We start from the raw sequence: 60,948 nt of genomic DNA on the forward strand, positions 1-60,948 counted from the left end.
CCCAAGCAGGTGCAGAAACTTCTGGCAGCTCAAGATCTTCATGGCATCAGCAGCTGTACCAAGGGAAGCCTCAGGACATCTGATGGACCAAGGGCTCCAAAGCAGCCATCAGTGGCCACCTGAGAAGCTCACCAAGCCCAGTTAGAGAACAGGAGATGAGACCATAAGGGGTCTGCACACTCCAATAGCAGGTGAGTCGAGGGCTCCTGAGGAAGGTCTGCAGAGGCTGAAATGGTCTATGAACTCTCAAAACAAAATAGCCGAATACCCCCCGCCCCAGAACATGTTCAGTACTGAGGAGGAACCCCTGATAACAGAATCCAGACTGAGCCAGACTAGGACGATAGACACAAAGCAAAAAGAAAGTGAAGATAAATGTGGGAGAGGGGAACAGAACCAGGAAACGAAAGGGAGCAAATTGCCATATTTTTTAACACTACATAAAATCAACAGAAGAGGGAGATCCGTGAGGTCAGGAAGGTGCTCTTGAACCCTATCTCATTCTAAAAGTTCAGGAAAACTAATTTCACATAAAAATGATCGAGATCAAAGAGATAAAGAAGCAGAGTAACATCCCCTAGACATAATCCCACAAAGACAGAAGAAAAGTATAACCTGATGTTTCAAAATGAGCAAAAAGACATCAAAAAATGGTAAGACAGGGACTTCCCTGGTGGTACAGTGGTTAAGAATCCGCCTGCCAGTGCAGGGGACACGGGTTTAAGCCCTGGTCCAGGAAGATCCCACATGCCACGGAGCAACTAAGCCTGTGCGCCACAACTACTGAGCCTGCGCTCTAGAGCCCGTGAGCCACAGATATTGAGCCCGCGGGCCACAACTACTGAAGCCTGAATGCCTAGAGCCCGTGTTCCACAGCAAGAGAAGCCACTGCAATGAGAAGACCGTGCACCGCAACGAAGACTAGCCCCTGCTCGCCACAACTAGAGAAAGCCCACGCACAGCAACGAAGACCCAACACAGCCAAAAATAAAATAAAATAAATAAAATTTTTATAAAATGGTAAGACGTATAAAAGGAAAATACACGTCTGAAATAGAAATCTCAGAAAGAAAGTGATAAAACTCAGCAAAGAATTAGAAACAGAAAAATCATTTCAGAAATGAAAATGAATTAAAGGAACACAGAGCAAATAAACATAATGGATAATGCCTTAATAAAAATAGAATGTTACAAAATTAAAATTAAAAAATGAAGAGAAAGATAAATTGGATTAGGCAAGAAGTGGTGAATAAGGAAGACAGGTAAAGAAAATGCAATAATTAAATAGTAGGAGTCCCTGCAGAAGAAAAATTAAAGCAAAAAAAAAAAAAAACGGAACAAACACTGAAAACTATAATTCAGGAAGACTTTTCTGAAATAAAAGGAGAATTTGAAACTACCTACATATTGACAGGATACCTCATATGCCTAGGAAAATTGACTCAGATTGATTAATATTAAGATGTATTCTAGTAAAATTACTAGACTTGAAAGAAAAAGAAAAAATTATTTAGGTATCCAGGTTAAAATACCAAGTGACACATAACGGGAAAATAATTTGATCATCATCAGACTTTTTGATCATAATTCTTTTTCTTAGAAGAAAATGTAGTAGCATATTTAAGGTACCCAAAGGAAGAAAATGTAAGTCAAAGACTTTATATACAGGGCAACTTATTTTCTTTTTAAAAAATTATTTATTTATTTATTTGTTGGCCACGTTGTGTCTTCATTGCTGCACACGGGCTTTCTCTAGTTGCGGCGAGCAGGGGCTCCTCTTCGTTGCGGTGCGCGGGCTTCTCATTGCGATGGCTTCTCTAGTTGTGGAGCCCAGGCTCTAGGCACGCAGACTTCAGTAGTTGTGGCATGTGGGCTCAGTAGTTGTGGCTCCCCGGCTCTAGAGTGCCGGCTCAGTAGTTGTGGCACGCAGGCTCAGTAGTTGTGGCTCACGGGCTGTAGAGTGCAGGCTCAGTAGTTGTGGTGCACGGGCTTAGTTGCTCCGCACCCTCCTGGACCAGGGCTCCAACCTGTGTCCCCTGCACTGGCAGGCGGATTCTTAACCACTGCACCACCACAGAAGTTCCCAACTTATTTTCAAGTATAAAAGCAGCAAACTGTCATCAGCACGCAGGAACTAAAAGAACATTGTTCTCCTGAGTCCTTCTTTAGAATCTATTAGAAAAAGAGCTATAATCAGCTAAAATGCCTTGGAGAGACATCACCTTAAATACTGGCACTGAGCATTACATATATATTAAATGTACAGTGGAGACTTAAAGAAAGATATGAAAAAGTATAAAATAGCTAGATCCTCTGACAATGCAGACTGTAGTACAACTTAAAAAATTCAGAGAGCATATGCAAAAAAAAAATTTAATTTTAATCGTCTTCAGTAATTCTAATGTAAAAGTGTTGGGTTTGTTATTCTGAAAATATTTTGGAAAAAGCAAATTAATAACTTTGTGATATCTAATTCTATCATCTATGTGTCCCTGAGAACCAGGATTCTTAGTTTGGGAACACACTGATAAAAAATGTAAGAGACGAGATTAATTATCTTATAGTCCTGAATTGAAAAGGAAGCGACAGTGTGAACTCATGAGGTTTATTTTTTAATCTTTAAATATCCTAGTTCTGCCCATTGCAAAGGCCTAGAAATGATGACCTAACTGGTGGCAATGAGTGTCACTAGTTTACAGACCGTGGTCTTGGAGAAATGGCTGCTTCCAGACATGGGCAGGAAATGTACAAGATGAGCCTGGAAAATCATATCATACAGCAAGAAAGCCGTCAAAGAATGAAGGAGCAACTTGAAAAGACTCCCATGGACCAAAGAGAGAAAAATTTGAGCATTAATAAAGATAATTGCTGTGGTGGATTAAAACACGTCAAATATTATTTGATCCCTGAGTTTATAAATTGTCCCCCCAAAAATACCCTAACCTTAATCATTTGCCCTTGGAGGATGCCACGGAACTGACTCTACTTTGAAAACCAGTAAATAAGGGAAAGATTTCAAACTATTATCCTGTCTTTCCCTTGAAAACTCTACCACTGGCTAATCAAATAGTAGATGAGGGAAATTTTCTCTTTATAAAATTATTCGAGCTAAGGACTTCCCTGGTGGTCCAGTGGTAAAGAATCCGCCTTCCAATGCAGGGGACACAGTTTTGATCCCTGCTCGGGGAACTAAGATCCCACATGCTGCGGGGCAACTAAGCCTGCGTGCCGCAACTACTGAGTCTGAGTACCACAACTACAGAGCCTATGAGCCCTGGAGCCCATGCCACAGCTAGAGAGAGAAAACCCACACATCACAACTAGAGAGTAGCCCGCACGCCACAACGAAGAGCCCACGCCGCAACGAAAGATCCCGTGTGCTGCAACTAAGACCCGACGCAGCCCAAAAATAAATAAATAAATAAACTCATGCTTTAAAAATATATATATTCGAGCTAATAAATAAAGAAGAAATGATGAACAGGACTATTGCCATTTTGTAATCGCTAATGAAGTAAGGGATCTAGGCATTGGTTATCATGGCTGCTAACAGCATAGAAAGAAACAGGTGAAATAGGGGGATTCTCATGAAAGCCATGGGTGGCCTACTTGACCTCTTGGCAGCATCTCGCAGGACTGACCACCAGCACCTTGGGAAGCTCTCCTTCTGTGACTGAGGTCATGTTCTGGTTCTCATTCGCACCCTGTGCCTGGTTCTTCGTTGGTACCTGTTTTCCTGTTCAGATACAATAAATATTGGCATTCTTCCAAAGCTCTGGCGTGACTTTCTTTTTCCTTTGTATCCCTTCTCCCGTACCAACTTCTAGATCTCACACAACTTTACTGTCACATCTGAGGTAGGAAATCTGTGTCACTAGCGCCAGACTCTCTCTTCAGCTCCTAACGGCTCGCTGAACATCTCCACGTGGCCTCCTGTTGGAACTTCGAGCTCAATACCATGAAACCAAATACGTCAGCTCCCACCGCCACTTCCTTCTCAAGTCTCTGCCCCGATCCTGTACACACGGCCGCCATTCTTCCTTCCACACACGTCTGAAATCCCGTGGTCACTGTCACCTACAGATTGGCCCTTGCCATCTGCCTCTACAGGATTAAATTATGAGTCGCTGAAGCTGCTGACCTTCAACACCCCCCACAAGGGGTTCAGGGTGGAGATCAGGAATGTGGCCCTCTGTGCTCTGGGAAAAACTGGCAGAACAGGCCTTCAGATAGTTAGATATTTTCAGGAGAAGCTTTTATGAGCCCCATTCTTGCATCTCCTTGTATCTAGAAAAGCACTAAAATCCTTCATTGTGACCAGCAGAAAACTTCTGCAAAAATGTGTGCTTGATTGGGCTTCCCTGGTGGCGCAGTGGTTGAGAGTCCGCCTGCCGATGCAGGGGACACGTGTTCGTGCCCTGGTCTGGGAAGATCCCACATGCTGCAGAGCGGCTGGGCCCGTGAGCCCTGGCCGCTGAGCCTGCGTGTCCGGAGCCTGTGCTCCACAACGGGAGAGGCCGCAACAGTGAGAGGCCCGCGTACCGCAAAAAAAAAAAAAAAAAAAAAAAAAAAAAGTGTGCGCTTGATTGCATGTTCTCCCCTTCACCAAAATCACATATACACTGACCTTCCCCCCTGCCTCTGGGGAGCAGCTCCTCAGAGCTCTCTGAGATTCTGTCTCCTGGGCTATAGTCCTCATTTTGTCCCAAATAAAACTTAGCTCACAGCTCTCACATTGTGCATTTTTTTCATTTGACCTCACCCAGGATTTTCCCTCTCCTTCCTGCCTAAGAAGTGCCCTATCCCATCAAATCTGCCCTCAGAATGTCTCATGAAGCAACATCCAACTTCTCCCTCCTTTTCCTGCCACTTCTCCAGTGTAGGATCTTCTTATGACTCTGCCCCTCACCCCCCATGTTACTTCAATAATCCCTAAGTGCCCACCGCCTGCTGGTCTTCCTCAGTAGTAACTTGGATTGTCAGGGGAAAAGAGCATTTTCTCAACATTCCCCAAATCACACCAAATAAGTAACTCCTCACACTGCAACGAACTATCATGCTAACAAAGGAAAACCAGTAGTATGTCATGTGTCGTGGCACATGTTTACCACCAGAAAACACAAAATAAACCCGATACTCCTTTATGGGCTCAAGTTCATTGTCAGAAAATAGAACAAGTTCTCCTTGTTCTGTTAAAAACTCGTGTTTTCTGCTTTTTGGGTTTTTTTTTTTTTTTAACAGAGATGCAGAAGGAAAAGCATAGGTACAAACAGGATGCATGGAGAAGGCAGACACAGGGACCCCAGCCCAGGGAGGGGGACAGCAGGGACGTGGTGTGTCATAACTGATGTTGAAAAGCGTGGTATGTTTCCACCGCCCTTGGCACAGATACATCACGTGGCTAATAGTGGCTAGAGTTGGGGTCACAGCTGGCTGGAGGGAAATATGTCAAGGGTCAGAGGCGTGTGTCAGAGTCACCCTCAGGGTAAGTCCTTCCCACGAGCCGCTGCTGCAGTACCCTTCCTGCGACATCACTCTCTTTGTTAGCATATTCTGAAATCTGCCCCCCTCCATTTAACATGTAATCCAGTTTTCTGCAAAGTTGAGAATTACAAGAGCAAGGGCGAGTGTGTGTGTGTGTGTGTGTGTGTGTGTGTGTGTGTGTGTCGCAGAACCTGGAGGGGGAAGGTGCTGGGAATAGGATCTTCCAGTGGTTCGAAAACTGGGCTGCACATTAGAATCATTTGGGGGAAATTCATAAATCCCACAGGCTCCTCCCTCTTCCCTAAACCAAGTTACTCAGAATCTCCGGGGTGGGCCAGGCATCAGTGTTTTTTAAAGCTCGCCAGGTGATCCCCACGTGCAGCCGGTGTTATAAACCACTGTGCCCTCTCCCGAGTCATCTAACTCCATCTCTTGCACCATCACGAGCGCTGTAAACCCACGCCTCACCACCTCCCATCCGTGCTTTAAAACTTCTCCTTCGAAGGGGCTGAGAGCCAGAGCCATCGACTGAGTTCCTTTCAGTTCACCCCAGAATGGCTTTGCTCTTCTCACTGCTTATTTTATATTTTATTTTACTTATTTTTCGGCTGCGTGGCATGCGGGATCTTAGTTGCCCGACCGGGGATGGAACCCGCGCCCCCTGCAGTGGAAGCACGGAGCCTTAACCACTGGACCTCCAGGGAACCCCCTCACTGCTTCTTTTAACATAATAGAGCAGCCAAGTGAAAACAGATTGGGCTCCGGAAGTAATCTGTTTGGCCTGAAGTGAGAGTCACGTGTGCCTATTGCCCAGTGACGTTGGCCCGGCTCCTTTGGTACTTTACTGTGCTCGTTTGGTGTGATTCTCTGCGTGCAAACTCATTGAGGGCGGGGTCACATTTGACACCTGACCCCCTCAGCACTTTGCATCACGCCTTGCACACGGTACGTGCTCTGTGTATGGCCTTCCTTTTTCTATGGTTTTTCACTCCCATTAATAGAAACATTTTAAATGTTCACGTGCTTTTCTGCTGCCTCTGCATCTTGTTCACGTTTCCAATGTAATCCCAAGACAACTGCTTTCTACCCTCACCTGTCTTGGGGTTTTTGCCACTCCCTGCTCTCTAGAACACTCCCTCTGGGTTTGGTTTCCATGGAAATCTGTCTCTGGGGGAGAGAAGTGTATTTGCCAAAGGTGAACCACAAAGGCCCGTTGCCTCAGTGTGAAGAAGTCCCCAAGGGCCGCGGAGTTGGGAGAGAGTGGCCGTTGCTGCTGTGGGAAGCTAACACACCCCGTGCCTGTCCAATCCTGTGTCTGTGGTGGGGAGACGGTTTTGAAAACTCAACTCAAGACAGGAGCAAATTAACAGGGTCGCCTTGTCACCCGGAATCAAGCATGCCAACTTCGCACGCTCCTGGTCCACAATACTTGCTCTTCTGGGAATGATGCAGAGAAGGGGACGGTGAGACTTTCCGGTGGAGAAGAGTGAGCCCTGGCCCGCCCCAAGGCAAGACGCGTGGGACTAGTATTATTTAGAACAATCAAAAGCCGGCGTGCAATCCTAGCCATGTCCACAAGGTGTCACAGTGATTCTATAGAAGGTTATTCCTCATCATCTTCATGAGAAGAAAAAGTAGTGCGCAGTCTTCAAAGACTCAGGGAGACTCAGAAAATCCAGGAATGTAGGTACATTGAGAAGGAAGCTATGACAGCAGGGACAGAGGCCATGCAGACAGAGCCCCCAGTCCACCTAGATCACACCTACCGTTCAGAAGGACCCATGGTTTAAGGTGCAGTGCCAAAGATGTGCCTCAAATTTACTGCTAACAGGAATAGTGACTGGCGGAGCTATTGTAATAGCTGTCTTAATTTTTAGATGCTTTCATCTGTGCTTTTAAACATGCATACACCCTTAAAACTACTCCTGAACCTAATAACTAATTCATCTTCAACCAGGCAGTCAGGAACATTTGGAAATAAACTGTCAGGGGAGGCGGGGGCAAAAGTATGTGCACAGCTGTATTTCAGGATTCTCAGAAATCATCCCGGACCCCAGTAGAAATGTCCATCTCTGAGCCCTCTTAGCTGCTTTGATCACAGTGGCAAACTCTTCAATAAACCACTCTGATTACAAAGAGATATTCTCCTCTGAAACCATTTAATAAATACGTATGAGCTTCTACCTAACTATACATGTGCAGTGTGCAAGATGCTGAGGAATCAAAGATAAATAATATTGGGGATCTCCTTTCCAGGGGCTCAAAATCTAGGTGTGGACATTGTTTTATAACTAAAGACGCTGCTGGTGGGACCCCTCGGCTATTGGAGTGGGATATCCACCCCCGGTGGAAAACATGATGGGGACTTTGAGCGCTAGTTAGTATTTACTCCCAAATAAGAAACTACGAGAGATGCCTTTGATTTGGGGGAAGTATCCTAGGAAGAAAAAACACTTGCATTTAAGTGATGTCAAGATTCATAGGTTCTGGTCTGACCAGAGGGCTTGTGCTGCTCTCCCAAAGTTGTTATTGTTCCCCCGACAGTATTCCAGCAGTCTACCCAGCAAGCTGAGAAGTAGCGCCAGCAGAAACCGAATCAGTTAGACCTCACTGTTTAAGCCACCATGGACCATTGGAGGCCTGAGCACTGGAGCAAGTCAGGAGGATAAAGTTCATAAATCAAAACTCTGTTTGTTAGGCATCATAGTAGTGTTAACCTAAAACAATAAAACAGCCAGTTATTTTTATCAGCAAAACAGGTTTATACAGGAGCAGCAAAGAACTGCAATTTGGGGCATACAACTGGGGCGAACAACACGCAAGTCTGGTAAAGCAAAGGAGAGGAAACTCTTTCATAGAGAAGAGGGGTTTAGGAGGAGCCGTTGTAAACAAAGAGTTCATTGGAGGAAACTGAGAGTTTGCAGTACAGTGGCTTTCCATTGGCTGAGTTGGGACAGGCTCTCATTGGCTGAACTGCTGCCAGGCGAGAGAAAATCTTTCTTCCTCCTGCTGGGTAGTAAAGCCGAGTCACTTCCCTCCAGAGATGCAAGGTACCTCTCTTCCCAGTGGGATCTCTATCGACATGGAGTGGTACGTACATGAGAGCTGCCCTTTCTGGCCTCCGGACACCATTTTAGTGAGCTTTTCCTTTATTAATCTTCACAGTAGTCAACTGGGATGGGCCTCAAATAGGTCCTAACTCTGTAACGCTCGAATTCCAAGTCCGAATTCTAGATTTCAATGTCATGGACCCTGCCTCTCTTTGACCCCCTCCTCTTGCTTCCTCCTTCAACTGCCTGCACTCCTATTCTGTTTTAGTTTATGATATCCCATCTTTTTCATTACCATCTCATTATCTGACTGTTGAGGGGATGTTTCCATGGTGATGCTAAAACACATCTGCATAGAGATTTTAGGTTCTCATCAACGTTTAGGTTCTCAGCATGCCATCTAGATCTGGTTCATCCATCTCTGGGATCCAATAAGTCCAAAGAGTGGTTGGGTATCCCTCCTCTGTCTCCTACATCTGTGTGTTTATGGGGGAAGGAAAGTCAAATTTGCCAGAGATAAGCACTGAGCAACACGTGGGTCGGGGGAGGACTCCTTGAAGATATTTCTTTCATTGTCACTACCTGCCTGTGTAACATATTCATGAGGGCTCTGAGTCTAGAACCTTGGGTTTGGCATGAAGGGATGGTCCTGGAAGTGACCTTGGGTGGCGCTACTCAAACATCCTCCAATCCAATCCTTGAGAAAACACCTGTAGGAATCCAGCGCAGGCAGAGGCTGCATAAATGAAACAATATTTCGTGAGAACTGCTCTTGCCAGAAGTTCTGATCCCCCCGGAGAGCAGGACTTATTAATTCAAGGTGAAAGTCTGCCCCGCACCCAATTACCCCAGTCGTCCTCAGACCCAGGTTCAAGGAAGGATGAGAAAGGACTTAGCAAGGTGGTCACTCCGCTGAGAGTGGCATCACTGCCCTGTGTCCACGTGGCCCCGGGAAAATGGGAGACACCGAGGCAGTTACAACGCAGGATGGTGAGTGCCATTAACAGAGGCGGGAACAGAGCGGTGTGGAGCGCAGAGAAGTTTCGTCCTTTGTCCTCAGGGGACAGAGAGCCAGAGAAGAAGGCGCTCTGAGTTTAACAGTGACTGCTCCTGGCGACACGCGGAGCCCCAGGGGTGGGTGGGACGCACCGAGTTGGGCCCTGGAGCAGGTGTCGCTGCGCCGTAGGGTTGATCGACGGTGCGTGGAGATCTCAGGTGGATCCGAACCACTGCTTCTGCTCACTGAAACTAGCATCAGTTTGGTCATCTAGAAATGAAGTCCTCGCAGCGAGGAACATACACTTAAAGAGGAAAACGGCCAGAAACGCGTGGTCTAAAAAGCGTTTAACTCGCAGGCCTCTGCCATCGCCTTTTAATTATCTCAACAGGAATCTCTGGCTCCTTAATTACAGCTCTTTGGAGTCCACGGGGCTTTCCGAAACAATCACATCGCGGGCTGGGAACCAAGAGCCCTTCCTGGGGCAAAAGGTAATTTAAAGCACCAGGAATAGGGAAAGGAGCTTGGACATCCGCGTCCCATCCTGTCTGGGCCTGTGGCTGCCGCCCCCCACCGACCCCACCCCCGCCCCAGGGGTGACCAGCCCAAGAGGGGGCCGCCAACCAGTTTGTGATTTTGATGTAAATAACAGTTAAAACACTGTACTAAGAGCCTCAAAGCAGTAGTTTATCTAAAGAAGAAGTCCTTTATCTGAAAACCTGAAAACCACTCTGGGAAGACAGACTAAATGGATTGGTAACTCCACCAAAATTTGCAAAAAAAAAAAGGAAAGGGACTTCCCTGGTGGCACAGTGGTTGAGAGTCCACCTGCCGATGCAGGGGACACGAGTTCGTGCCCCGGTCTGGGAAGATCCCACATGCCGCGGAGCGGCTGGGCCCGTGAGCCATGGCCGCTGAGCCTGCGCGTCTGGACCCTGTGCTCTGCAGTGGGAGAGGCCACAACAGTGAGAGGCCCGCGTACCGCAAAAAAAAAAAAAAAAAAAAAAAAAGAATTCTACATGAGGGCTCTCTACCCGGTTTTGCTGGTTCTGGACTGTAGATCCTTAACCATGATGGCTGGGGTTAGGGTCCAGATGTCTACATGTAACAACTACTGCGGTATTGTTTTTAAAAACCTCCAGACTTTAAGAAGACTACAAAAGCATTAGTTGAGAATGAGTGTACTCACATTCTGCATAATAAGAATTATGTTCCAATCATGACATACGGTTATAAAGGGGCTACAGCGTGTTCTGAGGTCAATTTCTAGTTCCTCCAAAGGAACCAGAGATAGACTGCGCCTTCCCCTGGGGGTCCCACATCACTCCTCAGTGAGGTACAGCGGGGAAAGGTGAAGGGTACAGGTAATCTCTCCAAGCCAACAAGACTAACACAGTACCTTGTGAAATCAACGTAGGCTTCTACTTGTACCTCAAAGAAAAAGCTGCAGCTTTTTCTTTGAGATACACAGTGAAGACCCAAGAAGGACCCCAAGGGGCACCATGTGGATAACCACCAATTATCTGCACTCTTCTCCTGCTCCAGTTTGGTTCTATTTTTTCATGATAGACTGTGTTATCTACCCGAGCCACAGCCTGAAGGAAAATCCAAATGATCTTAAGCCACTGTGTTACCGAAAGTGGGGTCCAGCTGCTCTCCGTTCAAAAGCCAATAAAGAGGCAAGGCTGGTGGAAAGGAAAGTTTGCTTTATTTCAGATGCCGGCAACCAGGGGAAAGGGGGACTCCTGTTCAAAGGCCAACTCCCCCCACCTGACAGCCAGTGGGCAAGAGCTTTTATAGACGGAGGGAGGGGGCTACATGCAGAAACAGCAGAGTCAGCTTTGACGGTCATCTTGAAATTGGTCATCGGTGGTCTGACCAGCATCATCTTGATTGTTCTAAGTACAGTTAAGTCTTCAGTTCCCGGGTCGGTTGGTTCCCATTTCCTTGAGGCAAATTCTCGGAATTGTGGCAGCTTGTGTCATGGCTACAGTCTGGTTATTATGTAGTTAACTTCTTCCACCTGGTGGAGGTTTCAGTATTTACAAGACAGGATATGGCTCAGAACATTATCTACAGCCCTTGAGAAGGAACTAAAGGTCCGTGACTATGCTTAATGACGAAACTATTATTATCTAGTCTTGTTGGACTGTTTTCCTTTGTTTCTGCATTTTCTCACTTCTCTGATTAAACTTATTCTTTGGCTAAAGTTTTTCTACAGACAAAAGGCAGGCAGGGGACATGGGGGGCAAGGACCCTAGGGTCCTGCTCCGTTTCAACTGCAGAGAAATGACGCTGCTGAGGAACAGGGTAAGGGGCCAGGTGAGGTGAATCACGAGGGCAAAGGCCAGGAGAATCAACATGAAAGCCAGATGTGAAGGCCAACAGAGAAGAGTACGTGGCAGAGGACAACGTGAAGATGATGTGAGGATTTGGAGGCTGTTTCTCATGTCAACCTGCTGTGTGACATGGGGCTGAGTTCACCGGCTTCAAGAAGCTGATCGGGGCCACGACAGACAAATAAAGCAGTGGGGTCGATTAGAGAGCTGGAAGCACATCCACACACGTGGGTTTAGCTCTTCCAGAAGCTCTGAGACGGCTGAAGTGGGCGGTGCAGGGAATGAGGTGGGCAGAGAGGCACAGTCTGCAAAGGGTGAATAGTGGGCTGGGGTGCTGCCTCCCATGCGGAAACTCTGGGAAGGGATGTAAACTATGTCCCAGAATTATCCCACCTGGGGAGGGAGGAGGTACTGGGACATTCGCAAGCCAGGGCTCTCAGACTTGGGCTGGGAACTGCTCCCACGGGAGGTTCACGCCCAGCACTTCCAGGCTCGTGGTTCTGTGAAGTCCTCAGGCACAGAGATAAAAAAGGAAGTTGGAAGTCATCTGGAGTGCACTAAAGGTACAGCATTTATATGTTATGTTTGTACATGAAAGAGGTAACCCTACACATGAGTGGGGGGAAAATGGACTATTCCATAAATGACGCTGGGAAAATGACTATCCATATGGCAAAAGTTAAAATTAGTCCCCTATCTCACACTATTCACAAAAACAGAGTCCAGATGGATTAAAAACCTTGATGTAAAAAAAGGAAAAAAGAAAAAAATACGTAAAAAATCATGGGCAAATATTTTTATGACATCCGGATATGGAAGGATTTCTTAAGATGTGAAAATCATAAATTATAAAGGAAACACATATATATATACTTATATATTAAGTTGGTTTTCTTAAAATGAAAACACCTGTATCATAAAGGAACCACAAACAGTATGAAAAACCAGCCGACAGATTTAAAGAAATTATTGGCAGCCAACAAATATGATAAAGGATTGATATGTAGAATATATGGTATCCTTTTAATCAACAAGAAAAAAGCCCAGTTGATAAATGAGCAAAAGATATAAACAGGATTCACAGAGAAGGAAACCAGGGTCCAATAATCATATGAAAAAGATGTTCAATCTCAGTAAAACTCAGGGAAATGCAAATTCAAACATTAAGACAATACGTCATACCCATCAGATGGGTGGATACCTATGTCTGATAACACCAAGGATCAGCAAGGATGTGGAGAAGGGGGAACTCAGTACGTCGCCGGCAGGCGAGGGAAAGCAGTTTTGTAGCTATGAGATAAAGAGGAAGTCAGGAGCAGCCCCGCCTCTAAGGAGGCGCCCTCAATACACACACGTGACCCAGGAGACACCCAGAAGGATGCCCATGGCTGGTGGTAATAGAAAAAGAAAAAAAGAAAAACGGAGAGAAGAAAGAGAGTGGGGAGGGAGGAAACGTCTCCATGTTCCTGAGGGGGAGGAATAGATAAATAAAACACGTTTGGTTGTATGTGAAGTGCTGGTTGGCAGTTAAAATGAGGTAGATCTATGCATATGAACAAGGTGAAATCTCAAGAGCACACTGTCCAGTGGGGGAAAGAGGTCATTTGCAAAGAATACTTAGAATGTACCATTTACACCATCTATTTACAGTTTCTCAGCAAACCCAAAATGGTGTGGTTATTTATGGATACAAGAGCCATGTGTGATGGGATGCTGGTGGCGCCTGGAACTGGGTGGAGAGGGAGGGTTCCGAGGAGGAAGACAGATGCTGAGGAATGTCTTAAGGCTTCTCAGAAAGATCTAAGCAAATATGGCCAAATCTTAACATACATTTACCATCAGTGGTGGGCGTATAAGTATCTGTTATATTGCTGCACTTTGGGGGATGTTTGAAATAGTTCACAATTTAAGATGTTAACGTGTCACTAAGTCAGGAGCGGCAGCTGTGGAGTGTCTGAGCTGTCAGCCTGGGGTCTCACCCCGGGGGTTTTCCCACGAGCAGGTAGTCCTTACCCTCGAGAGCATCGGCATCGCTGAGAGAGCCCCTGATACACGTGTCCCAAACCTGACCATGTCACTCTTCCTCTCCCAAAGTGATCGGTTTCCATCAAGTTAATCTGCAAAGCTCCGGATAAGCCAACCTTGTGATGTATTATATTATTTCATTAATAAATAACCAAATGATCATAGCTAATATAACTCCTCTAGGCAATTATTTTATTTCTATACATATATATAATTATATATCTATAAATTATATTTGTAATATAATAATATTTCAGTTATGTTTTATATTTTATAATTTCATGTATAGAACTATACATTTATATATAATTATTATAATTACTCTTGTCCCCATTTTATAGATAAGTAAACTGATGCTGGGGAGTTACAGAGCTTGGTCAGGGTCTCACAAGTACCAGGGAGCAGAGATGGATTTAGACCCAAGTCTGTCTTAGTCTGAAGCCTCTTCCTTGCGAGCAACTGCTCTGTAGGAAAGGACCTTCATAAAGAATTTCATAGGTCCACCCGGAGACCTCAAGTTTTCATCACTTTATGTTTTTGATTCTGAGGATGTGTATTGGAGGGGAGATAAAAGAATTCTGAAAAAAGAGATGAAGAGATCAAAGGGGTGTATCTCAGTTTCAGGAGAGAACAGCGTTAACTGGTGTCTTTATCAGCGGGCGGCAGCCTTCGGTAAAGTGAGGCGTCGAGCCGTGCAGCTCCTGCGGTTCCCTCTGGGCCTCGGCGTTGTAGTCAGATTTGGAACACAGGCCCTCCTGACAACAGGAGTGCTCAGACTGCCCGTTCCTGCCTTGTCCCTCCCTCTTCTCCCTACATGACCCCATTTTTGTTCCCCTAGCAGCTCAGGGCTTCTCTGAGCCTTGAGCCAGTCCTCACCCCGTGTGGTCAATGATTCTTCCTTCTGTCTCCTGAAGAACAATTTGTAAATGTGTAAATTTGCATAAATGTGCATATGTGTACATAAAATAAAAGGGGATTTTATAGAAAAAAGATCACATATTTCTATCTGAACAGGATTACCTAGAGAGGTTGCAGGACTTCTTTCCCAAAAGGTGCATCAGTTTGTCAGAGGAATGTCCGGCTATTAGCCAGACCCTCCTGGGTAATGAGTACCTGGCATAATGTGAATGGTTGGAGTTCCCTGGGCAGGAGCTCCGGGGCCCCCATCAGCATCCCAGCAGCACAGAGTGATGGAGCTCCTCTGTGGTGGTGGTGGTGGGGGGGCATAGGTGGAAGGCAATTTGCATTCATCTCAAACCATTCGACTGTATTCTTCATTTCACGGTGATGCTCGAAGGATTGATGACTGTCTGGCAATTTAACATTTGTAAAGCATCTTGTAATCCGTGAAGAAAAAACACCACACACACACACGGAAGATCCCTGGCAGCCTGAAAATAACAACCTTGCCTCTCTCTCTCCTTCAGAATCTGCCAATAAACTCCCTCTTTACACAAATCCTGCCATGCTGCTGTGAAAGAATTTCAAAGAAAAGCCATGGGAACCTCTCCCCGTGCTATTCACCACCGGTCCCCAAACAAACGTGTCTTTATGCCTCAAGTGTTCAGGTCTCGAGAACTCGGGGCAGAATCTGACCACATCTTTCCATTTGGACGCTGGCTCCTCTAGCCCTCAGCACACACTTCGGTCAGACACGCCCTGCGCAGAAAGGGCAGACCTCTCCCGTCCTCCTCTGCACATGCTCAGCTCCGTCCTCAGGGCCCCCAGGCCCTCCCGGGGACAGCAGAATCCAGGCAATGCATGAGCTGGGGGCTGCAGGTGGGGGGGCTCAGCCTCTGCCTCTGAGTGGTTAGGAGCACACAGGGAAGGAACCAGTCCTGACAAACATCCAGACACAGGACAGCTCCTCAGGAGCTACAACAGGGTGGCATTGGCACAGGCCAAAGGAATAGGCTGTAGGAATAGCCAAAACAACTCTGAAAGGGAAGAACCAAGTCAGAAGACCAGCTCTACCTGATTTCAAAACTTATTATGGGACTTCCCTGGTGGCACAGTAGTTAAGAATCCGCCTGCCAGTGCAGAGGACATGGGTTTGAGCCCTGGTCCGGGAAGATCCCACATGCCGTGGAGCAACTAAGCCCCTGCGCCACAACTACTGAACCTGCGCTCTAGAGCCCGTGAGCCACAACTACTGAGCCCGCACACCTAGAGCCCGTGCTCCGCAACAATGGAAGCCACTGAAAGGGGAAGCCCGTGCACTGCAATGAAGAGTAACCCCTGCTTGCCGCAACTAGAGAAAGCCCGCGCACAGCAATCAAGACCTAACGCAGCCAATAATAAATTAATTAATTAAAAGAGAAAACTTATTATAAATCTACAATATATGATGCTGTATTTTTAGTGTAAAAGAGGAATCGATGACTAGAAGAGAAGAGCCCAGAAATAGATCCACGTAGATACAGTCAATTGATTTCTGACAACAGTACCAAGGCAATTCAAGAGGGAAAGAATAATCTAGAACAATTAGATGTCCACATGCAAAAGAATCAACCTGGACCCTTACCTGACACCACTACAAAAATTAAAGGAAATGGATCTTATACCTAAATGTAAGAGTTAAAACTATAAAATTTCTAGACGAACACAGAAAAGAAAATCTTACTGATCTTAGTTTTTGCAAAGATTTCTTAAATATGAAACAAAAAGCACAAAGTACAAAAGAAAAAATCAATTTGACTTCATCAAAACGAAAATGTTTGCCCTTCAAAAGGGAATGAATGTGAAATTTTAAAAGTAAGACGTAGATTATGAGAAAATATGCAAAACATATATGCAACAAAGAACCTGTATGTGGATTATATAAAGAATTCTTACAACTCAACAATAAGAGTTCATTTAAACGAATAAGAAAAATTGTACCCCAGAGATCTGAACACACACTTCACCAAAGATGATCTACTGACAGCAAATAAGCAAGTGACAAGATGCTCACCATCCAAAGTCATTAGGCAAATGCATAGCAGCATTATCATAAGATACTCCTACACTCCCATTAGAATGAGCAACATTTAGAAGACTGACCACACCAGGTGCTGGCACCCCATGTGGTGAAGCTGGAGCCCTTATCCTGCACAGTGTCGGTGAGGATCTACAGTGGTACAGCCACTTTGGAAAACAGCTTTTTCTTGAAAGGTTAAATATACATGGGTCATTCAAGCCAACCATTCAACTCCTAGGTATTTACCCAAGAGAAACAAAAGTATATATGCATACAAATGTATGTGCACAAATGTGCATGAATATCATAGCAGCTTTATTTGTAGTAACAGCCAAAACTGAAAATAACCCAAATGTGCATTAACCCAATGGGTAAATGGTACATTTGTACAATGAATACTACTCACCAATAAAAAGGGATAAACTACTGACACATGCAAAAACATGGCTGAATCTCAAAGTCATAATGCTGAGTGAAAGAAATCAGACAAAGAATTCATACTGTGTGACTCCATTTATGTAAAATTCAGAAAATGCAGATGCTCTACCGTGACAGAAAGCAGATCACTGGCTACTTGGGGAGGTGGGGTCCCCAGGGCACAAGGAAACCTTCGGGGTGATGAATACGTTCGCTATCCTGATTGTGGTGACAGTGTCACAGGTGTTTACATGTATCAAAAATCATCAAACTGTATAGTTTATTTTATGTCAAAGTAATATAGTTTTCCCGTTGCGGAGCACAGGCTCCAGATGCGCAGGCTCAGCGGCCATGGCTCACGAGCCCAGCCGTTCCACGGCATGTGGGATCCTCCCGGACCGGGGCACGAACCTGTGTCCCCTGCATTGGCAGGCGGACTCTCAACCACTGCGCCCCTGGGAAAGCCCTGGAAGGCAATTTTATGGAGATACGGTTGCTTGATTATTGGAGCAAAAGGCCCGCGTCAGGGGTGACAAGATTGAGGAAGAGGAGTAGGCAGGGGCCGACGACGAAGAACTTTCTGGGTCATCCACAGTCTGTGCTTTGTCCTGACAGCCTGGAGAGCCACTGGAAGGTTTGGGGCAGGAGGTTGGAGACTTGATGGGGTTTGTATTTTAAAAAGCTCCCTGCCAGAGCTGGAGCTGGCTGGGAGGGGGCACCTGGCAGGAGACAGACCTATTAGGAAACTATTGTGTGATCCAGGTCAAGAGTGCTGGGGAGCAAGGTGGGAGGAAAGGGTGGAGGGAGGACCAAGAAGGTGAAGGGCTGGAGCCCCAGGGCTCGGCTGAACGTGGGAAACGGGGGCAGCGAGTCCGGGTCATAACGGGGTTTCTGGCTTGATGACTAAGTGTGCGTGCGTGGTTGGGGGACAGGCAGGGGAGAAGCAGCTGGAGGGAGGGTTAAGAAATTGGTGAGTTCAGTTTAGGACGTGTTGAGTCTGAGGTTCTCAGGAGGCTTCCCGGGGTCTTAAAACCCCACATCGACCCTCCCCCCAAGTATAAATAAACATCAGCAAAAATGACAACATAATCCCTTCATCCATTTATTCATCAAACATTCACCGGCCGCCTATAAAGTTCAGGTGTTGGGAACACAGCCCTCAGTCCCTATTCTTTGGGACACGCGCCACGCCGTCGGGGAGACTTGTGCTAACAAAGGGAAAGAGTGCAGTGAGTCACCTGAGTGTAGTGGGACAACTGCAGTAGATTTCCTCATTTACTCTTTGACCTAATGCCAGACATGGAGGCAGAAGAAAGATTAGAGACGATTTTATTTATGTTTAAAATTTTTATTGGCGTGTAGTTGATTTACAATGTTGTGTTACTTTCTGCTGTACAGCAAAGTGAATCAGCTATACGTATGCATATAACCACCCTTTTTCAGATTCTTTTCCCATATAGGCCATTACAGAGCACAGAGATAATTTTAAATGGACTCCTGAAGTCATTTTTCCTGGGACCCCAAAACTGCATATTTTCAACACTCTGAAGGTCTTCAGTTTTCACACTGTAAAGACATGAAATTATCCCCAAAAAATTCTTCCTCCATAATTCATTTTAGTTTGTTTTACTAAGTGTATTTATATTCACACATGTGTATAGGTCACATTGCTAAACACCCAGTAACTGAAGAGAGTTTGCAAAATAGCTGCATAAACAGCAAGTTGGTGAAAACATAACCTGATAGAAAGCCAGGCTGTTCCATGAAGCCCAGTCATCTCAAGACTGCCGTGTGCCCTGACCCAGAGCAGCCTGGGAACACATCCTGGCAGGAAGTCTGGAGACTCCTGCGGGTCCCCACCTCCTTCCCCTTGCTTTTCTCCAGTCCCGGACCCAGAGGATAACTTCTCGTGTCTTCATATTCATAGACACACGCATCCCTGCAGTCCCGTTTTCAAGAAACGATGGCAAAAACTCGTCCTGGGAAATGTACTGTGACAATGTCTCTTACACCGTACAGTGCTGTGGAGAGTACAGGCACAGGTGAAGGCAGAGCCCTCCTAGCCACCCTGACTCAGAGGGCTTTGTGCTCTGGGTCGACAGACAGCGGGCTCTCTATTGGGAGGCCCACCATGTCCAACCAGTGACCACTGAACGCACCTTCTGAGTGATTCCTGGTGCCACCTATGTGTCCAGGTGGCTGGGCCACAGTGCCCAGACAGGTGGTCAGACATTATTCTGGATGCTTCTGTGTAGGAGTGTTTTGGATGAGATTAACATTTAAAGCAGTAGCCTTTGAGTAACGCAGATTGCCCTCCATGATGTGGATGGGCCTCGTCTGATCACTCGAAGGCCTGAATAGAACCTAGACTAACCTGCCCAGAACAAGAAGGAGTTCTGCCCACAGACACCTCTGGATCAGACTGACACACTTCCCGAGGCCTCCAGCTTCTGGCCACCCGGAAGATGTTGGGCTTACCAAGCCTCTACGGTCAGGTGAGCCAATTCCTTCAACTCTCTCTCTCTGTATATATGCACATCCTGTCGGTTCTGATTCTCCAGAGAACCCTGACACGCTTGTCCCGTCTCCAGCAGTGTCACTTTCTGGAGCGGAAGGGAGAGGGGTAAGGATCCGGGCAGCCGTAGCCGCACCCCCACCAGGCTCTCTGTGCCCCTTCTCTCCCCTCAGTGCCCACCTCCGCCCACCTCTGAGAGGCAGGGGCTTCCAACCATGCTGCATTTCGCCCAAGAGCATGGCAGGGAGAGACCTCACTAAAAAAAGTTCCAACCCAGCCTGGACCACCTAGGAGGGACCCATGCATGTGTCGGCCCCTTGCCCCTTCCACATTCATCAGCACTTACTGAGCACCTACTGCAACCCAGCTGGTGTTGGAACAATGGACAGAGACTAATAAGGCACAGCCACCATCCCTAGGGAGCCAGAAGTTCATGTCCCTTTTCTTCTATTTTTCCTCATAACTGGAAACATCACCCAGACCTCAGAATCACAACTATTTTTAAAATCCTTTCAGACACCACTTAAAGAGAAAGCTATAGAAGGAAAAGCTATAGACCACCAACTGGGGACCGAATTTGACAGCCCCTAGCCTTCAGGTGACTATACCCAGGGGTATAAAGGAGTTTAAGTGCTGAAGAGCCAGAGACATGTTTTTTAGATAAATGCAGCAGCATTTTTAGAGACTGTTTTGTTAAAGTCATTTTCTGTCTGCTCTCTGAAATGCTGATCAAAACTTTTAGGTCCTTGAAAGTGATGATGAATCCCTTACGGTGCAGATTTTTTTTTGAACATGCATAAGAATTTTGGGAGTTTAAAAATGATCTTTAATTTTAGTCAAGATAGAGCATTAGGAAGGAATTTCACGCTTCCTTTTGGGAAGATAAATGTGCTTTAAACCTTTTTGTTCCCCAAAGACCCTGTGGCACTTGGCCGTGCTGTCGCGTGTGGCAGCAGAGGGACCACTGGGACTTGTGTGCCCCCGGCTTCGGCAGCGAGTCACTGACCTTTCTTTGGTCTATAGGTGACTGAGCTGCTTTTGCTCTTGGCATCAAGTATGGCAAACCACCACGGCATCTACTGATACCAAAAATAAGGGGCTTCCCTGGTGGCGCAGTGGTTGGGAGTCCGCCTGCCGATGCAGGGGACGCGGGTTCGTGCCCTGGACCGGGAAGATCCCGCATCCCGCGGAGCGGCTGGGCCCGTGAGCCATGGCCACTGAGCCTGCGCGTCCGGAGCCTGTGCTCCGCCACGGAAGAGGCCACAACAGGGAGAGGCCCGCGTACCACAAAACAAATAAATAAATAAGTACACCACTTGTATAATTTATTAAAATTGAAGTGTGCATAACTTCTAACCCACTTCTAGAAATATTTACGATAGGAATAAAAACAGGAATATGTAATAATAATAAAAAAAATAAGCACACCACAGCATGGAACTGATTTGAATACCTCATTCTCAATTACGCACCAGGATAGAAATCCCAATGGCGGGAGGAGAGGGAGATTTGTTAGATCCCAAGTGTACTCTGGTCCACTTGCATGGCGTTTCCTCGGCATTCCCAAAAGGCAGTGATATGCCAGTTTTAGAGCGGTTTGTTTTCTGAATGTGCATTTTCATGGCTCCACTGTCCCGGGTACCCCTAGGCCTGGATTCCAGCTCAGAGTATTCACTTCTCTCTTCTCGGACTGCTTTTGTCCCAGCCAAGTATTTGTCCCCAACTTCCTGACCTGTGTCCCAAGAAGCCTAAGAGAACAGTGACACAGTGGTCTGTTCCCCATGCCTGGAGGTGATGGGGTAACCCCTGTTAGGGATGCTGTAGAGATGACTGTCGCTTGGAGCTGGAGGGATATTGGATCAGAAGACACTGAAGTCCCTTCTGAGTCTGGGATCCCATTTCTCATACAAACACTCGGCAATGACCACAAACCATTTTCCACACCCCTCATGGTAAGCACTCCTTGGGAACAGACCCCTCAGGGGAGGCTCAGTCCAGGCGCCAGCTACAGTTGGTACCGCTGTCCTCGGTATCCTCACTGTTTCAGGAGGGTCCCTTTCTCTAGTCTCCACCCTGCACCCACCCTTCCTCCAGGGCCTCGATCACCACCGTGATTTTCCATTTACTCCTGAGCTTATTTCATCAACATCTGCCTTCTTCCCTGTCCCAAAAGCTACAAAGGGCTGCGCTCAGCACGACAACTCCAGGACTTTGAGTACAATAGGTGCTCAGCAGTCGAATGAGTGACCGTGTGAATGTCCATCTCAGCCCCATCTCTTTTCCACGGTGAAGCTGTGTGCTGTGTGCAGGCCGGAGTGTCCTGCTGCCTGGTTCTTGATGCCTTGAGCTGGTCCCTCTGTCTGCGGCTCTTCTTGGCTCTTACAGGAGAGCTTGGGAGCGCTGGAGGACCACAGCACCTGTTCTTTCTGCACATGTCCTTCCAGCAAATTCATGCTTCTGACCTGCAAAAACCAGCTCCCCTGGACCTGTTCCATTGCACTTTGACTGCAGTGCCCCGGGCTGCCACCCGCGTTCAGAAGGCTCTTCATGTCGCAATAGACACACAGTCCTCTCCATCCTTGACCTAACTCCACCACGACACTGTCACTCTGCCAGCTTCCAAATTCCTGCAACGAGTGACTTTGCCCAGGGGACTCTCTGTGGCCTTAGAGGGCAGCAGGCCAGAGGGCATGTTCCAGGGACACCGAACAGCGCAGAGGGGAGGTGCCAGCTCAGGGTCAGGTCCAATCTGATGTGACCTTCCCTCAGATCTTTCTTCACTTGTTGGCTTTGGTTTCCTCTTCAGTAGAAAGAGGAGGTTTGGACGGATAGAGTCTCTACTGGTCCTGAGGACTGGTCATAATGCCGGGGACACGGGCCCTGAGGGCAGCCCTGTCCCAGCTGGAGACCTAACGTATCTCAGTCTCCAAAGGAAACAGAAAATAATAGGAGTTTTCACCTAGATTCTTGAACTTCGCCTTAGAATGCCACGGCTGAGTCTTTCATGGACCTACACTGACCAGGGCCCAGGTGAATTACTTCTCGAATGATAATAATGGAGGAAGCTTGTCAGTTTCTTAGTTCACAGCACAGTGTTGAGTTCTCTCCAACAGTTCTCTACGTCCTGTGAACAACAGGTGATTTTTCTGGGGCCCGTTTGGGTAGCAGAAGCTACAGAGGAACCACTTTGCTCTTCTCTCTCTCACTGGCACGCTCAGCCAGCCATCACGAGGGATAAACAGTTCACTTCTCCCATGAAAAAAGCTCCCCCAAAGGGCCAATGCTTATGCTGGTGGTGGAAGTTGAAAAAAAAGGGATATAGTGATTTCAGACGCAGTACGCGGCAGCTTGCAGCAAGCAGCAGCGAGCAGTAGCTGGAAGCAAAATCTTAGCTCCCTGACCAGGAATCGAACCCAGGTCACCTGGATGGAAACCAGGATCTTAACCGCTAGAGCACGGGACCAGCAGTCAGAATCTAAGTCCCCAGTCCTTTGCCTATCTTGAAAGGAAGAATCTGACAAGGTGTTGGAAGGTATAGAAGAAAGTAAAGTGTTTATTAGAAAAGCAGATACGTGCAGAGGGACGCATGGGCAAGCTCAGTAACAGCATCGCGAGAGTCGCGCCTTTGGGGGTTTAGATCCTTTTTAAGGGGGCAGTCGTCCAGGTCTTTGTCTTCTCCTTGGCCAGTCATATTGTTTTGCCCCCAGAGCTAATTTGTCTCTGGACTCTCCCCTGGGTGTGCATGCACCCCTCAATCAAGATGGATTTCGTCGCAAAGGCCTCTGGGGGGGGAGACAACAGACTTACTATGGTCTGGCATCCCCTCCTTTTTGACCCCCAAGGAGCCTTTCTGCACACGTGCGATGTCTCCCTCGCCCCAAGGTTGGGAAACGTACAACCTCTTGATCTTTTAACAGGGTTTAGCCCCTCTCTGTCCGGCTGTGAAAGTGCCCAATGTCTGGTTATCTACCCTATTCCTGTTGCTGTTTTTCATATCAAAGTGCAGATCTCGAAATACAGACAGGAGTCCAGGCATAAACCCTGGAGCCCGTTTGTCTCTTACCTCAGGAAATGTAAACAGGGGGCTGGTAACGAATGTCTGGCCTGGGGCCCACCTTCTTCTTCCCCCCCAGGAGATGTGAACAGGAGGCCAGTTGGCCTGGAGTCCATCTATCTCCTGCCTCAGTAGGTGTAAGGAAATAGCGGTTCTTCCAGAAGGTGGAGGTTTTAGCTAATTACAGCATGGTTGTGGCTCTGGTCTCTGATGGGAGTGGATCCACTAAAGTTCTTCTCAGAGATGTGGCATCGTGGCCAGGACACTGTCACAGTGACCAATGCTGCTCATGAAGAGAAGAGAAAAGGGAGGAGGAGGAGAACTCCAGTGGTTTCATCTGGAGTTGTATTTCACTGTATTCTATAGGAGAAATCAAAGTGTATCACAGAGGTCAATAGCTTCTCCTGTGAAGGACCAGACGGCAGGTATTTTAGGCTTTGTGGCCATTCGGTCTATAATGGGCTGAATCGTGCCCCCAACCAAATTCGTGTGTGGAAGCCTCAGCCCTATACCTTAGAGTGTGACTATTTGGAGATGGGGGTCTTTATAGAAGTAATTAAGGTAAAATGAGGCCATTAGGCAGGGGCCTAATCCAATACAGCTGATGCCCTCACAAGAAGAGAGACACACACAGACCAAGGGGCGATCGTGTGAGGACACGGAAGGAGACGGCCGTCTACAAGCCAAGGAGAGAGGCCTCGGAAGAAGCCAGCCCTGCTGACACCCGGACTGCAGACTTCAGGCTTCAGAACTGTGAGAAGATAACTTTCTGTTGCTAAGCCCCCCAGTCTGTGCTGTTTGTTATGGCAGCCCCAGCAGACTGATGCACAGTCTCTGTTGCAACTACTCCACTCTGCCTTTGTACAGAGAAAACCACCACAGACACTAGGTAAACAAATGGATGGGACCGCTCCAGTAAAACTTTATTTACAAAAGTGGGTGGGAGGGACTTCCCCAGTGGTCCAGTGGTAAAGAAACCGCCTTCCAATGATGCAGGGGATGCGGGTTCGATCCCTGGCCGGGGAACTAAGATCCCACGTGCCTTGGGGCAACTAAACCCGCGCGCCTCAACTACTGAGCCCATGCATCTCAACGAGAGAGATGTGCACCGCAAAGTACAGAGCCCACGCGCTCTGGAGCCCATGTGACACAACTAGAGAGAAGCCCGCGTGCCACAGCTAAGACCCCATGCAGCCAAAAAAATAAAGAAAATAAAATTTTAAAAAACGGGTGGGAGCCAGATCTGACCCAGGCCCCACAGTCTGCCGACCCCTGACAGAGCTTCATCCACAGTGCCCTTCTCAACGTCATTAGTTGGGCAGCACGTAAAATTCTAGGTGAGAACTAAAGGCCCAGTGAGTGGACAGAGACGAAAGTCAGAACAAGTTCAAGGCTTTAGGTGTCACCACACCTGATGCCTCATTTTATGTTTTATCCAATTTGCTTCTGAGAAAAACAGGGATTTTTCTCCTAATTGCCCTGTGGGAGATACTGCATGGTTTCCAAGGAAAATAACAATTCTAAATTGTTTATTATTTAATTAGTAATGTGCACTGTTTGTATGTAGAAAAAGTAGACCTAGTATCACAGCTGGCCACTGCAAAACCCTGCCTTTGGTCTCTGTGCTGTGGAGCCTTTTGTAGGCAAGTTGCCTTGTGACAAGGCATTTTGGTAACCAGGCCCCTTGGGTAGAATTCAAGGTCACTCACTCAGCAATCTTTGTATAATAGGATGACTGGGCAAATGCTCTCCTAGAGAAATACTCTAACATCTTTTCCTCCTTTGTACTGAGGTCCTAATAAGTACATAGCACAAGAAAAGGCACCAAGGAGAATATGAGAGAAACACAAAGCAACTCATTGCCCTGATGAAACAATCTGTGAATAACTGAAAACAGTACACTGTGTTCTACACCCTAGTGCCTCGCAGCCTTGTAGATACAATGAGAATTCAGGGACCGGGGAGCACGTCAGAGAAGATATCAGGGTGATGCTTTGGTGGGTGAAGGACACCCACTAAAGCATAACAACAGAAGGAGGAAGGCGTTTTAGATGGAAGAACAACGTGAATACAAGGGTGAGGGCTTACATGGCTGGTAGGGGTAGGAAACCGGATGGATGGAGAAGCCGTATCCAGAAATACATGGAATCTTGAAGGATGGTTCTCAACTGCAAGTGGGAGGAGAGGGGGTGAGCAAAGTGAGCTGGGAAGTTTCTAAATTACAGATGCTGCCTTTGCCAACCAGAGCAAAGCATGAAAGACGGGAAGGAGTTGCCAGGCCTTCCCAGTGACCCTGATGCCCCCACCTCGTTCTGATGGGCAAGAGGACAGTGATTTCCAAAGCGTGGCCCCTGCATCGGCATCACCTGGTAACTTACTGGACATACAGACGTGTGTGTGCCACCCCTGACTTACCGAGACAGAATCTCAAAAATCTGTGTTTTCACAAGGCATCCAGGTGAGTCTGCTGCATGGTAAAATCAGAACGCTGGGCAAGGGGCCCATGCTGTTCCACCCTGGCCACAAGGTACAGTCACCTGGGGAGCTTTCAAAGATTTGATTTCATTGTTTGGGGGTGGGGTCCCAGCATACATTTGTTAAAAGTTCCCTGGGTGATGTGCATACAGTACTGAGAACCCCTGAGCAAGACAGTTGAGCCAAAGCTGCAATGTGGGAAATATCGAGGCAAATATAACGTCCCCACTTGGGTTAAAAATAGGGACCAGGGCTTCCCTGGTGGCACAGTGGTAGAGAGTCCGCCTGCCGATGCAGGGGACACGGGTTCGTGCCCCGGTCCGGGAAGATCCCACATGCCGTGGAGCGGCTGGGCCCGTGAGCCATGGCCGCTGAGCCTGCACGTCCAGAGCCTGTGATCCGCAACGGGAGAGGCCATAGTGGAGAGAGGCCCGCGTACCGCAAAAAAAAAAAAAGTAAACATTTAGCTCCAACACTGAGCACAACACTGTGCCCCTACGACTCATTACAGCAGGGGACAGCTCCTCCCGGGCACCTGTGGCCATGAGGCGGTGTCCGGGATTCTCTGCATGCAGGAACAGGATCAACTCCCCTCCTAGACAGACCCCTCCTCTGCAATCAATACTCTAAGATCTAACCAGGTGGGACGTCCCCCTCCCAAAGCCTTCATAAGCACTGGGGGAACCTGCTCATATTACAGGATGATTAGAGCTTTAGGTGAGGTCTTGGCTGGGCTTCCGCGTTTCTTAATCTTCTCTAGAAGCATTACACTCTGAGGACATAGTGGGAGTATATGGGGAGCAAATGACTGCACTAAGAACTGGATGACCAGACACACTGGTTTTCCCTTCAGTGGATCTCCACTGGCCTCAACAGAGAGTGCACTCTCCTGGGCATGGATACAAGGACCTTCACCCTCAGGTGGAGCACTGAACAAACTCACAATGCTTCCCTTTTGCTGAGTACTGGTCTCCACCCACAAGGCCATAGCAACCATGTTTAAACGGCATGGCCTGGACTCCTGGGAACAGTTTAACAGACCAAAGATGGACCGAAGATGAACTCTCTGCCAGGAATGTCTGTCTTCTCCACCATCTCCCCTCACTCAAACACTGGCATAGAATGGGTCTTCAGTAAATGACAGCTAGTAGAGATGCACCTGATTCGTCCAATAGGGAAAAAAAAATTTTGCCCCAGAGATTAAGGTCTTAACTGCTCTGTAGGACATCAGCCAGTTTTGTACCTAACCCTGCAGTCTACTCCAGCACTCATTTTTACACTGACTCTATAAACCAGTGTTTCAAATTCTTTTTTATCATCCTGCTGGTTCCCTAATTAATGGGTTAGGTAAATCTTTGACACATGCTCCTATATTTTTTAAACAATACTTTGACAAAAACAGCAAATCTCCCATACCCCACTTTTCTGTGTAAAGTATAGTAGGCATAAGCCTGAGAAGACTTCACTTGTCTTACGAAAAGTCTCACCATCCAAATATGCTTACCAGTAAGGGATTTTTTTAAAATTAACATTTCTATGAGCGGTGTTTCACCTTCTGGAGCCCAGTGAGTCTACCAGTATCTCAATCTCTTCTCAGGCATTTCCACTACCTCCGAGGGTTACTTAAGTCAGCCTGAGAGAGGGTCTCAGGTCTTTGAGAGGCTCAGCTCAGCCTACCAGCCATCACCTTGTAACATCTGAAGAAATGGTTCAGAATAAGTCCAAACTGTCCTACACGGCCTGCAGTCTTGCCCCCCACCTATGATGAAGCACAAATAATAAAATTACTTGGGACTTTGACCACTTGCAAGTCTCAGGTCCTGGGGGAAGTCACCTAATTAATCTTCGCTGCCTCACGTTACACATCAGCAAAACAGGGCGACATCATTTTCCCTGCAGGGTTGCTCAGAGGATAACAGTGAGCCTGGCTCGCTCTAGCTGGTCCGCAGGTGTCAACTCCCTTCATCTAAAAATCGGAATTTTTTCCTCCGGGACCTGAACGAGGCGACAAAGGCCCTTCCAACTCTCAGGGTTTCTTCCCCATAAAAACAGTTTGTTAAATGCTTTGGCAGAACTCAAAAACACCCTGAGACGGTGATTGACCTGAAAAGCTGGGTTTAAACTGTTCGACAGAGAACGTCTGACTCCCCCAGTCTACTGGGTCTTCGAGCCGCTCACGTAGCGGAGCGAACACGTGCCTTTCACACGCCCTCGGTTGCCTCCCCACCTCCGACCTCTAACGCCGGGTCAGCCGGCACTCCCGCCAGCCCCGCAGGGTCGTCGGGCAGAGCCACACTTCTTCCGCCCCCGGCCCCGCCCCGGCCGCTCCAACCTATCACTCCTGGCCCCACCCCCCCCGAGAGGGCCCCGCCCCCGGCCCCGCCGCAACCAGTCGCCTCAGGCCCCTCCCCTGCCCGCCCTCCCTGGGCTCAGGCCCCGCCCCTGGCCCCGCTCCAACCTATCGCGTTCAGGCCCCGCCCCGCCCCGGCCCCGCTCAGACCTATGGTGTCCCGGCCCCGTCCGGGAGTCAGTCCCCACCCCCACCGCCCCGCCCGCAGTCCCGCCCACGCCCAGGGGCAGCCATGGCCGGAGCGGCCGGAAGGGTGGCGCGGCGGTGGTGCTCGGGCGCTCTCAGCAGGTAAGTGCCGAGCCCGGGCCCAAGGTCGCCCTCGGACGCCGCCGTGCTTGCGGGGGGCGCGCTGTCTGTCATCGCGTCTCGGTAGCAGCAGGGTTTGTGGGCTTCCAGCAGAGCGTGACGTCAGGTGTCCCTCTCCCGCTCGCCCTTCTCTGGGCCGGAGGGTCAGGACGGCCGGAGCTGGGTCTCCCCGCGCGCGTCCCCGCCCGCCCCCACCGCCGGGCTCGGAGATGCTTTGCTGAGTGGGGGGGTCGCGTGAGCGGCCCTGCGGGCTCGTGCCCGCCGTGGGAGCGCGCCCCGCGGTCAGGTGGGGGTGACCCGTCTGCTTCGTGGAGAACGTCCTGCTTAGTAATGGTGGCGGGATGCACAGCCGGGCCACTTGGAAACCAGAACCGGGCTGTGCACCGGCAAGGGGAAAAACCCTGGAATGTGCCGGTTGCCTTCGGGGGTGGAGTTATGATTTTCCCGATTTTATATACTAAGCGGTCGTGTTTTGTAATTTTTTTAAAACTCTATTTTAAAATAAATAAGTTTGCACCATATTTTGTGAGAACTTGCACATTTCGCCCTTTATGTACATTTTAAGTTTTCCTTTCATTTTCTGCTTGTAACTTGCCAGGTGCCAAATTCATGTAAGATGCAGAGTTTTTCCCTTTTTGGGAAAAAAAAACGGATTCAGTTATTTAATGTAAAATTCATAGAAGGCTCATTTTACTGAATGAGGCTAATTCAAGGTTTGAACTTACTCTTTGAAAGTTACATTATTGCAGAGGAGGTGATACATTTGTTAGGTTTGGGCTTTATTTGTAACTATTATTTTAATCATGTTTGATGCCATTAACTTTATTACTCAGGGTCGTTATTGTGAACATCCATTGTTTGTGACCTCACTGCTGTGCATTGATGCTTTCCCCTCCCCTCGGCTTACTGTGTGTGCTTAAAAAGTTACTTACCTGGTAGCACTTGCTGTCTCTGCTCTGTACCTGGCTCATTAGACATCTCTGGGTGAGGGTTGAGTGTGTCTGCTCAGCAGGCTTCACAGCCTAGCATCCAAGGCAGGTAGATTTCCCCCAGGTAGGTCCTCCACCTGCCTGAGAAAGAAGTGCTCTCTATCTGGAATGCCAGCAACTGCTCATCTCTCCTCTGAACATTTCTTACATCTTCATTTTCCCCTCCTTTCACCTGTGTGTGTGTGCTGGGACACACATGCTTGCTGAGCAGAGAGTAAGGAATTGACCTGATAAAAGTTTATACTTTGCTGATCAGTGACTATGTGACTGAGCAAAGGGCTGATGTGCCTGAGGGGCAGAAAACCAAATTCTGACAGCAGGAGTTTGCAGCAAAGTAAGGATTTATTGCAGGGCACTAAGCAAGGGAGTGGGTCCACTCAGGTCCACTCCAAATTGATCTTTGTGGTACAGGCTTTTTTTTTTTTTTTTTGAGGGGAAGAACAAAGAAGCTGGAGTTAATTATCCTCTTGTGACATTTATTAATCATTGGATGTCTCTGGTTTATAACTCTCTGGCCAGGTGGTCCATGGCACAGGGGTCTGTGAGCTCATCCTGCTTCTGCAGAAACAACCTGAGTCTGCACGTTAACAATGACGTCTATAATAGCAGTTTTAGTACAGAAACGATGTTATCGACAGCAGCAATTTTAGTCATCTGACTCTGGTTGATTAGTGCTCAGTTAGCCCAGGATTGAGGTCAGAGGGGACAAGAAAGGGAATAAAGTTTTGGACAGAGGGATGACTCACAAACTCGGTAAGGAAACTCGGTTTTAGGGGGACTCAGTTTCAACTGCAGAGGCTGTTTCTGGACCTTGGGACCCAAATGACTGAATTCTTTGTACTTTACCCCCTTGGTCTCAGTATCTTTATTTTGTCTGGGGGTGGGGCAGACATATTAAACTCAGAGACTGAGATTGTCTTTGCCACTGTTTATTTAACACAGGTTCACTGCGGGCATAATAATGATTTCACAAGCCAGTAGCATGCAGGATAATGCCTCTTCATGAGCCAGTAAAGAGTTTTGACTTTGCCATCCAAGAGCTGATGCCCAGCTGCCAGCCCCCAAATACAAGTCCCTTGATGCTGGAGCAGTTTGCTGGTGTGGCCAGGCAGGCTGATGCTTCGGTGGCTGCTACGTGGCTTTCACCACCGCTGATCGAAGAGTCCCCTTTCCCACGGCAGGACCTAGTGCCCCAAGGTCTTGGAGAGCTATTTGGATCGGCAGAGGGGAGCCTTGCCCAGACTGAAACTCTCGGACGGTCCTCACAAACTCTGGGGATTTATAGCAGATGATATAGTCACTTCATCTGCTCTTACCGATACGTCCCCTGCAGGACCCCTCAGACGCTGAGCTCCGAGTGACTACCAACCAGGAAGATGAGATGTCAACCTGACACAGCTCACACCATTCTTACATCAAAACCACTTCACTTCTAAACACAACTCTTTGGGTCTCTGCTTTCACTTCAGTTGTACGCAAGTGACTCTGCAGTCTTCACACCCCGCGCAGCACTCCTGCTCTCCTCCATCCCACAGGCCTCTACTGACTTCCTGCCCGTGGCACAATCCCACGGCTCCCCGGCTTCTGGCTGCTTTTTCTCTGTTTAATTTGAAGGCTACGTTACTTCCGTTAGCTTCTGTACTGATTTCTTATCTCGGGACAGTTTTGGAAACCACTAACCATTCACAGCCAGGTGGCTGGGGACGTATAGGGAAACTGTTTCTGGAGAACCGTAGCATTTTGGCGTGTAAGGGCTGGGAACGGTGAGCACTCAGCCTGCCTGTTTGCAGTCCTCTGCAGGTCACTCGTTTCCCGGCACTTCAGCTGCACTTGTGTGGCCCAGCAATGAGAGCCAGCCAGAAGGACTTTGAAAACGCCATGAATCAGGTGAAACTCCTGAAGAAGGATCCGGGAAATGAAGTGAAGCTAAAACTCTATGCACTGTATAAGCAGGTAAATGCCTCAGGTGCGACATAAAGACATTTTGAGCAGAGAGGTCCTCAGACAGACATGCTGTGTGTTGTACTAAAATGCAGCCTTCATGCTTCTAGGGTTTGTGTTGCTGCCTTTCCTACCAAGAGTGTATACATGAGAGTTTATTATATTAGACTTCAAAATATTATTAAGGCAAACAGTAACTCCTCAGGACCACTCCAGAGTAAAAGAGACTTAAAAGATATAACAACCAAAGGTGTAGATCTTATTTGGCCACTAATTAAAATAAATCAACTGAAAAAGTGGTCTTGAGACAATTGGGGAAGTTTGATTAGGAACTGAGTATTAGATGTTACCTAGGAATTATTCTTAATGGCATCATGGTTGTAGAAGAAAATGTTGATTTTTTTTTTTTTTTAGGAACACATACTAAGTACCTGGGGTAAAATAGTATGGTGTTTGGCTTTCTCTAAAATAATGAAGCAAAAAAGGAAAGAAAAGGATGGGTGAAGCAAGTATGGCAAAAATGAGAGTTACTGAATTTGGGTGATGAAGATTGGGAGTTCATTACAGTATTCTACTTTTGTACATGTTTGAGATTTTTTATTACAAAATTTTAAAACTCAAGTTTTGAAGTTACAATGTCTGAAAAATGTCCTAGGAAGTCAGCCCCTCTGGGTTCCTGTGTGTTTTCTATTTTTCTCTTCCTGTGACGCATATGAGCCTCTCTTACTTTCATACTGGTGTGTATAGTAAAGAATTTAACTTTGCCCCCAGAGAGGTCTGACCTTTGCCCTGGGCTTCCGCGAGGTAATTTCTAAGCCCTTGAAATGCCAAGAGTGATAGAAGTGTCTTTGTTCGCCTGGAGAGGCTAACAGTGGTCTTTAGAGTAGGGGCTGCGATGACACTCTAACCATGCCGAGGTGGTGGAGCCCCAGTGAAAACTCTGAACCCTGAGGCTTGCATGAGCTTCCCTCGTGGGCAGTGCTCTGTGTGCTGCCACGCATCAGCCTGGGGCTGGAAGAGTGCGCTGTCCTGACTCCCCGGTGGCCGGCTGGCGGCGGGCTGGGGTGTCCCACACACACCTTCCCCAGATCCCACCCTCTGCATTCTCCCTTGCTGATCTTAATCCGTATCCTTTCCCCCTAGTAACTGGTAACCAAGAGTACAACAGCCGTCAGTGCATTCTGTGAGGCATTCTAGCAGATTATTGAACCCAAGGGTGGTCTCGGGAGCCCCCCAGTCTTGCACTTGGTGTCAGAAGTGGAGGGGGGCAGTCTTACGGCCTGCATTGCCTCTAATTTCTCAAGTGGCTAACCCTTGCAACGTGAGTCTTATCTCTTTTTCTTTGGAGAGTCTTAGCCTCCTTTGCTGCCTTTGGTTTTCAAAGCCTCTTTCTTCTTTCCTCTTTTAGCTAGTTATATTACGAAATGGAAAAACATGGTTATTAAATGGAGTTTTAAATTGCCATCTCTGAAAATAACTGAGTGCATATTTTTTTTCATCTCAAAACACTCAGCGTGCCTACCCTCAAACAAGTAAACTTTAGTTGCTTTTTGCTTTCTGCTCGCGTGTCCTTCAGTTAAGTGTCCTAAGGGCCAGCGGCTCTGGTGACCCCACCCCTGCCCCCTTGTATGCAGCTGCAGCTGTGTTGCTCAGTTATCAGATATCTGCCATGGAACTGGGTTGGGGAGGGTGTTTCTTTTGAATGGGCTTTCAGTATACACTGTGTGTTCTAAATGTTTGTGGGCGAGTTACCTTTGAAGATTGTTTGCTTGAAGATTTTGATCATGTATGAAGAATGTGACCATCGCTGTAAAACTAATGAACGATGATGATTTTTTGAAAAGTATTCAATACTTTCCCAAAACCCTAATCTTGCATTATTTTCATGCACAGGCAGTTATAACTTATTTTAGGGACTGATAGCCAATAGCATATTTTGTCCCTCCAGTCTTTTCTCTCTTGCTTGTGCATTTTTAGCAACAGCATCAAAGGGAGAAGGAAATTCAAATCAATTTATGTACCTTGGGAGGGGAAGGTGCATTCACGCTAGCGTGCATCTTATGGGTCTTAATTATTTAAGACTCCAGTTTGCATGGGCGTTTGCCCAATAATTGCCCCTCTCCTTTTCACAGGCCACTGAAGGACCTTGTAATGTGCCCAAACCAGGTGTGCTTGACTTTATCAATAAGGCCAAGTGGGATGCTTGGAATGCTCTTGGCAGTCTGCCCAAGGTACGTTTACTTATCATTCTGCTCTCATTCCATTTGCTGTGCTGCTAAAGGAAGGGGTTGCTTCTCATTATTAAGCCATGACAGATGAGCCTTCTAGATCTTGAGATCCCTCTACCGAACCAGAATCTCTATTCTTTCTTCATTGCCAGGTGTACTTATTAGCACAGGAAGTTTCTCAAAATGCTTGTTCATTGACCACGGGCTGAAATTGTCATCTCTCTTCAGGAAACCGCCAGGCAGAACTACGTGGACTTGGTGTCCAGTTTGAGTGCTTCATCTGAGTCCTCCAGCCAGGTGACACCTGCAGCAGACAGGAAGCAACCAGGAAGTGACGCCCTGGTGGTGACCTCCCAAGATGGCATCACAACCATCACATTGAACCGGCCCGACAAAAAAAATGCACTCACCACTCAGGTAACACGACCTGCCCTAAGAGTCCGTCCTGCTTTTCTTTTCTTCCTCTGTTTCACTCAAAAACTATAGTGTGTCAGCATCCTTCCTGTTTCTGTGAGAGCTCTTGTTTGATTTATAGAGAAGATTAATAATTGTGGCTACTTCATACAGCAGAGTGGGACATTCATTATTTAGCATTTGTGAGCTTCAGGTAGGTTCTACATGCCCAGAAGGCACTGCAGCTTTTCTGATGATGGAAACACAGATAAATGATGTGAATATAAACGAAACACACGTCACTGTAAGAGACGATGCAGAGGGCGTCTCTGAGGTTGTCGTAGACGCTCCCTGGACGTCTCTCCATGTCACTTAGACTGGAGAGTGAGTACTGATCTACGTGCGTGGAGCTTTATTTTGTACAAGTAGAGGAAAAGGGAGAGAAGAACTTAAATAGATCATAACCCAGCTCCGCTTGAAATGAGCTGCTTCACAAGGGCACTGTTAGTCTTTGAATCGGTCATTGAACTAGAACGATAATAAAAATAACCACTTCCGCAACCTAAGCGTCCATCGATGGAAGATGGACAAAGAAAACATGGTACATACACACAGTGGAGCACTGTTCGGCCATAAAAAATTGTGAGATCGTGCCATTTGTGACAGCGTGGATGGCCCTTGAGGGCATTATGCTGAGCGAAATAGCTTAGAAAAAGGCAAATACCGCATGATCTCACTTATAAATACAGAGAACAGCAGATTGGCGGTTGTCATAGGTGTGGGGTGAATGGGGTCAGAACGTACAAACTTCCAGTTATAAAATGAATTTGTCACAGGGATATACTGTACAGCACAGTGACTATAATACTGTTTTCCGTGTCTGAAAGTTGCTAAGACAATAAATCTTAAAATGTCTTACCACAAAGAAAAAACATTTTAACAATGTGTGGCCATGGACGTTGGCTTATTGCAGTCATTTTACAATGTATACAAATATTAAATCATTATGATATACACCCGAAACAAACATACGTCAGTTATACCTCATTTAAAAAAAAATAAACTGAAGTTTAAGGAAAAAATAGCCACTTCAGCCCTTTCCCCTTGACAAAAAAAGAGAATTAATTGGATACTTGGTGCTGAACTGGGAGTAAAATTCAAAAGGGCTGTAACCCCTTTTCACTGGACATATCACCTCTATTGTAGTAGAGAAAGCACACTACCTTAAAATAGTCTTAAATAAGGATTCCATGAAGTTGGATATGCACTATGCAGTTAACAAAGCATTCGAGTCTCAAAACTTTTTCCTTTTCTCCTGACTCTTTTTTTTTTTTTTTTTTTTTTTTTTTTTTTTTTTTTTTGCGGTACGTGGGCCTCTCACTGTTGTGGCCTCTCCCGTTGCGGAGCACAGGCTCCGGACGCGCAGGCTCAGCGGCCATGGCTCACGGGCCCAGCTGCTCCGCGGCATGTGGGATCTTCCCGGACCGGGGCACGAACCCGTGTCCCCTGCATCGGCAGGCGGACTCTCAACCACTGCGCCACCAGGGAAGCCCACTGACTCATTTTTATATATCCATGGTAGTAATAGTAATAACTACTCTTTACAGAGTGGCGCGTGTGTGTCAGTACTTTCCACGCAGAGGTTTAATTCCCACAAGGAGCCTCTACCATTATTGCTGCCAAACAATAAAATAATTAGGTTAAGTACTTAATTGCTGCAACTCACATGACTAATAACCAGGAAGATCTAAGTTGAAGCCGTGATCTATCCATCCCTTAAGCCTGGCTCTTCCCAGATACCCTGTCATGCTGCATCACCATCCCGGTAGTCATAATGGAGCTACTTCCTCATTCCCTCCCTCAGTAGAAATGATTTCACCTCCATTCATACATTATGTAAAGTCCATGCGTCTGTTTTTTCAGTAAAGGATGTGTATCTGTAAATGTCAGCCCTCTTCACCATTCTCTCCCTCATCTAAGGTAGAAACTGCACCTGTTTTAAATGCCTTGAAAGCTATGACAGCTACACGTCCAAGAGTTTCAGAGATGTTGCTGATTTGAAACATTGGCCCCGCTGTTCTTGACGGAGTCCAGCCTTTCACTCTCCACAGCACTCCCAGACTGCCTGCCACACTCATGCTCTCTCTTGACATCCCAAATGAAAAACTGCTTCCTGGAAATCTTCTCTGCTCCCCACCCCATCCTGCCCACCCCAGAAAAGTACCGGCAGCTCCCCTGAGCTTTCTGCTGCTTTGTACTCTCCACCCATCTTAGAGCTGTCCCCGTCTATTAATTCCAAAAGCCCAAGGACTGTGTCTTACTCGTTCATTTTGGGGGAAAAACATGGATATATTCCCCAGCATCTTCTACATAGCACTTGGTACAGAATACACACCACGTAATCATAAAAGGAATGAAAGTCCTTTCAGTCTTCCGGGCCGCCTTTTAGGTTCTATAAATTCAGCCAACATAAGTGTTAGGCGCTTTGCAGAGGCTGGGCTTGCAGACTGGTGTTTAGTGAAGCCCCTGGTGATGGTCATCGTCTTCAGAGTTTTCTTCTTTTCCTCATCTTCCCCCTTTCACGCAGATGTATCACGACATCATGGTTGCACTTGAGGCTGCAAGCAAGGATGATTCAGCCATAACTGTTTTAACAGGTGAGACATTTTCTTAGATCTCTTGGTTAAATTTCTATTTGGGAGGATTTTCACCTAGGTAGGAAGTTGAGTAAATAAGCTCTAATATCTTTCCTAGTGCTAAGATACTCTAATTCTTAAATACATAAAAAATATGATAGACACGGGATTGATATCTTTATCACGTAAAAAGCAGATACAAATTGGTAAGAAAAGTACTAAGACCTATTAGATAAACGGGTGAGTAAAATGAACAGATAATTTATATGAGAAAGTCCAGGCATTAAAGAAACAAGGAAAATGCAACCAGATTAATAAGCACAAACAGAAATCAAAATGATGAGATACCACTTTATACTTATCTGAATTAGCAAAATTTCATGTCATACCCAATTTTTTTTTTTTTTTTTTTTTTTTGCGGTAAGCAGGCCTCTCACTGTTGTGGCCTCTCCCATTGCGGAGCACAGGCTCCAGACGCGCAGGCTCAGCGGCCATGGCTCACGGGCCCAGCCGCTCCGTGGCATGTGGGATCTTCCCAGACCGGGGCATGAACCCGTGTCCCCTGCATCGGCAGGTGGACTCTCAACCATTGCGCCACCAGGGAAGCCCGTCATACCCAATTCTGACAAGGTTATGGTAGGGTAAATGCGTCTGCTCCCTTGCTGAGAGCAGTGTAATGGCTATAAAAAGTGTAAGTAGCTAAGGACAGGGCATTTGACAATATGTAAAATGTTCATATAGTTTGATACAAGAATCCCACTTACGGGAATTTATTTTAGGGAAATGATCCAAGAAAAAGGAAAGGTCTTATGCAAGAAAGATAATCTTTGCAGCATTACTTATAATTGTAAAAATGTTAAAACATTGTAAATATGCTGCATGACAGAATTATAAAGCACATTATAGAACATCCAATAGACTATATACTGTGCAAGTATTAAAAATGACAAGTCTAAAAACCAACAGTATAGCAAGTGTTTAAGATATACTAAAAAGCATTAGCGATTATATCAGCACTGTGATAATAAGTGGAAAATACGATGGATGCTCCTGGGCTGGGCTGATGAGAACTCCGAGAGTGGAGGTCATTGAACTTGGGAGGGGCACTGCGTGTAGTGGTACAAGCGGAGGGTCAGGACTTAGATCAACTGGAGTGTAAATCCGGGCTTCATTCCTTACTACCTGTGGGCGACCTCTGCTTCCTGAACGGAGAAGACAGTGTCTTCCTGACCCCACAGAATGATCGAGGTGGTGGCACGAGACAGTGCAGGGCAGGGCTCACAGCAGGTACTTGGGAGACGGGAGCTGTTACTGTGTGTTGATGCAATGGAAGCAGGACTGATTTTATTTTATTTTATTTATTTTCTATTTTGGCCACACCATGCAACTTGCGGGATCTTAGTTCCCAACCAGGGATTGAACCTGCACCCTTGGCAGTGAAAGTGCGGAGTCCTAACCATTAGACCACCAGGGAATTCCCAGAGTGATTTTATTTTCTTTTAATTTTCATTAAAATTTGTAAAATACATAATATTATATAGAGATATCAGAGAGCTTTCAGTAAAAAAGGGAGGTGGGGAGAAAGAGAGATACCTAATAGCTGATGAGAGGGGGTGAAGGAAAGGGAAGAGTTGAGCATGGCCCTTGTATTTCACAAATACACCTCGGAGAATGGAGACAACAAAATCCGTCTAGAGGTGGCGTTGGCTTGATACAGGAGAAGAATGTTTTCTGGTTTTTTAATTAAAATGTTTTTAACATCTTTATTGGAGTATAATTGCTTTACAATGGTGTGTTAGTTTCTGCTCTATAATGAAGTCAATCAGCTATACATATACATAAAAATTTTTTAAACTAAAAGTATAATACAGGCACATGGTTTTTTTAAAAATCCAGACTATGAAATAGCATATAACAAAACTGAATCTCACTCTCCTTGGAACCGCAGTCTTGTTTCCTAGAAAAACTCAGCTTTTCTTGAGCCTTCCAGAAACTGCCTATTTGTGTACGTGTGTGCACCCCGCCTCTTGTAAACAGAAAAGGAAGCATGTAGTACATACATACTATACCCACCTTCTCCTAATAGCATATCCCGAAAAATTGTTCTCTGTCAGCATGTATACATCTAAGTTTTTCTCTGCAGGATTACAAAGTATGAAAGTTTTGGGATTCCATAATTTATTTCATCATTCCTCTATTGATGAATGGGGAGACTGTACTTAGTCTTTTGCTATTAAAATCATGCTGCAAGGGTATCCTTGGACATATGTCTTGCAGCGAATGTGCAAAAATATCCAAAGGCTATATTCTTAGAAGTGAAGTTGCTGGGTTTCGTAATAGTAATAACGGCTAACGTTTATATCATACTTCTGTTTGCTGAGCACTGGTCTAAGCATTTTAATTCATCTGATAGCTTTTTGATTCTTAACTTTTCTAAGCTTTCTTGCAATAACCCTGTGAGGTTAGGCCCTATTATTACTCGTATCTTACAGGTGAGAAAACTGAAAGATTAGGTTTTGATAAATAGTGCTTTTCCTATAGTGATTTTCTATATATCCTTCACTTTCGTTTTCTAGTTCCTTTTTGATCTAAACGTTGTAATAGTAGGTCCTTTAATTTCCAGAAAGGATTTTTTTTTTTGGTTTTCCATTTCTGTTATCAATTCCTAGTTTATTGTATTATAATCAGGAATGCTTGGTTTTACTAATTTTACTTTTTTTAGAATCTATTAAAATTTCGTGTATATTAGCTATATATTGAAATCTCTGCCTTGAAGATTAAGAATCAAAAAAATGGCCAATATTTTATATCATCCAGGAACACTTAAAAAGTAAGTTCAGGGACTTCCCTGGTGGTCCAGTGGCTAAGATTCCGTGTCCCCAATGCAGGGGCCACCGGTTCGATCCCTGGTCGGGGAACTAAGATCCCGCATGCCACACGGTGCAGCCAAAAAAATAATAGTAATGAAAAAATGTTTTAAATAAAAAAATTTTTTTAATTAAAAGTTCATTCTTGATTTTTAAGGTATAGAGTTACAATTGTATCAGTTAGACTTGCCTCTCTAATTCATGTTATATAGGTTTCCTAAATTCTGTTTTCTAATTTACCTGTCTGGACTGAAAAAAGAAAATTAAAGGCATCTGTTTCTCTCAGCCCATCCTACGCTGGGTCCCCCCCACCCAGAGCCTTTGCACGTGCTGTCACCGCTGGAGAACACTCCCCCACCCTCTTGCCATCTACCCCTGCCCGTGTCCTTCAGATCTCAGTCCAGTCATTCCCGCCTTAGCAAAGTCCCTCCCTGAACCCCCAGGTGAGAGCAGAGCCCCGTTGCCTGCTCTCCTGTCCTCGTGTCCCTTTGCATCATCATAGTTGCATTGCCTGCAGTTATTCATGTGTCTTTAAATCAAGGTCCAGCTGACTCCCTAGTCTGTCAATTAGGGCAGGACCCCAGCTGGTCCACCAGTGTATTTCCAGAGCTTGGTACAGAGCCTGGCACATACAAGATGCCCAGTGACTGCTGTAGAGTGAATGAGTGGTGGAGCCATGGATTTTGTTTACAGGCAGTGGGGACTACTACTGTAGTGGGAATGACCTGACCAACTTCACGGATATCCCCCCTGGTGGAGTGGAGGAGAAAGCCAGAAGCGGGGCCGTTTTGCTGAGGTGAGAGCACGTCTGTCTCATCCCGGGGGGCTTATCCTTACCAGTGTGGTCTTGAGCTGCGCCTAAGTAAAATAAATACTTCTTAGGTTCCGTGTAATCGGCTGTGACTTTAGGCAAGCATAATCCTCCAAACTTCTATCAGGGCATTTGCTCCATCACTGTAACTTCTGTTACCCGTTCTCCTGGCCTTCCTACACCACATTGAATTGGAAAGCACACGAGTCAACTATCGCTACAAATTAACTTCTCCCATATTGAGGCAGAGGAATTCAGCAGCTTCTCCTCTGGCCAGAGGGAGCCCTGACTGCCACGATCGCCGCTCATAGGAGACTTGAAATGGTCTCGGGAAACACAGAGGGCGTGAAGGCGTCTCCTCCCGCCTCATTAGTCCCCGCTGCGTCTCTGGTGCCCACTGAGCTGTGATACCGCAGCACGTGCTGGCGGCCACCCTAGCCTCTGAGTCTACAGCTGGCTTAAGTCCCTGACCGAATGCCTAGAACACAGGATTTGAACCAAGGCTGACCTGTGGGACTCTGCGTGTTTCCCTCAAGTGCCGTTCAGATGGGCGGAACCTGGTGCGAGAGGCCGGGGAGGTGGCAGAGCAGAGAGGCACTGCTGGGCGACGGGACACTCCCCAGCCTGGCCAGAAAGGCACGTTCCAGACTCACCCTGTCTCGCCTGCATACTTCAGTGATGCTACTGTGGCATATTTAAACATGCTTTTATATTTCCACGTCTGTAGGGATTTTGTCGACTGTTTTATAGATTTTCCGAAGCCCCTGGTTGCAGTGGTAAACGGACCAGCTGTGGGAATCTCCGTCACCATTCTCGGGCTATTTGATATCGTGTATGCGACCGACAGGGTAAGTCAGCTCCCAGAAATGTATGAAGTTATACAAGTAAAAAGGAGATCCTCTGAATTCTCCTTTATTGTTGCTAGTAGTAAACAGATTACATATGGTTTGTGGTAGAATGGACCAAATTTAAATTTTCCCCAAAGAAAATTCGTCTAATATGGCGCGTTTTATTTTTCCTTTACTATTAACTTGAATTTTCCTAAACACGAATGTTGTTGTAAACATTGCCCCAGCTCTTTTGGCTCTGTGCTCTAATCCTATTACACAACACTTGTTCATTTTTACTCTAAAATAGTCAGGAACCTTCAAAGCTTGTTAGCAGGAGGGAAAAAAATAGCTGCTTTGGAGGTTATGCAAGTGAGTTATTTGATCATTTTTTCCAAGTAAATGAATCCTGGAATTTATAAATCTAGAATAAGGAAGAACTTTCAGGCATTATTCTACTTTCACTCCCTCCTTTGCAGATAAGGAAACCAAAGCTCAGAGAAGTCATGTTCACCATTGAATTATATAGATTTTAATTTTTCTTCCTACTACAGTCATAATATATGTCATAGTAGAAAATAAAATTTTGGAAAATATGGAAAAGTACAAAGAAAAGAGTTCATTGAAAAGTCACTCCTTATCTCACCACTCAGATAAGCAGTGCTAACATTTGGGTTATTTAACTTATCTAATTTAACCAGTCCCTGACACTGGAACCCTAGAATATTTCCAGTTTTTATCCTTATAAACAAAAATGTGATGAACGTTGATCTTAGAACTTTTACTGTAGAACTAATAACCACCTCTTAGGGTTATCAGATTCTTAGAGTGACTTTTGCTTTTGTGGCAGTAAAATTTGCTAATGTACATACAGCCTTGCAGGGAACATTTGGTTTTTACCACTGAAGAGATTCCTGGTTTTGTTTAGAGGTATTTTCTCCACGAATAGGACCATATATTAGGGTCCTTAACTCTTTGGCTCATCTTTTACTGGATTGCTTTCAGTGAGCTTAGGCATATGGTCAGATCTAGTTTTTACTAATAATCTTCCCATAAAAATAGCAAATGGAAGTCTAGATGCTAGGCTACCTAACCTTTGTAGGTGGAAGTTTCTGCTCAAAGGCAGAAATTAACAGTCTTCTGTCACATTCTGTGTGTTAAATGACCAGTTAATTGACCTGCTTTGAGCAGGGTGGGATCAGGAGTTCCTGACCTGAACTTGGGGGTCTCATTCTCCAGTACTTGGAGGCCAGATATCATCATATTTGAATCTTGTCCTGATTCTCCCACTGGATTCCAAATGATTGTCATGTACATCATCTTTTCAAAGATTTCTAGGACTCCCACCTTACGATACAATTTGAATTAAAATTGAAATCAGGGAAATGCGTATATATTATATATGCTAAAAGATTGGGCCCAAAGTAAAATATTTGACAAGTAGTGACCACTGCTAAGAGTTCACCCAACTGAATTAAACCAAGGTTCAATTTAAAATCAGGAAAAGACACAGAAGAAAGAAGCTGTGGAGAGGAATTCATTCTACAGGGTTTCTCATTCCTGGCTTCATGAACAGATACCATATTAAACGTGGGTTAACATTTAACCCATATGACCAAATTATTCTTTATTATGGGCAATAAGTAGTGCCTCTGCCTATTAGCTTCTCTGTCAGCAAACAGTACATTTCCTCTTTGAGTTAATAAAAAGGCAGAAATCATAACAGTAATAGATCTTTGAGTGCTCAGTATCTAGGAGGCACTCTGCTGATGCACATTATATGTGTTCAGTAAATGCCCACGTTAACTGCCCTGTGAGGCAGGTGCTCTCATCCCATTTTACAGATGAGAAAACCATGGCACAGAGAAGTTAAGAAGCTCCAGGGCCACCAGGCAGCCTGACGCCAGCATCTAACCCTTAACTACATCTACTGCTCCATTTCTGAAAATTAGCTCAGTGTTTGCTTATGATAATGTTTATAAGTAAATTAAATGCTTATTATCAGCTTTCCACGCACCTGTTTGTGGCTCTTACCAAGGTTGGGCTTCTTCTTTCAGTTTTCTGATTATGTTCCTTAGGCTGTGACTTCTCAGCACATTTTCTCCAATACGCTTTCTTTTAGGGGTGAAGAGAGAAGATAGGTGACATTAATAACTGTTTACTTTATACTTTCATTATTTTGATTTGTATGCTTTGCACATTATATGTTTATATATTCTAGCAATATTCGTTAAAAAAACCCCGCCATACCTGATTATGGGAAATGAAATCTAAATATGCTGTTTACAGAATTGTTGATTATAAGTTAATTTCCTTTCATAAGAACTTTTCATTCATCAAGAAACAAAATTATTTCTGACATCTAGAAAAAAACTACAAATGACTCTGTAGTCTAAATAACCAATACTAAAGTAGTTTCTGGTATTTAAAACCAATCAAAAAACCTCTGGGGCAAAATCAAGACAAATGGCAGATTGAGGAAGTAACTTTTCAACTCAATAGAGGCTAAGCTTCCTAATATTTTTTTTTTTTTTTTTTTTTTTTTTTTTGCGGTATGCGGGCCTCTCACTGTTGTGGCCTCCCCCGTTGCGGAGCACAGGCTCCGGATGCGCAGGCTCAGCGGCCATGGCTCACGGGCCCAGCCGCTCCGCGGCATATGGGATCCTCCCAGACCGGGGCACGAACCCGTATCCCCTGCATCGGCAGGCGGACTCTCAACCACTGCGCCACCAGGGAGGCCCCCTAATATATTTTTTAAATGTGTCTATAAAGTGATGGATCAACAAGTTAATATAAAAATACACAACAGAGGGATTCCCTGGTGGCACAGTGGTTGAGAGTCCGCCTGCCCATGTAGGGGACATGGGTTCGTGCCCCGGTCCGGGAAGATCCCACATGCCACGGAGCGGCTGGTCCCGTGAGCCATGGCCGCTGAGCCTGCGCGTCCAGAGCCTGTGCTCCGCAATGGGAGAGGCCACAACAATGAGAGGCCCGTGTACAGCAAAAAAAAAAAAAGGAAAAAAAAATACACAACAGAGAGGAATAAACAGCCCACAGAAAAGAAAATATAAAGGGCTCTTAAAAACACGTGGGAAAGACACCATTAAGAAAAGGACTTGTAGGGACTTCCCTGGTGGTGCAGTGGTTAAGAATCTGCCTGCCAATGCAGGGGACACGGGTTCGAGCCCTGGTCCGGGAATCCCACATATTGTGGAGCAACTAAGCCCGTGCTCCACAACTACTGAGCCTGCACTCTAGAGCCCACGAGCCACAACTACTGAGCCCTCATGCCACAACTACTGAAGCCCGCGTGCTTAGAGCCCATGCTCCACAACAAGGGAAGCCACCGCAATGAGAAGCCCGCGCATCGCAACGAAGAGTAGCCCCCACTCGCCGCAACTAGAGAAAGCCCGCGCACAGCAACGAAGACCCAGTGCAGCCATTAATTAATTACTTTTCAAAAAACACAACCAATCCAACTTAAAAAGAGTGGGCAAGTTATTGCAGGCTACTTCACCAAAGAAGGTATGCAAATGGCTGATAAACACACGAAAAGATGCTCAACATCATTAGTCATTAGGGAACAGCAAATTAAAACCACACCGAGACACCACGACACACCTACTAGAGCGGGTAAAATTGAAAAGACGAAGGACAACGACAGGTTCAGGGAGAATGCAGAGTGGTCGGAACTCGCTGTTGCACCTCGGAAAATCGTCTGGCAACGTCTCAGAAAGTTACACCACACGTGAACCACACAGCCCAGCAACTGCATGGCTGGGTGTTTACCCAAGAGAATTGAAAATATACCTTCATCGTCGCCTTATTCATAATATCCAGAATACTGGAAATACCACAGTGGCTCCAACTGGTGAATGGATAAACGAATCATGACACATCCATACAATGGAATACTACTCAGAAATAAGAAGGAACAGGGCCTCCCTGGTGGCGCAGTGGTTGAGAGTCTGCCTGCCGATGCAGGGGATACGGGTTCGTGCCCCGGTCTGGGAGGATCCCATATGCCGCGGAGCGGCTGGGCCCGTGAGCCATGGCCGCTGAGCCTGTGCGTCCGGAGCCTGTGCTCCGCAACGGGAGAGGCCACAACAGTGAGAGGCCCGCGTACAGCAAAAAAAAAAAAAAAAAAAAAAAAAAAAAAAAAAAGAAATAAGAAGGAACAGACCCTACTACGTGCAGTAACAGCATGGTGACTCGAGAGCCTTCTGCTAAGGACAGAAGCCCACAAAAGGAGAAGAGGCTACAGAGTGTGTGATTCCATTTATATACATTCTAGAAAAGGCAAAACTGTAGGAACAAAACAGATCAGTGGTTGCTTGAGGGTGAGAGGCAGACTGACTGCAGAAGGGGCGTGAGGAAACTTTGGCATGGGGGGGTGATAGAAATACTCTATATCTTGATCATGGTAATGGCTACATAACTGTATACATTTGTTTAAAACTCATCAAACCGCATACGTTAAGAGTGGATTTTGTGTGTATACAGGCAGACCTCAGAGAGATTGTGGGTTCGGTTCCAGACCACCGCAACAAAGCAAATATCACAATAAAGTGAGTCACGGGACTTTTTTGGTTTCCCAGTACATATAAATGTTATGTTTACATTATACTGTAGTCTATTAAGCATGCAATAGCATTATGTCTAAGAAAACAATCAGACATTTTAAAACAGCTTTAATTAAAAAATAACGCTGTTGGGAAAATGGCACCAGCAGATTTGCTCGACTTAGGGTTGCCCCAAACCTTCCACTTGTAAAAAAAAAAAAAGAAAAAAAACGCAGTATCTGGGGCTTCCCTGGTGGCGCAGTGGTTAAGAATCCGCCTGCCAATGCAGGGAACACGGGTTCGAGCCCAGGTCTGGGAAGATCCCACATGCCACGGAGGAACTAAGCCCGTGCACCACAACTACTGAGCCTGTGCTCTAGAGCCCACGAGCCACAACTACTGAAGCCCGCGTGCCTAGAGCCTGTGCTCTGCAACAAGAGAAGCCACTACAATGAGAAGCCTGTGCCCCGCAACAAAGAGTAGCCCCCGCTCACTGCAACTAGAGAAAGCCCGCGTGCACCAGCGAAGACCCAATACAGCCAAAAATTAAATAAATGAATAAATAAATTTATAAAAAAATAAAAATGCAGTATCTGTGAAGCACAATAAAGGAAAGCACAATAAAAGGAGGTCTGCCTGTATAATAATACAATAACCATAATTTTTTTTAAAGTTCTTCAATTAAATATTGTAAGGAGGATAGAAACAAATAGTGATTTTTTTGAAATCACACGTGAAAAGATGATTTTCTTTTCTCTTTTTTTTTTCTCTCTCTTCAAAAAGGCAACATTTCATACTCCGTTCAGTCAGCTAGGCCAGAGTCCAGAAGGATGCTCCTCTTACACTTTTCCGAAGATAATGGGCCCAAGCAAGGTAATTTTTGGAAACCTTAAGACAAAATGTAATGTCATCTCCATTCCAAAAGTAACCCCACACTCTCTGTTCTTTCCCTCGATAGTAGAGGCAATAGACGGAAGCGAATTATTTGCTCCCCAACTTCAAGAGTTTTAAACATAGAGGAGCCAGGCTGTGGGAAGCGTCTGGTCTGTAGGGAAATTTAGACGCTCTCTCCCCAAACTGGGGGTGACTCTCAGCTGGGTGCCTCGTGCTCCCAGCGCCGCTCCCGGCCTCCACAGCCTTTTCTCCAGACTGTCCCACAGGGCAGTAAGGCTCCAAGGGGCCCAGTGGCCGCTCAGGTCTGTCCCTGCAGTTATGGACACCTAGGTGCCCACCCTTGGTGGGCAGGGCCCCAAGGGGATCCTGACAAGACCGAGAGCTGGGGGTAGGGAGAGGCTTAGCAAACATCCTTCGGGATCTGAAAGGGGGGGAGTGAGAATTGAGCCTCTGTTCGTTGCTATTAGGTTTTCATTGAAAAAAATGTTTATTTTTAAAATCTCTTTCTTTTGTTTTTGGACATGGCATGCGGCTTGCAGGATCTCAGTTCCCCGATAGGGGATTGAACCCCGGCCACGGCAGTGTGAGAGCCTGAAATCCTAACCATTAGGCCACCAAGGAATTCCCTTTTTAAATCTCTTTCTTCAGTCACGTTCCTTGAATTCTTATACAGCTTTGAACTTTGAAAATTTGGGCAGATCCAACCCTAAGGCTTAGAACATTTGACTCTGAAACCGTCTTTCCTTTTCTGGAAGAGAAATTGCAAATACAGGAAAGGATATCCACTTGGTGTTCCCAGTATTGTTAGAAAGTGAACATCAGTCTCCCTCACTTTCCTTCAGTTAAGTGGAGCTCATTGGAGTACCTGGGCAGGTAAAGAAAACTGTCAGAGCCAGACCACTGTGTGAATTTCCAGGGAAAGGAATTTTTAAAAAATATATATATATTTATTTATTTTATTTATTTATTTTGGCTGCGCCATGTCTCAGTTGCAGCACGTGGGATCTTTAGGTGCAGCATGCATACTCTTAATCGAGGCATGCGGGATCTAGTTCCCCAACCAGGGATCAAACCCAGACCCCCTGCATTGGGAGTGTGGAGTCTTACCCACTGGACCACCAGGGAAATACCCAAGGAAGGGAATTTTGACAGTTGGTTTTCCCAAATGTTGGTTGGCATTTCCTATGACAGTGATTTTTCTTTTTGTTTTATAATTGTTTATAGTGTATAAAACAGGAACTCATTGCTGCCGTGTGTCATGGGATCAACATCTGCCTCACAGCCTTTCTGCCCCAGGCTCCCAGCTCTTGCTCCCCATTGTAGACACACACAGAAGCAGCAACCTCTACAAACTGTCTAGAAAGCCTAATGGTCTCAGCACAAAGTGGCAAACCATTGCCTGTGGCGCCATTAGTTTCTCCCTTAATGAGAAATACTGGCGACCTCAGAGACTAGAAGGAGATGTCCCTATGTCTACTGAAAGCAGTTCATTCTGAAGTTAGCTGAGCCTTGTTTCACTGCGTTAACGTCTCAATCCTGCTTTTCATTTCAGGCAACAGAGATGCTCGTTTTTGGGAAGAAGTTGACAGCCCGGGAAGCATGTACCCAAGGACTTGTTACTGAAGTTTTTCCCGACGGCACTTTTCAGAACGAAGTTCGGGTCAGGCTGGAAGCATATGCAAAGCTCCCCCCAAACGTTAGTATTCGTTTTTTTTGTTTGTTTGTTTTGTTTTGCTTGTAAGAACCATGGAAGTCATCTATTTGCCTTAAGAGAATAAGCAATTTAAAAAACAAGACAGGGCTTCCCTGGTGGCACAGTGGTTGAGAGTCCGCCTGCCGATGCAGCGGGCGTGGGTTCGTGCCCCGGTCCGGGAGGATCCCACGTGCTGTGGAGCGGCTGGGCCCGTGAGCCATGGCCGCTGAGCCTGCATGTCCGGAGCCTGTGCTCCGCAACGGGAGAGGCCACGGCAGTGAGAGGCCCGCATACCGCAAAAAAAAAAAAAAAAAAAAAAAAACAAGACAGCTGGCTCTGAGCACATCTAAATCTGAGATTAAAAGTAAGCATAATAATGTTAGAAATACTGATTTTTACAAAACTTATCAAATAGGCATTCCATTTCTGTGCTGTAGAGACAGAGGGGCGGTTCCTTCTGGGCACCACTTTGAGGAGGTTGATAGGCAACCTCTGCCAGTACTTTCATCCTTGAATCCAGGTGAGCAGCCAGACAGGTTAACTTTGAGGAGATTCTGACCACGCAGCACTTTCGTTTTTATATGTGAGAGCTGGTGACTGATTTTCTCATGTTCTCACTGCTCAAAATGTGGTCTTGGAACCAGAAGCTTTGGTTTCTATCTACAGCTTCTTACAAATGTGTGATCACAAGCCCTGCCCCACACCTGCTGGGAGGATGTGTGCACACACAAACGTTTGAGGAACAGTGTCTTATCTACACATATTTCTTAAGGTGTCACAGGATGAAATGAACAACAGAGGAACAAGCATCAGAATTCTAGAATAATCTCACTCCTCTTAGAATGCCTCTTAACCTTACTGTTGGTTTTGTTTTTTCAGGCCATGAAAATTTCAAAACAGGTCATCAGAAATAGGGAGAAAGAAAAGTTACACGCGATTAATGCTGAAGAAAGCAGTATCCTGCAGGAGAGGTGGCTGTCAGATGAGTGCATGAATGCCATTGTGAACTTCCTGTCCAAAAAAGCGAATCTGTGATGACCATCACATCAAAGCTAAACGTTTCCAAGGAAGGGATGTGCTACTATTTCTGCTTTCCAATTCCTGAACTAAGTAAACCTTGCTGTGCCTTTTTTCAGTGCTAAAATACCAGTTATGATAATTATACTTCACTAGAGCCCTGATGAAAAACAAATGATGTGAAACCAGCTTTGAGAATTTATGTAGGTTTTTGGTAGTGGGGAGTCTTACGTCTTTCGCTATGAATCGCTGTTGCCAGGCGCACTGAAACATTGTGCCCGGCGTCCTGCTCTGAAAGGCATTCACAGCATTGCAGGCTGAGACCATGTGTTCGAAAACCACTACTGCACTTTGCCGTCCACACAGGCTCACTGACTTGATTGGCCCAAACACCGACAGTCTCTGGATGACCGAGTCAAGATCTTCAGTGGGTCGCATGTTCTTTTTCAGCCATCTGGCAGGGGGAGCAAACAGAAGGAGCAATGTTACTAGAGGATAAATTAGAATCTTAGTTTCATCCTCGCCCCCATAATTTGATAAAAAGGGATGAAGGGATTGGATTGTTTCATTGGAAAGTGATGTTCTGTATCAGTGATTATTTCCTCATTTATCGTATAGTCTTCATTCTCATTTAATGTGGTACTTTATAAAAAGCACACCTGAAAGCTGCCCTAACTGTCCTTGTGACTTTCTGTTTCGATGGCTGCCACATGTATCACTTGACAAGAGTTTAATTCCAGTGGCTATAGGATTGGCATGGAATATTTTGCTCTTCTAAATGTCCTCCTTCCTTTTTAACCTCCTTCAAGCATCAGCATCCAGGTAGCCAACCTACCGAACCTCTAACTTCTTAATTCTTAATTTTTTTATTCCAGTAATCCTAATCCAAAGTGTTCAGTCTTATAGGAAATATATTAATAGTAATAACCCATTCATGTTTACTGAGCACTATTTGTTTCTAGTGCTTAATGCCCATAAGCACATTTTGTCCTCAAAAAACAATGCCAAAAATTAAAAATGAGGTAAACTGTTGCTGCTACCCATTTACAAGTAAGGAGTCCAAGGCATGGAGATGTAAGTAGCCTTTTCCAGAGTCCGAGTCCCAGTAAGGGTCAGAGAGTCCCAGCCCCACTGTGTCCCCATGAGCCGCCCATCCCTCCCACTGACTTCAACTAACATCCCTGGACAAAAGGTGAAAAACAATGGTTTGAGGATGCCGAAATTAAACAAAAGCAGATGGATTGTGGTAAGGCATCAAAATGTGGAGAAGCATCTGCCCATGAGTTTCTGGGATTGTGGGACATTAGGAAGCAATTGCTGGGATCTCTGTCCTAAGCACGGGACATATGCCCCAAAGGCAGGCCCGACTGTGCAGCAGTGCATGGTTGCCGTGGTGTGACTGGCAAAACAAAATTTGAGGCCAAGAAGAATATCTCTAACCAGGAAAAGGATTCCCTGGGGCTGGAGAGGAGAATCCCAGAACAGAGGAGTGACATCCTCCCCTAATTCTAGGTATGAACCTACACAGCTTAGGTTCACAAGTGGGACAGGCTCAAACCAACCTGGTAAAGGCTTGGGGAAGTAAACTGGGATTTTAAGCGCCACTAACACAAGATCAAGGCAGCTTGTAGTCTCAACCTAAGCAGGTTGATCACTTGCTAAAACAAAACCATCAACATTCTCCAGATAATTCAACAAAACTCAGGATCCATGCAACATAATATTCACAGTGTCCATGATACAATCCAAAATTATTGACATACAAAACACCATGAAAATGTGAACAGTAAGGTGAAAAAAGACAACACATGTCAATCCCGAGATGACCTAGATGTTGGAATTGTCCCACAAAGATTTTAAAGCAGTTGTCATAACTGTGCTCCACAAGGTAAAAACACACTTGAAATGATTAAAACTACATGAATTCTCATCAGAGAAATAAACTACAAAAAAAAGAACCAAATAAAATATTTAGAACTGAAAATCTGAAATTTAAAAATAATTCTCTAGGAAATTCCATGGTGTTCCAGTGGTTAAGACTCAGCACTTTCACTGGTGGCCTGGGTTCAATCCCTGGTTGGGGGACTAAGATCCCACAAGTTGCATGATGTGGCAAAAAAAAAAAAAAAAAATTATCTGGAGGGACTCTAGCAGAATGTAGATGACAAAGGAGTCAAAGAACCTAGAAGATAAATCAACAGAAACTAAGCAATGTGAAGTACAGAGAGAAAAAAATGCTATAGGAAAAATAAGTACGAGTGACATCAGCAAGATGTTGGAAGTTTCAGGTCCTCATTGCCCAACAGAAACATCAAATAATCAACTACAGAAACCCGTCAGACATCTACAGCAAACAAGTGAATGTCCAGTCAAGAAAAAAATTACATTAAAAATGAGAGGAGGTTTTGTGACATTTTTACTCACTCTTTCCCCACCTACTCCACTGCATGATGTGGTTGGAAGGAATTTGTCTAATTCCCACCTCCTCTTGGGATGGAAGGAACAGACTGGAACTTGTTTGCAACATTCTGGCCTGTCTGGGTTGCCTGAGGGATTGGTTGCTGTCTTGCCTGACTCAAAGTTCAGATGGAAACACTGGCATAGTTTGGGTCTTGGGCTAGAAGCCACAGAAGGCAGTGAAACACGTGAAAAGTACAAGCTGATTGCACACCCATGGATGCAGAAGAGAAAGAGATTACAAGCAGAGGAAGACAATAGAGCATTTAAGACCCTGAGAAGAAGCTGGAATGAGACTCTTTGGGAAGACATTTAAAAGCAGTGGGGGGTGGGGGGGCAGGATTTAAAAAAACAAAACCAAAAATTAAACCTACACACAGACCCAGACAGGAATCATGCCCAGTTAAACCTGAAAAGGCCTGGGCTCATCTCAGGACTCATGAGCCCATTTCAAGGTCTTGCACAGCAGTGTGCAATCACTGGGAGAGGTGGCTGTTCTTTTAAATGCACAGTTTTCAAGAAAAGGTCATAAGGCATGCAAAGAAACAGGGAAGTGTGACCCATTCAAAGGAACAAAATCTCCACAAATAGTCCATGAAGAAACACAGGCATGAGACTTACTAGACAAAGACTTTAAAACAGCTGTCAAATATGTGCAAAAGAGCTAAAGGAAAACATGGGCAAAGAACTAAAGGAAATCAGGAAAACACTGAACAAAATAATATTAACAGAGATGGAAACTATTTTTTTAAATTAATTCTGAAGATGAAAATTACAATAACAATTGAAAAATTCACTAGAGGGGTTCACCAGTAGACTCAAACAGGAAGAAGAAAGAATCAGCAAACTTAAAGACATTTGAAATTATTGAGTTTGAGGAGCAAAAAGAAGAAAGAACAAAAGTGAGCAGAGAGTAAGTGACTTACGGGACACCATCAAGCGACCAGTATGCACACAATGGGAATTCTAGGAGGACGAGGAGGAGAGACAGTGGGACAGAGCCATATATTTGAAGAAATAATGGCTAAAAACTTAACACAGTTTGAGGAAAGACATGATATACAATGCAAAAAGCTCCATGAACTATAAGTAGGATAAACACAAAGAGACCTACACTGAGACACATTATAATCAAACCTGTCAAAGACAAAGCATGAATCTTGAAAGCAGAAAGAGAAAAGCAACTCATATACAAGGGATCCCCAATAAGATGATGAGCAGATTTCTCAGCAGCCAGAAGGCAATGGAATGATATATTGAAAGTGCTGAAAGAACAAAAAAAAATTGTCAACTGCTAACTCTACATCTGGCAAATAGTGTTCTTCAAAAATGAGGGAGAAATTTAAGACATTCCTCTACAAAACCTGGGGGAGTTCATTACCACTAGATGTGCCCTCCAAGAAATGCTAAAGGGAGTCCAAGTTAATGAAAGGATGCTAGATAGTAAGTCAAAGCCACATGAAAGTACAGAGTTCTCCAGCAAAGGTAAATACATGCACACAAATATAAAGCTATTATTGAAATTTTGCTTTGTAACCTCACTTTTTATTTTCTATAGGGTTTAAAAGACAAATGCTTAAGATATAATTATAAATCTATGTTAATGGGTATATAATATATAAAGATGTAATCTGTGACATCAATAACAAATGGAGAGGCAGAGTTGTAAATCAGTAGCTTTTCTATGCAGTTGGTAAAAATTTAAGACAGATCATCATGATTTTAGGATGTTATCTGTAACCCCCATGGTAACCACAAAGAAAATATCCATAGAAAATACCCAAAAAGAAATGAGGAGGGGATCAAAATGTGTCAACACAAAAATATCAACTCACAGGAAAGTAGTAATGGAGGAAATGAGGGACAAAAAAATGATACAAGACATACGGGAACAAGATGGCAAAAGTAAGTGCTTCCCTATTGATAATTACTTTAAATGTATTAAACTCTCCAATCAAAAAAAAACAGATTGACAGAAATAATTTTTAAAAATCAAGGTTCGGGCTTCCCTGGTGGCGCGTTGAGAGTCCGCCTGCCGATGCAGGGGACACGGGTTCGTGCCCTGGTCCGGCAAGATCCCACATGCCGCGGAGCGGCTGGGCCCGTGAGCCATGGCCGCTGAGCCTGCGCGTCCGGAGCCTGTGCTCCGCAACGGGAGAGGCCACAACAGTGAGAGGCCCGCGTACTGCAAAAAAAAAAAAAAAAAAAAAAGGAAAGAAATCATATATCTTTTTCTAATTACAATGGAATTAAACTAGAAATCAACAGCAGAAGGAAAACTGGCAAATCCACAAATATACGGCAATTAAACAACACACCTCTAAACAACCAATGAGTCAAAGGGGAAATTAGAATATATCGTGAAACAAATGAAATAAAAACACAACATACCAAAACTTGTGGGATGAAGTAAAATCAGTGCTAAGCGGAAAATATATAGCTGTACATGCTTATGTTTAAAAGAAGAAATCTTGTAGACTAGGTGTAAAGCCAAAGTTCTACCACTCATATGATACTATCCTAGGTCCCTGGTCATGCTTGGGGTGGGCTGGTGCTTCCCAACTCATGCAGCATAAAAGCCCTACAGCTCGGGGGTTGGGTCCCTAAGAATCCCTCTCCAGCCCTGTTAGGCCTCTGCTCACTGACCTGGAATGCGATGGCCCGTGGGGAACCCACGCTCCTGCTGCAGTCTCCATGAGTTTTCTCCCAGTGAGGGCTCCTGCAGACACTGGGAGGTGTGAAAACGGGAGTCATGTGCTTTTATACAGAGCAATGCTTGTTTCCACACTCACCGTATATGCCAAAGACAACATTGTCATTTTTTAGCTTTTTAAGGCATAAAGAGAGTTTGTGGTCATCCTATACATCTCTAAATATGCCTGCATAGGACAAAAATTAGGCACCTACCTGACAACTATGGTTGACATTGGAGGCTCCTCTGTGTTTTTATTCCACAAATGGCATTTCTTCCACCCCTGATTTGCATTGTTGTCGACTTTTCTTCTCCACAGGAGCATACTGCTTGGTTTGGGGGTCAGATTAATCTCTTTGGAAAATTGATGTCTTTCTAAGATCCTTTCTAAGCCAGAGAATTCAGAATTCTCACCTAGTAATAGAACAATCATTAATACAATTCAATGTTCCTTTCCATCTTTGCATAGCACGAGTGAGATGTCATTAATTTGAGAAAGACTATTTGTGCCACTTAATTGCTATTTAGGTCTGCCATTTCTTCATTCCAAAAATATCAGTGAGCAACATTTAGACCGTAGCCTGGTTCTAGACATCTAATAGATGCACAGCAGGAAATGAGTGAATGAACGAACAAAGCAGGTGTGCTCGTCCTACCCCAGGTACTGAAGGTCATCGGTGTGATCTCTGCATGATTCTCAAACGAATGGTAAGTAACTGGACTACTATTTTTATCTTCAGCGATATTAACCACACTCTGCATTGACATCACATCCACTGCTTCACACTGACCTCAGTTGGCCCCTAACCAAATCGCGCATCCGAGGTGACACAAAGAGCTTGTGCCAGAATGTAATCCAGTACACTGCTTCCTTCCTTCCTTAAAACCATCTTCTCCAAAAAGAAGGAAGGAAGGAGAAAGAGGTAGAGAGAAGGAGAGAGGAAGGGAAGGAGGGAGGGAGGGAGGGAGGAGAAGGGGAGTCGGACCACGCAAGGTGTTTAGTGACATAGCTGAGTTGTCTTGTAGTGTAAGCTTGTTACCTCTTTGCCAGCTGGTAACAATTTGAGAAGCAAAAGCCAGTTTGCAGGCTCTGCTATGAGCACCTCTGTAATCCATTTGGGTGCATAGAAAATAAGCTGTTACACACCTACCGTAGGAAGAGAAGCTGAGCCTCAGAGAGACTCAGGGCGACCCTGCATTGGATTAGGAATTAGATCAGTGCTCGTCCAGCCCCCATTATTTCTCAGGCTGAATCCCTGAAGGTCCCTCCCAGGCAGGGTAATTGACAGAGACCTAAGGGACAAAGAATTGGCTCAAGGGACCATAGGTTGGCATTCGGACTAAATGGCTTAATGACTTGATGAATAGGTTGATCCTTAGGAGCCAGAAAAACCACTCCAAGTGAGTCAAGAGCAGGCCTGGAATATGGAGCTCCTGCCCAGTGGGTGAAGGCCAGGGCTCTTAGCAGCAGTTTATTAGCTCAGTGACCACACGGCTGGGGCTCCCAGAAGCTCCCACAGGCTTGCCCAAACAATAGGAAGAGCATAGGGCTTGCTTTGGTTGTCAGAAGTTCAAATCTAATGAAATGGACAGCAGCCTACATGGCAGGAACACTGCCAGTTGCTAAAGATGTATCAATATCTATTCATGTCTACACTGGGAGGCTAAGAGAACAAACTCTAAATCAACATATAACTGGAATATCACTGGGAAATCAAAACCCACTTCTCCAACCTCCAACCTCCAATGCTCACTATATTTTCGATTTTAAAATTGCATTTTAGTTACAAAAATTAAAGACACATGAAAAGATTTCCACTGGAATAAATAAAATCAAACAACTTAAAGAAGTATACATAGTGTAAAAAATTAATGAACAGAAACCTCAGTTAAATAGAGCCGGGAGACCAGCAGGGGGAGCTCTCACCCCTGCATTCAGAGCTGAGCCCAACCAGAAAGAAGAAAGATTCCCTTCTTTCCTGCTAGGACTCAACCGCAGACTCTTTGTTTACTATTTTTGTTGCGCTCCTAACTTCCTTTCCCCTCTATAAAATGTTCTCCTTCCCATGCCATGTGGAGACTTGCCGGTGGTTCACCAAGGTCGCAGACCCCGAATTGCGGTTCTCTTCCGATCCTGAATAAACCCGTCTTTGCTGGAGAAATACCAGGCGGTCCTTTTGGTTCAAGTCAACAGCAAAGGGAACATCTTCCTCCCTCCCATCTCTATCCTTCCTCAGAGGTAGGCACCACCCTGAATTTGCTGTGTCTCCTTCTGGAACTCTTTTCCATGCATTTATATACATATTTGCATTTACAAATACATAGTCTTCTTTTGGCAAAAATGGAATCATTGTTCCTTATTTTGTAGCTTGTTTATTAAAACCCTGCAGTGTGTTTTACAGATATTTTAACGTCAACTTTCTTTTTAACAGTATTCCACAGTATGGATGTATCCGTTTATTTAACCATTTGGCTGTTGAATGACATTAGGCTGTTTACAGTTTTTCACCGTTATAAACAGTGCTTCAACACACACCCTTGTTCCTGCATCTGTGTGCACGGGTGCCAGTATTTCTCTAGGACACTAACTAGAAGAGGAATTGCTAAGTTGAAGGGCATGCGTATATAGCAGGATGTTAAAATGTGAATTTTTCTGTTGTCTCAGTTTTGTCCTAAGGCCACACCGTCTGAAAAAATCCAGTGGTGCCTGATACCCAGCTATGAACAACAAACTTATCTGCGTAAGAAAAAGCTAAACATTCTTTGGCACATGAAGACTTCTTTAGGCAGAGCTGTTGTAGTGCTGGGTACTGTAGCATCTCCCCTCCCCCTGGCAAATGAAGGTACTTTAAGAGAACTACGTGAGCCGGGCTGCGTCCCCTAACACCTGATGTATTAGTGTCCTGGGGCTGCCATAAAGCAGTATGACAAACTGGGGGCTTAAGCAAAAAATGTATCGTCTAACAGCCTGGAGGCTGGAGATCCAGAGCCAAGGAAGGTGTCCTCAGGGCTGTGTTCCCTCTGAAGCCTCTAGGAGAGAATTCTTCCTCGCCTCTTCCCAGTTTCTCGGGTTTGCAGGGGATCCTCAGTGTTCCTCAACTTACAGATGCATCACTCCAATCTCTGCCTCTGTCGTCACGTGGCCATCTTCTCCCTGTGTGTCTCTGTCTTCTTATAAGGACCAGTATATTGGATTAAGAACCCACCCTGCTCCATTGTGACTTCATCTTTACTTAATCACATCCGTACCTCTGTAAAGACCCTATTTACAAATGAGGTCACATCCCGGGATACTGAGGGTTAGGACTTAGACATATCTTTGGGGGCACACAGTTCAACCCTTAACACCCAGAAAGGTCTAATGGTAAAGGGTTGGGACGGCAGCTGCCTGTGCCCACAGAGAAAAGAGGTCAGTGCAGGAAACTAGCTATACTTTCACCAACCAGGTGAAGGTCAGAGGACAGGGGTCAAATTTCCTCCGAGCTCCCAGAAAGGAGTCAGCTTTGAGTTATCTTGAATAGGATTTCAAGAGGACTCTGTTAAAGGCTGAGGCAATCTGGGATGAGGTAGGATGGAAGTGTACCGTGCCAACGCCGGGGCGGTGGGGGGATGGGGGAGAGGTCAGCAGGAGGCTGTGCAGGTGAGACCCCCAGCAGTGGAAGCCCCCAAAGAACCCACACAAATGCCATGGAGAGAAAAGGTCAGCTATTGAAGGCAGCCACTCTCCAGAGACCACAAATGACAGAGGACACTGTGATGTTTCTGCAATCGAGGAGAAGTTTTCCCATTCCTCCCACCCTCACCCTTGTCAACCTAAGAGTAGCCACCAAGGGAGGGAGCAAATCAAGAAGAAGAAATCCGGCATATGGCCCCACCTGCTGCCAGTTTCTGAGTCTAAATCAGGCCGGTGAAGTGCAGAGCAGACAGCCTTCAAACTGGACGAGGTCTTGGAGTTTGGAGATGAGAGAGGACTGTTTAGTACCTGAGCATGACCAGGAAAGCTACGAGAGCTGCTTGTAAGTTCACCCAAAGGCGATGAGCGAAGATCAACAGAATGGGTACAAGGCGGCAGTTGTGAGAAGAAGAAAATGACGTTCTGCTTACTCTACCAAATTCAACTCATTCAATAAGCCAGCAACATACATTTAAAATTTTGACAATTTCTTTGAAAGAGCCCAAATCAAGGAACATGCCATCAGTTGTGAGGATACTAATTTCCCCACATGTTTAGTATTAAATGTTACCACTATGATAGCCTAAAAGGATCTCCTTGGTTTATCTTGTACTTCTTTGATTACCAGAGTGCTTGAACATCTTTCATGCCTATTGATGGCTTGTGTTTCATCTTGTGAACTGCCTGTCTATAACGTTTATCTATTCTATTAGGTTGCTTACATTTTTCTTGATGATTTTTAGGTAATCTTTAGTGTAATCTGGATCTTGCAATTGATTCACAATACTGTGGATTCAGGGATTAGGGATTAATTAAAATTCAAATGGCCAACTTGGCCATAATGTTTTAAAATCATTACCCCAATACCCACCTTCCTACACAGGACTTGTGTATTAATCACTGTGACAGCTGCTACTTTGCTCCCTAAGTTCTTGGGGCGCAAGTGGCTGCCATCCACCTGGGCTTGAACACCCCAGGAGGTAGGTTCCACCCAGCTCTGTGAGTCAGCGGAGTTATCACCCTCCGGGTCAGAATCCGGAAGGGGCAGCCCACTCCATACTGTGAAAAGCAAAGTTTGCCTAGAATGCCCCGGGGAAATGGCCAGCGTTTCCCTAGGGGCGGTACAATCCTGGTGACAGAAAGGAGGAGTAGAAAATAGAGCCAGAGAATAAACCAAAGCCTGACCTTCAACTGGGAAGTTCTCTCACTAATCTTAGAATCAGATCTAAAGCTGAAATTGTACATTTACTGGTATCTGCCATTCAGTCCCCTTTCCATCTTTCCACAGGTATGCTCTGCCTGAAGAAGAGTGACAGAACTATCTTGGTGCATAAAAGACCAACTTAAACAGAAGGAACCTGACGAGGCCATGGGAAAGTCAAGTCAGTGTGTGGGTAAACCTCATGAGCCCTGAGCAGGGGGTCCCACAGCACGATCAGGATGGGCCATGGGTCTCAAGGGTGGACCACAGCTGCTCTCTAAGACTGAATTCTCACTCGTGGCTAAAGGAGGGGCCGTGGGTACCACCACAAACTGTACACTTTCTAGAAAGAGCTGGCACCTACCCTCTGCCCACATACATTTTTTCTTGTCTTCTGCACTCTTATAGGAAAAGAGCAGCTCCATCATACGATTTGGAAGCAGCTTGTGAAGGTTAGACAGAGTCTCAAAGGTGTGACGGAGAACCTCAGGATGGTTATAGTTTTTTGGGGTCTTAGGTTTTTCAAGGAGTGGGAGTTTCAGTTCAACTTGATTGTTCCTGGCTGTTCCCATGCTGACCCGTTAAGTTACGGAGAAGAATGCACAGAGAATTTGAAGGGTGGAGTCCCTCGCAACTGCTCTTTCTCCAAGCTTTCCTTCATCTCCAGGAAGGTACCATGGAAACCGTTTTCTGGTCTCTGACTCCTGAGCATTCTGAGGGTCACAATGGCCCAGAGCTTAGCCTGGAACCGGCATGCTCACCCTGCACCTTCCAACCAGAGGAAATCAGCCTTTCACAAATATCCCAAGTCTGGCAGAGATTGTAGGCAGAAACCCCAGTTTCCTGTCTGGACATGGACAGTATCTGGGGAAGACAGGGTGCTTTCCTAAAGGAAAGGGGCACCCGGTGGGCACACATCAGTGTTATTTTCCCATTGGGCCCCTGTGGAGGCCATGCACCCTGTGTGAACATAATTAAGGCTCCACAGACCGACCAGGCCCTGAGGGAGTGTGGTTACATCAGCACAGTTCTCAAGCAGAACTGGGGAAAGAGCTTCCTCGTCCACAACCGAGGAAATGTCCAGATTAACACAGAT

At 45.7% G+C, this 60,948-nt stretch overlaps 2 protein-coding genes across 3 annotated transcripts; one reads left to right on the forward strand and one right to left on the reverse strand.

Moving 5' to 3' along the window:
* Positions 1–28,869: 28,869 nt before the first annotated feature.
* Positions 28,870–49,942, forward strand: ECI2 (enoyl-CoA delta isomerase 2). Of its 2 annotated transcripts, none has more exons than XM_082639359.1 (10): positions 28,870–28,953; positions 31,751–31,913; positions 34,034–34,132; positions 34,358–34,546; positions 37,110–37,179; positions 40,719–40,821; positions 41,564–41,684; positions 47,009–47,098; positions 48,672–48,815; positions 49,692–49,942. In XM_082639359.1, exons 1-10 carry the CDS (start codon positions 28,898–28,900, stop codon positions 49,845–49,847), a joined length of 1,191 nt encoding a protein of 396 aa, XP_082495485.1. In that variant the 5' UTR covers positions 28,870–28,897; the 3' UTR covers positions 49,848–49,942. The 2 variants fall into 2 exon arrangements, with proteins under 2 accessions (XP_082495485.1, XP_082495486.1); XM_082639360.1 differs by having other exon boundaries at positions 28,873–28,953; positions 30,903–31,913.
* On the reverse strand, positions 49,854–60,424 carry LOC309814032 (testis expressed protein 56-like; the record flags this gene model as incomplete). Its single annotated transcript, XM_082639361.1, has 3 exons — positions 49,854–50,283; positions 55,194–55,392; positions 60,217–60,424. 3 exons carry the CDS (start codon positions 60,422–60,424, stop codon positions 49,854–49,856), a joined length of 837 nt encoding a protein of 278 aa, XP_082495487.1.
* Between the last annotated feature and the right edge of the window lie 524 nt (positions 60,425–60,948).

Source organism: Mesoplodon mirus (assembly GCF_964341445.2).
Source record: "Mesoplodon mirus genome assembly, chromosome: 12".
Lineage (NCBI taxonomy): Eukaryota > Metazoa > Chordata > Mammalia > Artiodactyla > Ziphiidae > Mesoplodon > Mesoplodon mirus.

Coding starts and splice junctions, on each gene's coding strand:
- ECI2 (XM_082639359.1), top strand. CDS start 28,898: ATGGCCGGAGCGGCCGGAAGGGTGGCGCGGCGGTGGTGCTCGGGCGCT. Junction 41,685..47,008: donor TCGTGTATGCGACCGACAGG/GTAAGTCAGCTC, acceptor CTCTTCAAAAAG/GCAACATTTCATACTCCGTT. Junction 47,099..48,671: donor AGATAATGGGCCCAAGCAAG/GTAATTTTTGGA, acceptor TTTTCATTTCAG/GCAACAGAGATGCTCGTTTT.